This window comes from Phodopus roborovskii, unplaced genomic scaffold (assembly GCF_943737965.1).
Source record: "Phodopus roborovskii unplaced genomic scaffold, PHOROB, whole genome shotgun sequence".
NCBI lineage: Eukaryota > Metazoa > Chordata > Mammalia > Rodentia > Cricetidae > Phodopus > Phodopus roborovskii.
In genome coordinates, this window is record NW_026126567.1 from 33,983,646 (window position 1) to 34,054,800 (window position 71,155).

The window sequence follows — 71,155 nt, forward strand, 5'->3', positions numbered from 1 at the left end:
TTGCTTGTTTTGAACTGCATTCTATTGTAGGATTATACCACAGTTGGTTTAATCCGTTGGATTATTGGAGGACACATTCTCCAGGTTGTGGGTACACTTGTTATGAACAGTCAGAGACTTTAGTGTGAAGGGAAATTTCCAGTTCACCTGCTTATGTTCCTAATTGTAAGATTTCTGTATCACCTGCAAGGCTATGTTCAATTTTATAAGAAATTTCCAGGCTGTTTTCCAAAGTGGATACACTTCTGTGCACTTTCATCGATAGCTAACAGGAATCATTGTCTCACATCTTCATCAGCATGGGATATTGTCACTTAACGTTTTGTCTCATTTTTTTTAATTTCAATTTTCATTTCTTTTTATTCCTTTTTATGTGTCTTTCACATCATGCATCTTGATCCCATTCATCTCCTTATCCCTTCGTATCCACCCTCTGCCCTTGCAACCTCCTCCCAAAATAAAAACAATTAAGAGAAAAAAAGAAAAGGAGAGGGAAAAAAAAAAAAGGAAAAACCTCATCATGGAAGTTGCAATGTGACATAGTGAGTCATGCAGAAAATCCTTTGGTTCATATATATTTACTTGCAAGTATTCATTGCAAAGAGTCATGGGTCTGATTCAAGGCCTCTGGTTTCTGCTAAACTATCAATACTGGGACTCCTCTTGGATATTCTGTTGTTGCCCTGTGTCATGGTGATCCTGCAGCTTTGGGTCTGCCGGATGGTCCCCTTCATGTGCTCCAGCAGATCATAGATGGGCTGGATGTTGGGGTGAGCAAACTCATAACCCTGGTTCTGGGCCTGGATAGTTTCAGGGTTGGTCACCCCAATTTGAGCATTTCTTAATGACCCATTACATTGAGCCTTATTCCACACACTGTATCCAGCCATGTTTCTTCCCAACTCTGCACCTCATAGTTCCTGTGGAGAAAATAAGACCTCTGAACAGTCAACCAGACTTACTTCTCAAGCATTTCTCCAGTCTCCCAGTTTTCATCTTGTATTTTTCTCTTAGAAAGTTTCTTTCTAGAAACTTCATAGCTTTAGATTTTTCCTGTGAGTTGAATCTTTCTATGTTTACATTTGAGTAGATGAACATAGGGATTAATGTTCTTTTGTGTGTGTGTGCGCGCTTGTAGATAATTTTCTCAAGACTATGTTTTCTCTACTGAGTCATCTTTGTGTGTTTTCAGAATCAGTTGTCTCTGTGTTTGTGTATTTGTGGATTCTTGCTCTGTTGCATAAATGTATCTGTTTTAATGTGAATGTCAAGCTATTTTAGTTACTAAAGCTAAACTGTTTTGGTTACTGGAGCTTTGTTGGTTTATAAATCAGCCCTCCAAACTTGCTCTTTGGCACAGTCTTTTAGTTGTTCTAGATCCTCTGAATTTCCATGTCAATGTTACAATTAATTTGCACTTTCCAAAATAAAATCCCATTAGATTTTGATCAGCACACTTCATTAGTTTATAGTAATGAAGGGGCAAACTGATGACATAAAACAGTTTTCTGATCCATGTGTGGTTGGTTACCTACTTGTTTGGATCTGGCATTTCTCTCCTAATCACATTGTAGTTACCAGGGTCCTAATCTTTTGCTTTCTGTGATGATCATAAGCCCTAGGGAGGAAAACCTACTGTTCCTATTGTTGTTTTGCTAACTTATGCCTATAGATTTATAGATTTATGTTGCTTTCTGCTTTGGTCAGAGAAGCATTATTTTTTCAGTGGCCAATATGCAGACACATAACTGGCCAAAGTGTTGAGTATGATTAACTGGGAGCGATCAGCTACAGATAAGTCATCTGCACCAACCTTCCTACACTTAAGACTTGGAGAACACTGGAGAAAGGGACAGTAGAAAGACTGTAAGAGTTGGCAGATGGAGAGGAAAGCTTTAAAATGCTGACATCTGAACATTACATGGCTGATGCACACATCAGTTCACATCAGCTGTGTTTACTTGCAGAAGACCCACACAGGATCAAGCCAATCAAAGTTCCAGAATAGATAGGGGAAGGACTCCTGAGGCCCCATCCTTGGTTGAGGATCCATTAGTAGTTTATGCCTACCACAGAAGGGAGAGTCACTCTTGTTTGGAGACACAGTGCCTGCAGGTTGCCTATTCCCATGTGTATGGCACCACACTCATGTATGCCCAGGCAGCACTAATTGAACTCTAAGAATTATTAACAATATAAAAAAGGAAGTCATGAAGTTAGAAGGAAGGCAGGCTAGGTGGTGATGGATAGATATGATCAAAATACATTGTATAAATGTATAAAATTTTCAAAGAATAAATAAAAAGAATATTAAAAGAAAATATAAATATATCATGGAATATCTAAAATGAGTTAATTAACATACTAATTGCTCCCCTATATTACTATTAACTAATAATATACACTGGATCTCTTTAATTCATTATTCTTATCTAACTATAGTTTAGATGGATAGATAGACAGACAGATAATATATAGATAGATACCTTCCTTTTCAAATTGGACTAGTTATTTCTGTCATCTTTCTTTTCCAAAGTATTTAATAATCACTTGTTTGATTCATCAAAAACCTTCCATTACAGTAGCTCTGGTTGTATATATTTACATTCAGAACACTAACATGATTAATTCTAGGTTAAGCTGACTTTCTATTTATGGGTATGGGTGACTTCCTATTATAAGACTGGCTTACAGTTTCAGAGGTTTAGTCCATTATCATGGTAAGGCTGGCAGCATGCAGGCAGAGATGGTGCTGCAAAAGGAGCTGAGAGTTTTACAACTTGATCTGCAAACAGCAGAATGAGTCTGTGACACTGGACATAGCTGGAGCATATGAGTCCTCAAAGCCTGCCTTCACTGTATCACACTTCCTCCAAAAAGGCCACGCCTACTCCAACAAGGCCACACCCACTCCAACAAGGCCATGCCTACTCCAACAATGCCACACCTATTCCAACAATGCTACACCTACTCCAACAAGGCCACACCTCCTAAAAGTGCCACTCTCTATGGGGATCATTTTCTTTCAAAGCACCACATTTCACTCCCTGGCCCCCATAAGCTTATAATAATACTATAATGCAAAACTTCATTTAGTCTAGCTTCAAAAGTTCCCATAGTCCATTACAGTGTCAACAATGTTTTAAAGTTCAAAGTCTCTTTGTAGATTTCTGAAATCTTTTAACTGTAATCCCCTATAAAATCAAAAAGCAAATCACCTACTTCCAAATATAATGGCACAGGATATACATTACCATTTGAAAATGTAGGAAGGGGAGCATGAGGAAATACTAGACCAAAGCAAGACCAAAAACCAAATACCAAATTCTGCATCTCTGTGTCTAAGACTAATTTCAAGGCAAGCTCTTTTGTAACTCACGCTGCCTTCAGTATATAGATAAGTATGTTCTTGAACTCCTTGATCCTGTATATTTGCTTCTGAGTTCTAGGACTACAAGTAAACTCAATCATGACTGTTTTTATGTGGTGCTATTGACTGAACCTGACTAGACTTGCCTTAACTAAGGGATTCCCAGATAACTGTTCTAAGTGTGCTAGTGAAGATGTTTTCAGAAGACATCAGCATCTGCATTGGTAAACTGAGTGAAACAGATGGTCCTCCTGTGTAGATGGGCAATATCTAATCTGCTGAGGTTCTCAACAGAGCAGGGATAAAACAATAGCAAACCCATTCTTTCTGCTTTACCAAGAATATCAATTTGGTGCTCATAATGTTGTAATTCTTGATTATTAGCTTCTGGGCTGTGACTATTGAACTTCTGAAGCTTACCTTCCCTGGTCTCCAGCTTGCATGGAAAGTTGATATAACCAGCTGAGCACATTCCTATTAAATACCTAAATCTATATGTATCTATCTACCTACCAATCTATTGTCTACCTATCTTCTATCTATTATCTAACTTTTATATTTTTGGTTGTGAGCTGATGGAAGATGTCATTCTGTAAATATGTTTCTCATATTGGTTAATGAATAAAGCACTGTTGGCCAATAGGAAAGCAAGATAGGCGGGACTAGGAGACTAGGAGGAGAGAGGAAGTAGTAGGGAGGAGAGTCAAGATGAAGGAAAATTTGATTAATAGAAATAGGTTAATAATTAAGACAGAGCCAGCCGATAAGAAACTAGTAACTGGCCAACAGAATTATATCTAATACAGCATCTCTGTGTATTATTTGGGGCTGGCAAGGCAGTGGGACCAGACCATCAGGGAAAAAAACCACTCATAACAGTTAGCCTAGCCTTTAACCACTGAGCCATCTCTCCAGCCCTATTATCTAACTTCTATCTATCTATCTATCTACCTACCTACCTACCTACCTACCTACCTACCTACCTATCATTTCTAAGAATGCCATCTAATTTTCTATATTTACATTTTCCTAATGAGTATTAATTCAATCATGTTACTGAACTTTCCTGTCAGATAGATGTGTGTGTGTGTGTGTGTTTAATTCTGAGGTTCCTATTGGCCAGCTTTTCAATTTGAATGAATGGCTAAGCATTTCAGGAAAGCTTGCTGCATGAAAGACAGGTTCCAAATGAAGCAGAGATGATGCAAGAAGAAAAACAAAACTTTCAAAACGAATGCTGAGTTTCTTCGGCAGATTAGAGGGAAAAATTATATCTCCCCAAATATAGTAAGATATAACAATGAAGGATAATCAAGAAGAATTGTTAGAAACAAACATATAATAAGAAAGAATTGAGTAAACTATTTTGGCATTAATTAAAGTTTACTAGTTCTTTCAGTGACAGGATCCTTGGCTTGTGTGCATGAGGCTGTGTGTTCCATTCTTATCACCACATGACAGAAGAAGGAAGGGAGGGAGGAAGAAAGGAGGGAAGGAAGGGAGGGGGAAGAATGGGAGGAAGTGAAGAAGGGAAGGAAGGAGGAAGATAAGAGGAAGTGAAGAAGGGAGGAAGTGAAGAAGGGAGGAAGGAAGATAGGAGGGAAGGAGGGAAGAAGGAAATAAGGAAGGAAGGATAGAAGGAAGGAAGTGAAGAAGGAAGGAAGAACAAACAAAGGGCAACAACAAAATAATGACAACAATAAGTAAGAGATAGAAAATATGAGAGAAGAGTGAGAAACTAAAGAGGAAAATCCAAAAGACCTAAAAGAAAATGAAGAAAAGTTCTGGGAAAAATGGAATAGAATATATGTCAGGAAGGTGGGCATGATAGGAAAAAAAAAAGCAAAAACTGATCTTAGATCTGTAGGATGCTTCTAAGTAAAATGTCTATCCAGGGTCCAGCAAAATGGGTAAAGAAAAGGACACATATAGTATATATTAGTACTGAAAACTCAGAACATGAGAATCAAGAAGATTCTAAACTGTGAGTTCAAAACAAAGCAAAAGAGAAAATACACAGAAGAGAAGGGAAAATCCACAGGACAGCAAGCTTCTCAGCAGGCAGCTTAAAAACCAGCCTGGTTTCAAAGGTCAATAGCTTCTGAGTGGTGGGAGGCGTGGGGAGGAGAGAATAAATGTGTCAAACTGGGCTTGTAGGAACCAACAAAAAGCACACAAGACTCATAGGGTACAGCTACTCAGGACAGTGATGAGAGGGTCCAAGCCTGCTTAGATGCTGCTCTGAAGACAGTGACCATTGGGTAGACTTTATATAGACAATGGATATAGAAAGAAGACAATAACTCACACTTCTCCTTTTAAGTGGAACTTGCTAGGAGACAAAATCTCAGAAAAAAAGAAAAAACCTAGAAAGGAATTTTGCATAGCAGCCCAATAAACACAATTGCAAAAGGCATCTCTAGAGCCTTCATTTCCTCGCTGACTCTCCCTAGGCTACAGGATGACTCTCACTGTGGAGACTTGGCAGGGTACAAAATCATCAGCCAGCTTCTTCCTCTTTGGATCAGCCTGCCCTTGTGACCTCCTGCTCCATCATGTATATGAGTAACCTGGACACAGGACCCCTACTGGCAAGGTCAGGAAACCCCTAGTCTCAGAGACTCCTCTCATGCAGGTTTGTGGCTCTTGGGCAGGCTTTCCCCACATGGACTCTACTGTGTGCTTCTGCTCTGAGCTCCTGCCTTCTTGGACCCATTAGGAGATGGGAAATGTGGAGACTTCAGCATCTGATAATGGCTTTGGACAGGACAGGGAAATCTATATGACTTCCATTCACATCTCCCTTACCAAGAGCATCTTATACAGCCTCCATTCATAGCAAGGAACCCTGGGGGAAAGGGTACTGAAACTCCAGAAAGGGAATATCAACTTTTACCACCACTTTTACCACCAAACTCTTCCTCTCCATGAGATAGGTTTTGATGTCCTGACCTTAGATTTTACAGCCACCCATGGCTTCTATCCAGAGACCTCAAGATTTCACCTCGGCCACCCCGAGTGCCTCTTGTCCTACACACCCTGCCTGAATGCATCCATGCTCCCCACAACTATCCTTTCTCTTCATCCCATGATGCCATTACAGTTCAGGCTCTGGATACTTCCTGCCTGGAAAACTATGACAGCTTCCCCTACCCCTGAGAGGCTCCTTAAAGATTTCCCTGAACTTAAACTTGACCAGAATTTGTACTCTTCTTAACCTCACCGCTGGGTAAAATTCTAGGCTTGCCCCTACCACCACCATCTTTCTTCTTTCCCCTCTTGTCTCAGCCACCAGCATCCCTGCAGAATGTCCCACAATTCCTGCATGTGCGTGAACTTGGACTTCTCTGCTGCTTGCCTGGTGCTGGAATATTTGCCCATTTCTGTATGCATGGGACTACCTATGTGGGGCTTAACATTGCTAGCTCTCTGGGCACTCATGATTATGCTGGCCATGTAACTGACAATCAAAGCCAGGGCATTCCTGACAACAGCAGGTTAATTAATGGGTAAGCATGGGAATGTCTCATCACACCCTTCCCATGCCAGTCTAAGCACGGTGATCCCTTTAGCCTTGTGCAAAGTCTAGTTCCTTTTACCTTCCTGTTCAGGGGCCTATAAGCCTCAGTAACTGGCATGGCCTCCTGATTACTCCATCCATCAAAGCGAAGTGTGTAGTCCTCACCAAGCTTAGGAAGGCCCCAGAGGAACCTGATCGTGCTGCCTCTCTGACACCTAACCCTGCTGCATGGCCCTGGCTGCAGCCCACACAAGAGCATCTCAGGCTCCCCTGTGCAGCCTCACAGTTCCTTCCCTCCCTTTTGGCAAAATAAGTGACTCTGCCTTATCCTGTGTTCTTAGTTTTTGCCTCCTGCCTTCCCCAGAGCCCCTGCTGCCAGAAAACCCCTTGCTATTTTATCTTCCTAACAGGCTTAACTGCCATGGCCCTGACCAGAACACCAGCACTGTAGTGAAGCAGAAGCCTGCAGACCATTCCTGATCCCCCAGAGCTACAGCTGATGCTGGCAGGGGTGGAGGAAGTCCCAAGGACATAACACTCTGCTACACACACACACACACGCACACGCACACGCACACGCACAGCACCTCTACTGTCTGGTTTTGCTCAGCCCTCATCTTTCATGAACAAAGTACTCAGGGTGTCACTGCTTAGCCAGGATGGCCTGAACTCCCATTCTGTGGCTGGACCTGGAGGTGTGTCCTCACCATGGCCCATGGGCCTCTGCTCTGCTGCAGTCTCTGTCAGGAATACAGATGCCACAGTCACTCACATGCCTTGTCAGACACAGATCCGCCTGGCTCCACCATAAAACCTAACTAGGCACATAAAAGCCTCCTGCGGCTGTGCCAGGTGCCTCTGCAGGCTCCAGAGAGGCTCAGATCAGCCCCTAATATGTTGAGGTCTGGGACATGGAGGCACCGTGGCTGTGCAACTGACTTCCGGGCACAAACAGAAATCACAGCAAGCTGTGGGCAGACCGTTTGAATGACACCACCTGGCCCTCTCACACTGAGGGGGAATGACCCAGAATCTCAGAGTGAGATAAAGAACAGTGTCCAAACCTCAGCATGGCCTGCAAAGCCTGGGCTGCCTGCACACACTCCCCTCTGCTCACAATTGATGTTCATCCAAGATCATATAGCCAGGCCAGGCTGGGCCTCTACCCTTTCCTGCTGACTGGTGGCAAAAGCTACTCTGCCTCCCTACCCCCTCCATAGACCAGTCTATAGGGAACCACTCCAGGTCTACAGAAAGCCAGACCCTTCTCCAGTGAGATCAGAGAGCCTCCGGAACCCCAGCTCCAGTTAGATGGTCAGCTTCAAGAGAAAGAGGGAGGAATGACCAGAGCCTGTCCTGCTTCATACATTTTCTTGTTCAATGCCTCAACTGCAGCTAGGACTCCTGACCTGTGGCCTTTCTGTGGATTATCCATTGTTCTATACTCAGGTCTCTATTTTAGCTGCAGCAGACAAAGCAGCCTTCTTCCATTATGTCCTCTCCCATGGGTCCTAGTGGTTATGACTGCTGCAAAGTCTGCCAAGGCCAGGTTTGTCCCTGTTTACCTCCATACTCAGCCACCTGTGGCCCCCAAGAAGACTGGTGGTGTCCCCCAAAGGGCATGTGCTAGAAGTGTATTCTACAGAGTAACCTCTTTGAGAGGGGCTATAGACCTTTAGGAAGTGAGATATGTCAGGAGTGACCCCCCCCAAACAGGACTAGGATCTGTCCATCCTCTTGCTCTCCTCCTCCCGGCTAGTGATAAGGGCAGTTTGCTTTCCCGAGCATTCCTTCCCGTTGCTATCAGGTCTCTCCCCAGAGGCACAAAGCCACAGATCTGCCTGACCTTGAACAGAGCCTTCCACAAGCAGGAGCTCAATAACCCTTTCTCCTTATGTACTGATTGCTTTAGGAATTTCACTACTGTACAACCGTTCCCCGAGGAGGAAGATGGCATCCCATCACCCTCCACTCAGGGTTCCTCTAAGCACTTCCTCATGCAGCCCCTCTCTGCTGACCATACCCCTATCTAGCCCCTGTGTCCACAGAATACCCCACCTTGAGGGCTGGTGCCTCTTTTCCTCCTCAGGCCAACCTGTCCCTCAGTTTCACACAGTGATTCCCCATGCCCAGCTGTTTAAGCCATTGACTTACACAAAGGAAATGTTAGGAACAGGCTCGAGGGGTGTCGCTGTGAAGGAAACCAGCGCAGAGCCATAAAAGCTGCTGCATCTGTCTAAAGTTGACCCTGGATGGGAAAGGATTTCACTTATAACTGTTGAAGGCCAAACGACTGGAAGCTCCCATAGACTCGGATGAGCCAATGAAGTCAGCGTCTCTCAGCCTTCTGTGCCACTAGGCTGCAAATACTCTAGTTAGCGAACCAATCAGGACAAACTTACAGTTCAGGATTTCTGCACAGCCAATGAAGTGCCTCTAACAACAACCTCTAACTGCTAAGGAACTACGGAAATGCCCTGTAAAACTTCCCCACTGTACTATGGGGAGTCTACCAAGACTGCCTAGACTGTTTTCAAATGGATAGGCTGGGTCATCCCACAGTGACTAACAATAATATCCCACAGAAATGCCCAATAAAGGCTATTTCTTTCAACACCTGTGTCCTTTTGTTTGGCTTACTAACACCATCGGCAGAGGGGTCTCTGGGAGGCAGCACCTGGCATCCAAAGGCTATAGACCTTTAGGAAGTGAGGTGTGTCAGGATGGATCTGGAACAGCAAAAGCCACCACACCATGTGGCATGAGACTCAGCAGTGCAGCAGGATGAGTGAGTAGACTGCCTGGGGGCCTATGTGACAATGTAAGAACCCAGTGTAATGAGCAGCATTGCAGAGCCAGAGCACACATCAGGGTGTGGCTTTTCCTAGGAGCCAGAGGTAAAGAAGCCAAGGCTGAGGTCAGCATATGGCAACTGGATATTCGAGTGTGGGATTGGACTGAACAGGCTGAGGGACCATCCTCCACGGGATGGCCAGAGAAGCCTTGAAGCCAGAAGTGGAACAGTGCAGACATGGCTTCTACACAGTGACATCAGAGAACAGAAAGAAGCCAGATGTGATGGCCTGAGGACACTTATGTGATGGTGTGTTTACTGGGATGAATGATGTTTAAGACAGTCACCAGGAAGTGCTCAGAGCATCAAGATGATTGGTGACTGCCCTAGTTTCATTTCCGTTATTGTGATTAAAATATCCTGATGAAAAACAACTTATGGGAGAAAGGGGTTAATTTAAAGCTCATGGGTCTATATAGCCCATCTCTGTAAAGAAGTCAAGGGAAGAACTTCAAATAACTAGTCACATCCACAGTCAAGAGCAGAGAGAAACAAATACACGTATGACTTTGTGTTTGCTTGCTTCCTCCTGCTTTATTTCTCTGCTCTTACATAGTTCAGGTCCCCCTGCCAAGGGAACAGAGTTGCCCACAGTGGTCTGGGTCTTTCCATATCACCTCATTTAACTAAGAAAACTTCTGCTAGGTGATAGTATAGCAAGCCTTCAGTCCTAGCACTTAAGAGGCAGAAGCAGAGTGATCTACACAATTTCAAAACTAGCCTGGTCAAAAAAGTAAGTTCCAGGATAACCAGAACTACAGAGAAAACCTGTAGGGTAGGAAGAGAGGGAGGGAGAGAGGGAGAGGAGAAAGGAAGGAAGGGAGGGAGGGAGGGAGGGAAGGCAAGGAAGGAAGAAAAGAAGGGAAGGCAAGGAAGGAAGGAAGGAAGGGAAGGAAGGTAGGAAAGGAAGAAAAACCCCCACATACATGGTCATAAGCCACCCCAATGCATACAGTCCCTTATTGAGACTCTCTTCCCAGGGGACTCCAGATTGTGCTGTTAGCCACTAAAGCTAAACATCACAGTGGCCATGCACCCCAGCGATTAGAGTAATACACATTATCCAGTATTTGCCTTGCAGGGCCAGCTGATGAGGTAAGTTGTCATCTGAATGTTGGAGGAGCTTATTGAGTTTTTGCACCCAAGGAAAGAGAACAGCCATGGGACTTTGACAACTGACAAGGTATTGCTGCATTGAGGCAATGGCTATTGAGGATTCAAAAGTCCTTAAGTACAGGGGCTCAGCATCTCTCCGAAAGCCAACACACTGTTTGCTTAGGCCTACATAGGCAATGGAGTGTACCAAGTTAGCTAGATCCAAGGAAGAGGGTGGGGAGAGGAGTTTACATCAAAAACTAAAACATAGGTCATTACCCAACTCTAGCCAACAGGATCTGAGCTGGCATGAATCTGCCAATTTCTCACAGAGTCTAGCTATTGGAGGTAGCATTTAGGTCCTAGAGAAGGGCCACAGGACAGGGGTAAATATCAAAAAGAAAGCAGTAGTGACTGAGAAGGCCAATACGGTGAGGCCCTCTGGACTGGAGAACCAGCTGGGAGACTTATGCTATAGCCTACAGTGTACTTATAGATGGGAAAAGGTTGGTGACAAGCTGAACTCAGAGGTAAGAAACTTCTCTTGGTTTTTTTTTTTTTTCATTTTCTTTGTATTTATTCTTTGTGTCTTTCACATCATGCATCTCAATGCCATTCATTTTCCTGTCACTTCCTATCCATTCTCTGCCCTTGCAACACCCCCAAAATAAATAAATAAAATGAAATCAAACTTAAGAGAAAAAAAAAGGGAGAAACAAAAAAAAAAATCAATCTCATCATGAACGTTGCAGTGTGATACAGTAAGTCTCGCAATAAAACCCTTTCATCCATATGTTTTTACTTACAAGTGTTCATTGCAAAGAGTCACTGGTCTGGTTGGAGGCTTCTGGCTTCTGCTACACTATTGGTGCTGACCCTTCACTGGGCCTTCTTTTGGATAGCCTGTTGTTGCCCTGTGTTGTGGATATCCTATAGTTTTGAGTCTGCAAAACCAGCCCCTTCATGTGCTTCAGCAGATCACAGATGGGGTGGGTGTTGGGGTGGGGCTGACTCATAACCTTGGTTCTGGGTAGTTGCAGGCTTGGGCAGCAAGCCGGCACTCCCGAGTCCTCACCACCAGGGTGAGCTCTTGTGCATTGCCCTGGATAGTTCACCCCTGGCAGCAATTAGCATCCCCAGGGGCTGCTCTCCCGTTTTCATGTCCTCAGGATCAGCTCACCCATTCTGCTGTGAACAGGGTCAGCTCTATTATGCTGCTCAAGTGAGGTGTAGGACCCTCTCTCCTGAGTGCTTCAGCCAGCGAGGGGCAGGGCCTGTCCGTGTTGCAGCCATTGAGGGGCGGGGCTGACTGTATAACCCTATCCTCCCAGTCTTTGGTGATATCAGGAGCCATGGACATCAACATAGACTGAAGCTGCATCAGGACCATGAACCCAGTCATGGCCCCAGCATCATGGCCCAGACCCAGACATCACCATGGCAATCAAGCCACTCACCTCAGCACACTCCTTACCACTTTCACCTCTTCAGATATGTCTCTGTCCACAAGACATGAACCATTCTCTCCTCTCTCTCTCTCTCTCTCTCTCTCTCTCTCTCTCTCTCTCTCTCTCTCTCTTTCTCTCCCCATATCACACCATACATTGCTCACCATAATAGTGTGTGTTTGTTTGGTGCCACAAGGCTCCAAGCAGGCCCATGCTTTCTCCTTGGAGCCAGGGGCAGGCTGCCCTAGGCCAATGTGTGGGCCTCCTTGTCCCACTCAGTCCATCACGGCATTGGGCAGTACCATGCATCCTCCCTCCTCAGAGCCCAGGGCAATCCTGGTAAGAAACATCCAATGATCTGACTTCACACATGAAAAACGATCCACTTGTGTGAAAGTCATGCCACAGAAATGATCAAGAATGGTTTCTTAAAACCTGAGCTCTGGTCAGAAGTGTAGAATGTACTGGTGGTTGAGTATTTCACATGCTCCTAACAGTTTACTACACACCGAACAGCACATTCTTCCATCTCTAGAACTCAGACAATTCCTCTCACAGACACTCCCCTGCCAATCGCGGTCCTCTACAGATGCTCAAATGGGCAATTGGGGTTACACCTCTTCTCCTTGGCTATAAATCATGACGAAGGAGCCCAGAGCTGGGGGTCCCAGAATACCCCAGCACTCCTCTGTTCTGTCACAGGAGATGGTGATGCCAACTGTGTAATAAAGTTTCATTGGCATGCAGTCATGTCCATTTATTGACACCTGAGGTTTCTTTTACAGGCAGTACCCCAAGTCCTATCATGTTTACTCTCCAACCCACTACAGAGGGAAAATGCTGTCTGTACTCAAGATAGTGACATGAATATCGGTAGGTTTATATTACACAATTATTCCTAGGTATCAACAAGAGACTGGTCCCAGAACTGCCCTTCAAGAAATCAGAATCTGGGGATATGGTGATATATTATTTATGACTTATTAAAGCTTGACTGAGGATTCAGAAAGCAAAGTCAACCACAAGCCTTAGAAGCCAGGCACACACCTTAAATCCCAGCAGCCTGAAGCTAGGAGGCGGTGGTGCACACCTTTAATTCTAGGACTCAGGATTAAGAGGTAGACGGATCTCTGGCAGTCCAAGGCCATCCAGATTTACACAAGATTGATCCAGCTCATACAAAAAGATCTCAGCACCTGAGATCACAGGTTTTAAGCCCATTGTTGGGGAGACAGGAACAAGGAGTCAGTATCAAGCATTCATTCTCCGGCCACATTGAAGACAGTAGGAAGCATTCATTTTCCAGCCATGCTGAAGAAAGGCAACATTCTGAGGCTTGGTGAGGAGCTTGTGGGTCATCCATTCACCCTGAGGTAATGATAAGAGCTAGTGGCCCTCTCCTTTGCTTTTCTGTTCTTCAGCTTGAAGTTTGAATCCCAATATCAGTCTCTGGGTTATTTATTCATGCAACATGGGGCTGCTCAAGTAACTCAGACAGCAAGGCACAATATTTGCATATAACCTATACATATCATCCTGTGCCATTAATTGCATATAATGTTTTGTAAGACTTGCAGAGGGCTCAAACCCTCACGCCCCGACTCAGGAAAGGTGGCCCCCACCAAATCACTCACGAGAAGCGGTCTTGATGCAAAAGCATGAGGTCTTTTATATTCCAGTGCACTGGGGTCTGCAGCCACACTCCACGTGAAGTGTGGAGACTGGGAACCCTTGGTACAGGATTCAGACAGCTTTTATAGAGTTTCAACAAAGCCTGTGCATTACAAACAAATCATCTCATAGCATCCAGTGTGGGCCAATCAATTTGAACTATCCAAGCCTGCTCTTTGCCCAGGAAGTCTGCTTTCGCTGGGGCTTTTGGGTAGTGTGGCAAGGCTCATTTCCTGTTCTCATTCACTCACAGGTGCTGTCCATAAACTGCCCTGTTGTAAACAGTCAAGAATGACCTTTTGCCTACTCACTGCTAGGGGGCAGAGTCTAGGGAAAATTAGGCTAAATTTTTCCATCCTTACAGTTTAATATAGTATAAGGCTGTGGAAATAGTTGTTTGCAGGATTAAAAAAGTGACTTTTCCAGTAAGACACAATTTTTATTAATAATTTTGAACTATGATTGATTGAATTAGTGGTTACAAACCAGATGGTTACAGAAAGCCAACTATGTATCTTCCTCCCTTTTTACAGTGGCTATAACTATGGAACTAGTTAATAGTAAAACTTCTCATTTTGAAGAGGAAGAGAGGGAAGAAGGAAGCTATAATATTGAGGTTCCCATTCTTGACCAGGAACCTTCTCTTTATCTCCTGGGTACCTTCCATAGGACAGATTCTCAACAGCCATCTCCCAGTGTACAGAAAAAGGAAGGCACCTACAGGAACTCTGCACAACGAAAAATTTCCATTCCTGGGAGAGGACAGGGAGAAAGGGTTTTAGAAACTAGCAGGGCATCTGAGCGGGATGAAATTTGGCCTTGGGATTTGAAGATGGTGTAATACTGATTCAGGAGCCATAACCTTTCAGACCAAAAGAACCTAGGAGAAAGTGTGGAGGAAGAACAGCATAATGGTGGATGGGACTCATTTACAAGTTTTAATTGGAAGCAACTCTAAAGGTGAGAGGTCCCCAGGTTGTCATGGAAACCAGATGGGGGCAGGGGCAGCTCTGAGATCAGAAAAATCCCTCTGTTGTCGGTGAGGGGAGGAGGAATGATTGGGTGGGGACAGGTTGCAAGAGAAGGCAAAGATGCAGATAGGAAAAGGACCAAGGGCAGGGTAGGCAGATGGGTGGTGATATCTGAGATCAGTTTCACAGAGCTGGCAGCTGGTCAGGAGTTTGCCACAAAAGAGATGACAGCAACAAACCTCAGGCCTCAGGTCTGAACCTTGTACCAACCCACCACAGGAGAAGCCAGTGTGTAAGCAACATGGGGGGGGGGGTCACAGGCAGGCTTGGCATCCAGGAGTTCACAAGGAATATTGGCCTCTGGTCTGGATCAATATCTGGGTACAGATGGAGAGAGATACAAAATGAACAGGAACCAGGCTTGGGACTGTGTGGGAAACAGCCTTACAGAGCTGAGTCTGCCCATAGCCTGTGAGGTCCTCTGAATCAGATGCTTCCAGATAAGCCTTGAGATGACTGTGGTGCTTGCCAACATGGACTGCATCCTTCAAAGACTTTTAGCTAATGCGCAGCTGGCTCACCAGTCCTTAAAACCGCAGATAAGTATGTACAGTCCTCTACTTACACTGGATTACAGAAGTAATCCAACAACCCCAACTTAAAGGGGAAAATATCCACTAAGAAAATTCTTTTACTATGCCCCACCTCCTGAACGTTACAGCTCAGAAGCACAGAGCAGTGCAGAATCAGACTGCTGCCCCATGATGTACATGGCTGACCAGGAGCTGAGGCTCACCACTGAGGCCAGCACTGAGATAGTTCTGAGCTGCATATTCATAGCCTAAGAGGAGCCCAACATTCAAAGTCGGAAGGAAGTTTTCTGCTGATTGCTTCTCACTTTCACGTGCACACCATTGGCAAGTGAAAACAATTTTAAGTCATTCCATCAAAAGTCAAGGACCCTCTGCACTGTGTCAAGCCAGTGTAAGTTCTGAGTTAGTTTATCCCCCACAGTCAATGACTTTTTATCCCCCACACCCCTTTCTTTCCCTTCTCCTCTTTCTCATTCTATTCTTCTCCTTCTTTCTCCCTCCTCTTCCTTTTTCTTCTCTTTCCTTCTTCTCTCCCCCCCCCTCCCGCCCAGGCTATCTCAGTTTCTTAATATTAGAAAAAGTCTCCTGTGATGCCAGGAACACAGCTGCTACAACAGGTGGAAATGGGGAGAAAGGAGCCTACAGTGGTCTGGTCGGGAGGCTCACTGCCCCCGCCGCCCAACAGGGGACTCCCAAGGCCAGGACCGGCCAGGAGGTGGCTTTCCATCTTGCTGGTTAGAGATGGGGCATCATGGCTCAGGGTGAATGTAGCACAAATAATAAAAGCCCAGAGGCAGATACTGGGATTCAAGCGGAGGATCAGAAAAGCAAAGGCGCCAGTCACTAGAGAATTCTTAAGTCTACCGAAAGGGGCAGTCTTGCCCTCGGCGTGACTGCAGACTGAATACACTGCGCTCCTACCTCCACTTGCCTTAGATTCCTCCCTACTGCTGGGATCTGTGGTAATATGTTGTCTGTGATTTATTAAAGCCACTGGAGGTCAAAATAGCAAAGCAGCCATACCAGTGAGCCATAGAAGCCAGGCAGTGGTGGCAGGGCCAAGTCTTGTGGCTGGCTCCCATAGAGTATTTCTTTACTGATGCAGAAGAGAGTGCACAGGCAGGAGAAACTGCTGGGTTAGATGTTTTGCACATTACTGTTTTTCAGGCAATTACCTTCACGTTCCTTTTCTTAACTATCATTTATTTGGTGTATTTTGTTGTTGTTGTTAAACCAGCTCACCCTGTTTGACTTAAATTTATTTTAAACAGAACCTTTACATCTCTAGTGTGAAGTGGAAAACCAGCATTCCTTGTTAAAAATAGAAGCTAACCATAAAAATAAATAAAAAGAAACATGGGCCCATGAATTTCTTACAATCTAGCAGACTGCCCTTTGCTAAAAGTAGAAACCTGTAAGCATGAGAGAGATGTTTAAGGAAATACCAAAGGAAAATGACATTTTTCATAGAAAGGCTGACAGAAGATTAAGAAATGAGCAATTGTCATGTTGGGGTATGTGGGCACTATTGATGCCTGAAGACTGTTGTTTCAAGAGCAGCCCAAGAAACAGCCAGAAGGTGGAGTCAGTGGACCAGATCAGTGGCCAGGTGAGCAGGACACTGTCAATGGGAGGCAGGCTGAACAGGCAGGGAGGGCATTGAATATGATGTGATTATAATAAGTGTTAAAACAGTTCCTCCAGCAGTTCTGAAGCCAGAATGGACCCTTGAATTCATCACAAACTGACAAAGGAGAGCCCAGGCCTGTTAAGGGCAGCAGAGCAGTTCTGACTGGCCACCCATCTATGCTAGATGACCCTGGAAAAAGAGAGGTATGATCATGGGCTGGGCGCCCCCTTCAGGAAGCTGAAGCAATTCCTGGTGAGTGTCTCAATGGGGAGCTGACACCAGAAACCCTTTGGGAAAGAAGTGAGACAAAATGGGACAGTTGTCAAGGGACAGCTGAGCAGTAGCGGAGTGTCCACTGAAGGCCAACTTTTCTTGAGGATAGGCTAATTGGTTTTGCATGACAATCACATACTATCTAGGAATGGCTCCCCAGAATTCTGCTTGTTTTATTCCTGGGAAGACTTACCAGAAAGTTACAAGAATGGATTTAGTTCCCTGGAGATCAGCTCAGGACCATACATACTCATTGGTTCTCTGCTCTACCCTGTTCTAGATTCTTCTCAATCTCAGGTAGTTCTTCCACAGCTCAAGAGAGCTACCTGGAAGGAAACCCAGAATCACCCCTGGGGTTCATTACCAGCTAATCAAGCTGTGACCACTGTTCTCATCATTGGTTTGCCATGAGAATCAGGCAGGGAAATCAACTGGCAATGGTTAAAACTCTGAAGTCCCAACAGCAAACCTACCCAGAATATGTGACTCCAGTCCAGATAAACCACTGGCCCTTCCAGGGCAGAAGCAACCTAACCAAATTACCCTTCTATCAAGTATCCCATGAGCTCAGCCAGGAACAGGCCCAAATTAGGGATTTGCTTTTGTCTCTTTGCTGATTGGCTGAACAATGAGATGTGGCAGTGGAGACAGAATTTTGTGTCCTACCTCATCCTGCAGCCATTCAGTCCCAAATAAACACACAGAGGCTATATTAAGTATAAACTGTTTGGCCTATTGCTCGGGCTTGTTACTAACAAGCTCTTACAACCCATAATTCTTATCTGTGTGTAGCCATGTGGCTTGGTACCTTTTCTCAGTAATGCATTCTCATTTTGCTTCCTCTGCATCTGGCTGGAAACTGCTTCTCTGCCTTCCTCTTCCCAGCATTCTTCTAGTCTTGTAGGCCCGCCTGTACTTCCCGAATGGCTACTGGCCAATCAGCGTGTTATTAAATCAATATGAGTGACGAATCTTTACAGTGTAAAAGCGTGTTATTCCACAACATGGCAGAGCCATAGCAATCTGGGTTTCAGGATATCTATGTTGCTGCTCCATGTATAGCTTTCATTCCGGATATGGCTGCTCCATGCACACATCCACTATGACTGACAACAAAAGTTGAGTAATTCGGCTGATCAAAGCCCTCTTCTTTGTCAATTATTGAGTGCCTCTCTGGTAGACATTGACATATAATGCAGAGATTCTTTTTCTCTTATCTACTCCTTCATGCTTACCCATATGCCTTGTTCCCAGGCCTCTTTCTCTTATGTATTTCAGTCTCTTTTCAATTTTCCATCACCACTGCTTATAAATACATCTATATCCTTATCTCAGGTCACTTTTCTTTCCCAATAAAGTGGATGGCCCTCCCTCAAACTCTACTCATAAGCCATCCTCTGTTGTTCTTTTAGTACCATCCCTGCTGGAGAGGGTTGCACAACTAAAGTCCATATTCAATTTGCAAGAACAAACTATCTTTGCATGAAGCAAGCACAGATATTATCCTTCCCCATAGCAAACCCTGTGGAGTCATAGATGTGAACTAGGGGAGAGGCTTGGGTGGTATGAAAGACTGGGCACCCTGCTAGAGTGAAGCTTTATGTTATACCTTGGAACTGTGTCTACTGACACTATGCTCTGCCCAACCTTGGTTGGACTGTATCCTTCTTTGATGAATTATTACTGGGCTTCCCCAGGCCTGTGATGTGGTAAATCCAAGAGAATACAACTCATGACAAGCATTTCTGGTTGTATCGTCACCTGATGTCCCATGAATGGCCCATTGTGTTTGTGTGTCTTTCAGATAAGATGAAGTCCTCTGCTGCATGTCTGGGTCTGGCTTCAAGTCCTTGCTCTCAATGGGCTCTGGCATAAATCCCACATGGTATATTTACTCCATGAAAAACTCAGGTTTGAGACTGGTGGGCACGAAGCAACAAAGTTCCTTGCTTTTCATTCAGACTAGAAAGGCTATAGAAACCTTCTCTGCTCTCAATCCAAGACTATAACATTCTGTAGTTCTCTGGAATGGGTATCCCTAAGGGTGGAATTTGTAACCTACAGGGAGTTGTCCTCTTGGAGATGAGAAGTGAAAGACACAATCATGTATCTTCTGTATTAGAGGAGATGGTCCAGAATGTTCAGGGCACTAGTCACCTAATAGCCTCATTAATATAGCAAACCCCCAGATCTCCATGAAGCATATGTTTCCTAATAGACTCTCCAAAGTACTTGCCATTTCTTGATGACTAAGGATGTCATATGTGCCAACAAAATGCTCAGTAGAATACTCACAGTTCATAAATCCATGTGGTCCATCATGCCAGTTGGTGGCTAACCTGGACCTAGAGGATGAAATGCATATACGAGTAACTGTGTTCTGATAGCAGGTCCATGTAAGACCAAGTACTCTACCACTGAGCTATATCCCTGCCATATCCATGTGAAGGAGAGTTGCTTCTTAGTCCTTCTGGAATGAGATTAAATAGATATAGTGACCAAGTCAAAGGCCACAGTGCTATGTACCTGAAGCCAATCTGCCTAAGCTCAGATGCCATATTTAATGTGTTCACTGCAATTGAGACTATCAGCACTGCACCTGGTTGCATTTAGAGTCTTCCATTGTGATTATCTGTAAGGTTTCTGTAAGAATGAGACTAATTACAAGATGAGATTGCCAGGATCATCTCAGATGTGTACTTTATGTTTCAAAGGATGGTAGTCAGTTCCCTGGTTCCCCTGGGAATTACATCACTTATTTTAATTCATTGATCTGGCCAAAGCAGGATAAGAGAGCAGTTTCAAAGTCTTCTTCTTGGACCCCTCTCATATAGTAACTTATACCATCCGACCACCACAAAGCTTCAACTTGCTTCCCTATGAAGGGCTCTTACCCTACAGGCCAAGAAACCAGTACAAAGTTCTGACCTCTGCCAAGAATTTTTATTTCAATTATTCATTTGAGGTCTGAGGAAATGGCTATGGAAGAGACCCTGGGGCTCAATAAGCTGACTGTGACTAAACATCCATTTATGTAAAACTTCACTCTAATGGCACAGTGCTAAAGGTGCCTCGGTTTTCATGATAACTTTGCCTCTATGCCCCTTTGTCCTTGAAGTTCCCAGAATTTTCCCTCTGCTCAGTTGCTACTTGAGTATATGATCATGGGTCCCTTCTAATGAGAGAGTTCATTATTATCTTTCCCTGCTAAGTGCTGCTGATGCCTCCAGGAGCCTGTCCTCATCATCACCCGTTGTACTCCAGGGCCAAAAGCTGGTTCAACTGACATAGAACAAAACATTGTACTTTTATTGGCATGGCTGTCCTCTACCTCACTCATTCATCTTTGACTTTTTTTCCCAGCTTATTTTTGACTATATAAATAGAGAAATACTCCTGTTGGCTGCCCAGCAAATGTTCCCTAGGGAGTCAGCCTTTTTATTAAGCATCTCCATAGCTCTGTGTGAGTGAAGAACCTTGACTGTACTTCTACTGCGCCTCTTATTCTGGTTGAATCTGCCTTGACTGGGACAGTTGAGCACTCTGCTGCTTTGGGACCCTTCCACTCTTCAGGGATGTTCAATGATGAGAGCTCCCACCTACAGGCCACCACCATCACTGTGCTGCTCATACCACAAATCTTGCTCTAGTGGATTCTATGTCACTTTTCTGTGTGAAGAGTCTTCAGAGGGCTTCTATGGAACATATAGGCTGGTGGTTCTCTGGCTTTCTGGACCGTTTCAAATCTAGCACGTTCACTTCTCTATACCTTTGCCTCTTTTGTTGGTTTGGCAATTTGGGTATTTGTGCATTTAATGCAGGCCTTTGCTTTTTCTAAGTGCTAAGAGCCAATCCCTAAACATATTAACCCCAGTTGCTGGGACCCTGTCCATAGCGTAAACCATGCATCACAAGAGAGTATGCCAGTGTTAAGCCACCCTCCTTCTAAATCTATCGCCTACTCTCACCTCCATCCAGTATCATTATGATCTGTCCCAATTATGTGCTCCTATGTCCTGGTACATGTGAACCAGTCTACAGAGATTTCCTCTTTGGTGGGTCAATTCTTCTATGGTCAGGCTAGGAGGCAACATGATCTTATGTTACCCCAGACAGTGAGAGCACAGGTATAAGTAGATCATGTGAGGAACACATGTTATAGTTACATCTTCTAGGAAAGGAATATGGTCTTCTTGGGCCCAGGGAATTCATAGAGATACAGAGTTTTAAGATTCTTTATGCTAGTGCATAGACCACAGTGCCCCAACTCTCCAGAGATCCTCCCTCCCAAGCAGGCAGGACCCTGACTTCGGTTCAACAAACTAAATTCTAGAGCTCTGTCACCTTCCTATTTAAAACTTGGTCCAATCCTCAGCTGGATCATCTGCAAGAAATAAGGGGAGACCTTCTAATGCCCTTTGCCTGAAGTCGGTTAGTAATCAGCCGTTAGTCTTTCACGATCTCTCTCTTGCCAAGTGTCCAGAACCCTCAGCATAGCCTGATGTAGCCTTCTCAGGCATTCCTTCCTCCTGGGCCTCTGAGAGGAAGGTAAGCATAGCTGTCTGCCATCCAGACACTATCTGCACCAGTCCCAGCATATGACACAGGCTTTGCACCCTCAGAGTCCATATTCTCAGGTCATGCCTGGTACTGCGATGGGGTATATAGGGTATTTAAGACTGTGCTTTGAGTGAGGAGTGGTGCACATCTGTGCAGAGCTGAAGGGAATCAGCCTTGACCAGAATGAGGAGCCTAATGTGAAGAGTTGTGACAGCTGTGCCTCCTGGAGCATGATGGCACCCAGAGCTGTTTAGGGCCCTCCAGCCTGCATCTGCCTGTTGCACTTGGCTGACCCCCAGGGAACAAACAAGGCCAGAGGAGGAAACTGGGTGAGGTGCTCCTGTCAGCTCACTGACAGCTCCTGAGCAGGGACTCTGCTCCGAATCCTCAAAGGACAACAGTTGGGGCAGACAGCAATCTCCTGGCACTTAGTGGCTTGAAAGTCAGGGAGGTGTCAGATGTGTGTGACAGCATCCACTGAAGTCATCTGAACACATCAAGAATGGAGCTTGGAGGAGGATTGAGAGAAGCAATGTGGCCTCTCTGAATTCTGAGGATCGAGAGAACAGACAGGAAGAGATTGAAAAAGGCTCAACCAAGACAAACAGGACAGATGGGAAAGGCCTGAATGCCAGCCAGAGGATGTATGCTCTGTCTCTCTCAAAGACAGCAGGCCATCAAAGGTTTTGAGGAAGATTGGGGGTTGTAAGGAGGCTACACAACCTCAAAGGACTTGCAATTTCCAAAGTGTCTCCAGCAGACTCCTCTTAGTTAGCTAGCCCTAGCCAACACACACACACACACACACACACACATACACACCGCCCCCTTCTCCAAATCGGCTCCCTTCAAATTGTCACTCCCCACAGGGCTGCATTCATGCATCAGTTCTAAATAGTCCCACTGTTCAGCTTTAACGAGAAGTAATACCGATCCCCATGTTTGCTCAGAGAGCACCATATTTCATCAAGCCAGAGCCCATGCAGGCTCAGATTACTGTCCGAGACAATGTTCTGTAATCCTGGTTTATTCACATGTCACGGGTATTTTAGCAAAACAGAAATGAATGGCCCTCACCACCCTAGGAAGTACCGGGTCCCCGCCCAGGGGAAGTCATGCTTTCCCTGGCTGCAGTTCTCAGAGAGGCCGACTCTCAGCCTCTAAGTTTTTCCTGACTTTCAGAAAGAGACTATGCAGTGAGGAGGAGTCACAAACTGGGTAGTTATTTCCCCATAAAATGTGAACTCCACGGATGGATTTTGCCAGAGCAAAAATAAAATCTGTCATTGATTATGAAGTCCTTTGTGCTTGTTATTTCACAGATTTATTATACTCTGGCCTGGCAGCCTGGAGAGGCCCTGAGATTCTTGTCTCTAGCGCCCCATAGCTTATACCGTAAATGGGGACAGGGACTTGCTGGCATTTCTTTTGTCCTTTAAGGGCCAAGAGCTTTGGAAATTTAGATGAAGAGCAGTGAATCATGCCATAGACACACGGATAACAACAGCTCATTCTAGAGGGCTAACACTTGCTAACCAAGGAAACATGCCTCTTCTCTTTTTGCTTTTAGCAGTGTGCAAACAAAAGTGATTCCTCTACAGAGCTTCTCAGCAAATCTCCCAGTGTCTGGGTCCACTCTGAATGTACTACGGCCTCTTTCAAACCCAGCTTGGAAAAAGAAGCAACAAGTCAACAACACAATCGCCCACCATCTCTCTTTAGAACCTTACCAATACACCTCACTATGTCTGCTAGCGTCTGTGTTTAGAGTTGAAGAAATGGAAACCCAGAGAAAGTGATTCAGTTGCTTCAGGTCTTACACAGCTACTTAGTAATGGACATGGGACATGAGCTTAGTCCTAAGTGACTTCACAAGGTCATACAGATGCCCTCACTTCCAAGACTGGGCTGAAGCCACAGACCCAAACATACGGTATCCGTGGTGAAACAGTCTGTCACCCAGACTTCCAGGATTTAGTGGGGTTGAGGGGCTGCCCCAGAGCAACAGAGCTGGCTAGAATCACAAACTATCTGAACCACACAAGAGCTGGATAGTACTGTCAAACAAGGAGAGGGAGAACTTTTCATTTGAGTTTGATGTGTGGGGTGATTTTAAAAAAACCCAATGGCTCTTGATTCTTAGAGCTATCAGTTTGTCCCCCTGCTGTACTGGGGTGTAGGACTTCCTGTCACCATTTTTTCTGAGTTAAAGGCAATTCCCCTTCCCCGGAACGTGTAGAACAGAGGGTGGAAGGCTGCGATCCCTTAAACTACCACCCTATACTCTAGAGAGAATGTTTTTCACCCTATCCACAAGGTCAAGAGCCTGATCTTAACAGAATGGTCCTCCCAAGAGCAGAATAACTGTGTGGGAAGCTATGGAAGTAGGGGATTGGAAGACTTAGATCCATAGCCAGCCACCTCCATTCTTATTATTCGGAGCCACAGCCTGAGCTATTAAAAACAAAACATGTTCATTGGCAAGCTCCACAATTAGCCTCATTTCCACGCTCAGACACTGTTCAGCACGAGCTGCATTTGCACAGATTGCTTCTTGTCTGTGCTGTGCTCTTTGGAGTGCTGTGCTGGGAGCTAGCGAGGATGTGACCCAGTGGTAATCTGAATTGCTTCACCAAACACATTTTTATCCCATCATCTCGGCTACATGAAAGGGGGCCATAGTGTTCCAGTGTTCAAAACTTTACAGTCCCGCTGTTCAGCAATAAAACAAGGCAAGAAATATTAGCCGTCCCTGGCTGATGCCTTAATTCTTTGGAAACAATGTCAGAGAATCTGTACCCTACAGGTTTTAGTGCCTGCTAAAGCCTGACCCTCGAGCTGGCTTGAATGGAGCCAGAATGAGTTAAGGAGGGTGAGGAGGCTTTAATGGACAAGGATCCCAATAGCCCAGCTTGTGCGGCCTCCTGTGGACTCACCCTCCTTTTCACAGGCCTCGATTGTGTTTGGCCCCAGCAGAGACAAAGCTACCCCTGAGCAGAGGCTACCCCCAGCTGGCACAGGTCAGAGGCATTCTGGGGAAGAAGAGAAAAGGGGGAAGGGGGAAGTGAGGGGCACATGGAGAAGGAGGGAAGTGAGACAGGGGGAGGACATTTACAAGGAAGGATGTCTGGGGCCGTTTTATCTGGAGAGATTCGACTACAGACCTGGCACTTGATGGACTCTTACCTCCAGGCAAACCATTTTGGGAGAACCAGTTCACAGCACAAATGGGAGCTATACATGAATGGGAAGTTGAACACAGTGTGCGTTAATTTTAAAATAATGTATATTTGTATACATGATAAACGCTGCCCTAGGCACTTCCACTGTGAATTGGATGAGCTCCAATGTGACAGTCTGGGTTTTTTTTTTTTTTTTTAAAGATAGGTGGGTGATAGAGCTTTTTCCAGCAAAGTAGTGATTATTGCATTGTGATCCCTTCAAGAAAACTATTTTGGCTCCCAGAGCACAAAGTCACCAGATAAGAGGGATTTTGGGTTCACACGTGTGCACACTCTTGCCATGAAGCACAGAGGGTGTTCGTGAGCTCACTTTCTAGAAGGATGTGTATCTGAAGGGGATCCTGTCTTTCCCTCTAAAGCAGTGGTTCTTGGCGTGTGGGTCACAACCCCTATGGGCGAATGACCCTTTCACAGGGGTCACCTAAGACCACTGGAAAACACAGGCATTTACAACTCACAACAGTAGCAAAAATTACAGTTGTAAAGTAGCAACAAAATAATTTTAGGGTTGGGGGGGTCACACAACATGAGGAACTAAAGGTCTGCAGCATTAGGAGGGCTGAGAACCACTTTCGAGTCCAATGATTTCTTTCTCAGTCTGCTGAATTAATTCTGTGCTCCCCACCCCTAAGGTATGTTTTCAAGTGCACAAGAGGAAATACCCAGGTTAATAAAGGAAGCCAACAGCACTATAACTACAAAAATATTTTAAAGAAACTCAGCAACTTAAGAACATATGAACACGCTATTATGTACTGAGTGTTTATATTACATATCAAACATAATGAATATTCCATTTCATTAATTTTTTAATTAGCAGGGGACCAAGAGTTACTGTAATTTCAATGTAGTTTAGGGGGGGGAAATTACTTTGGGAAATCTGGACCACGTTTCCTGACAAATGAAAATATCTGAGCAGTGTCAGTCTGTAAAAAATCCATACTTTTAGCCACTGTGATTGGTTGCTTGTTTGCATAACATCAGAAACGGCTAAGTTTCAGTTAAAGTTAGTACAAATGTAGACCAGATTTTTTCCTTTAGGACCTCGAATTCTATCTATGGGGAAGTAACTTAGCTGGAGTGAAGCACCTTTGGGGCCCTTCTGCCCCAGGGCTAAGCTGCCTAGCAGGGGCCAGGGTCGCCCTACATAAGCACTTTACTGGAAATTCTTTTTTGAGAAAACCATGGCCTTTTTCTCCTCCCTCTCTGATGCTTTGAAACTTTTTATAAAGTAAATTAAAAGCATGTCCTTTTCTTTTTTAGCAACCCTGTCCGGAGATTTATAAGGACCTTTGATGTATTTCTTCAGCAATTGGAATCACTGTTGCCAAATAAAGGGTCAGTTAATCGGACAATTCTAATTTTGTATTTTGATTAAGATCTTGCTTTCCACTGCCTTAGTTAGGTCGGTTGAGCTTTGGAGCCACACACACACACCTTTTGTTGTTGTTAAATCCTAGAGCTCCTATTCCCAAGACTGCACCTTTGCATTTTGAGCACACACTGGCTCAGAGACAACTAGACAATCATCCCCTCCTGGGTCCTCATGGGGGAGCTGTCATCTTCCAACCACATAGCCATAGCATGCCATTGCAGGGGCAACCCTGCAGGCGGGCCCCCCTCCAAAGACCGTCCAGCCCCCGCGACGCCCAGGCTCAGCTGCAGGCAGCAACTCTCCGACACTCCGGAGCCGGCTGTGGGGCTGGGTCTCTGGCTCTCGGCGGGGGAGCAGGGAGCGCGCCCGCCCACGCCCACGGCCCCCACACCCGTGAGCGCACACCCCGGCGCGCGCGCACGCCCGCACACCAGGGCGCACACACAGCACACCAGGGCCACAGACCGGCTCTTAGAGACTGCGAGCGGGGACGCAGCCGGATTCCCCTCCGAAGGCGCTGTCGGCCACCCCGCCCCGCCCCGCCCCTCGAACTCCCCAGTCTGGGCGCTGCTCCGTGGACTGCAAAGTTTGCAGCGTGAGGCAATCAAGGGAACGCGCCGGCGCGGGCTCGGCTGGGCTCCACGCGGCTCCGGACAGCTGTGACCGCTGGCCCGGCGGCGTGGATGCACCGCGCACAGCGCTGCCGCCGAGAGCCAGTCCCGCTACATCGAATCGGGTCACACGGGCTGTCCGTGTCCCACACGGACCCTCCAGCCGCAGACGAGGTGCGCAGCCAACACTGAGCCCTCCCTGTCTGTCCGCTGGGGCTCAGACCCTTCTCCACCTTCACTCAGCCATGGCTCCCGGTCCTGCTCGGATCAGCTTGGGGTCCCAACTGCTGCCTATCGTGCCGCTGCTCCTGCTACTGCGGGGCGCAAGCTGTGGCCACAGGGGCCCCTCATGGCCCTCATTGCCCTCAGCGGCAGCGGATGGTCTGCACAGGGACGAGGACCCCCAGCAGTCCCCTGGGGATGCAGCAGCTATGCTCGGCCCAGGTGCCCAGGACATGGTCGCTGTCCACATGCTCAGGCTCTATGAGAAGTACAACCGAAGGGGCGCTCGGCCAGGAGGAGGTAACACCGTCCGAAGCTTCCGTGCCAGGCTGGGTAAGTAGAAGATACACTGGGACCCAGTCCTCCTTGTCCATACAGTTCTCTTATCTGTTTTCTCTGCCCCTTTACAGCTTCATCTCTCCCCTCCTTTCTTGTATTGACTTTTAATTCATCCTTTCATTGACAATCCACTTAGGCCAGAGCTTGCAGTGGGGGCCAGAGAGGCACTGGGTGGCAGACCTCCTGCCCCTGGGAACTTCCACAACTGCTGGACAAAGGTCAGGCACAAGGCTTTAGGCACAGAGTTGTGATGGACGTGGCTGGAGGACGATCCGTGGCTTGCGTTCTGTTGGCACTTGCTGTATGAGAGGGGAGCATGGCCAGCGGGTCACAAGGTGGCACTGGTGGAAGTGCCAAGCACCGAGCCCACGTAGGAAGCATGATTTGGCTGGCAAGGAAACAGTGCTCTGAGAAAGGCCTGTGTCCCCAGGACTTAAGAAGACAGGTCCAGAACCATCTTGCCCCTCTCCACGTCTCCACTCTGCATCTATGGTTGAGCTCGGCAGATGTTTTCCCTACCCTCTCCTTAGAGGTCACTCTGAGCTCCTGCCCACTAACTTTGGGTTGAGCAGCCCTTGCCAGAGCCAGGGGCTAAGTGCAGTTTGGGAAGCAAGTGGTGAGAAGCTCCTGGTTGTCATGGTGACTGCTCATGGTTTCAGAATGCTGTTCCAGAAAATGTGGGCAGGGGTCTCCTGCAGTCCTGTCTGAGAGGAGGCCGTTCCCCAGGAGAGAAAGCCTTCAGTCAGTCTTCTTCTCTCCCAAGACTGAGAGGAACAAACCTCAGCCAACTCTGAGGCGGGTCAGTGCAGACTCGGCGCTCACTGGATTTGTGACCCTGGGTAACATTGTGGCTTCAGATCCAGACATAACATGGCTAAGGGAGAGGCTCTCAGAAAGAGGTACAACCTCCATCACAATAACCAGGCCAGTGTCCCTAGGTTCTAGACCAACTCTGGCCTCCCTGCTACCTTTCATTCAATACCTGGAGTTCATTTGTGGAGAAGCATTGTTAAATGAAGCCACATAAGAAGCATTTGGCATGGTTGAGTTAAGTCACTAAATTACATGAACTTGTCTGTACTCCGTAAAAATGGGCAGCACATAGCAGTATCTCCCCTTCTGGGCTGGAGAACGACAAAATGAAGGCATAAGTTCAGAGCCCTGGCCTGATTAGGTAGTGTTAAATGCTGTAACTCTAGTGACAAAAAGCACTGTGTTGAGTGCTTTGTGTTCATATAGGCTTGAACTTGACCTTTGTTGCTCATTAACTCAGGTCCTTGAAGCCTTGAAGGGAGCAAAAGGTCATCAAGAAGTGAGCATGTCCACTGAGCACAAGCACCTGCTGCAATGCATTCATTAAGGGGTGAAGTTCTGTCTGTTTTTGCCAAACTGATAACACTTCCCAGTACAACTCATGGTGGACATTTTAGCCTCCACAAATGGCCTGGGGACTACACTTTAATCCAACACTCCTATTTTACAGATAAGGATAAAAGGACAGGACAGGGGAGGAAGCTATTGTGTTTGCCAGGCAATAATTGCGGCTCTCGCTGCCACACATCACTGCCATCTCTCCATCAGAACTAAGCCAGAGTCTGGGAGCAGAGCATCAGGGTGGAACAGGCATATTTAAGAAATCAGAGTTCTGGGTCAGTCCTGAAGTGTCTGGAAATACCTTTTATTATTTGGCTTCCTGATACATACTGAAGAGTAACCTTCGCCGGTTACTGGCTGTGTGCTGTGGAACATGTCACCTCCTTGTTCTGAACATGTGTACACAGAGGGCCTGAACATTGAGTAGAAGGTGGATTTGTGCCTAACACTGAGTCAGCACTTGGTTTCTTGTGCCTTGCCTTGACTCATCTAAATTGTCCCACACTTGGCCTCAGAGGCTCCTGCCTCTTGATCTGAAGGCCCATCTGTGGGGCTTTGTGAGTACAGACCCTTGCCACAGTCCTGCTCTGGAGCATACCAATCCCAGCAGGCTCCAAGGAAACAGGTTTCTGCTGCTCCCCAGGCCAGCATATCCTGTCAGACAGCACCCACTCCCCAAACCTGTTACAGCCACTTCACCCTCATCTACAATGGGGCCCAGGTTCTGAACATGAGCTACCATCCTGATCCCAGTTCTGGGACTGCCCTTCTCAGGACTAAGAATTCCTTTCTGCTTCTAAATTGTGACTCCCCTCCTGATTAATAACATTTTTTTTTTAAAGGAGCCCAAATATGGCAAGTACTTTGAACAGTTCTTGGTATGTGCTCATTTGCAATTTATTAGCTCTTAACTGTGATTACCCCAGCCTTCCTTGTCCCTTCCCACTCCCCCTGAAGTGTACTTTGTTCCCTATTAGTCTGCATCTGTGGAGGGAATGCCTTGGAGGCTGACCCTAAGTTCAGGTTAGACCATGGTTTACCTCCACACTCTGTGTTTAATCCCAAGCTTGACCCCTGCCACCGTGATAGTTTTATTTCATCTCCCAAACATACCCAGATGTTAAAACTGCCAAGTCAAGCTGATTTCATTCTCCAGTGCATTATCCCAGTCCAGTTACTGTAGCAAAATGCCAGGAGTTGACTAACTCATGGAGAAAACAAGATTTATCTAGCTCACTTTCAGTGTCTGGAAGGGAATGGCTCTGGTGGTGAGCTCTGGGTTACATCGTAATGTAACAGTTGCATTGTGGCTTGCAAATTTGTGAGAAGGACTGAGCACAGGAGCAGAAAGCAGGGAGAACAGGTAGACTTCAGCCAGGTGTAAGAGCCCCTCCCTTGGAAACTAAGTGAAATCTAATAAGTGAAATACCTCCAGTATCCATTAGGTGCCATCCCTTAGAGGTCCCTCTATTTAGGTACTCCTAAATATCGGCACACTGGAGACTAAATGCCCTGCACTGCATTTGGAGACAACCCTAATCCAAAATATAGCATCAGGCGTTTCCTAAGCACTTCATTTGGAGGACAAAGATGCACAGAACGTTGGCCTCACCTAACATAGCTCATGGACTGGCAGGACAGTGGGATGGTAGTGATAGGGTGGCAACAGGCTGAAGGTGCTCTGCAGGATCCCCAAGGGTGGGCATTGGGTTAGGAGGAAACGGAGGAGGCAGATAGGCAGAATGCAGCCATTCCCAGAGAACAATAATTTTGCCTGTTGACAGTGGAACAACATCCCATATGTACACCTTGGGGGCGTACAGAGAGATAGGGGAGGGGTGGTGAACAAAAGAAGAGGAGGGAAGGCAGGCTTTTATTTATTTCTTTTAACACAGTAACAAATGTAAATCATTCTTAATTACACATCCAGATAGAACCAGAGTTAAAATAACATTTGTAGAATCACCTCATTCCTACACCAAAAATGCACATACATCTACAGACATATGCACATATGCATGTGAATAGCCATTAACCTAATGGGGTTATGTTTTCTGCATGCAGTATTCCACGCGCGCAGCAACTATCCCTGAGGTGTCTGCCATCCCCTCAGCTACTGCAGTTCTTCCCGTGGAAATGACCTCTTCGTACGGGTTCTGCTGAGGTTCTTAACATAGTGGGGGGATTGACCTTCCATTTCTCATAACTGATGCGTTGGGGGCTTGTGTGTGTGACATCAAGGGTTGACGGTTCTAGGATAACTGCCACAGTCAAGGCCAGACAAGAAGGAAGCCACGGTGAGGTGGATGCAGCATCTACAGGACCAACAGTGACTGCGGTTGGTTTGCAGCCAGAAGAAGGAAGGAAAGAGAATTCTCTGCCAGTGTTAGAAGGGTTACGTAGCTCATAAGGCCTCCTACTCAGAAAGACCCTTGAAATAGATACTCAGCACAGGCTCTGCTCCCTTCTTCTCTGCTAGCAAGGGATTGGTCCTCTGCTTCCTACCTCCAGCTCGCATAGAAGTTTACATTTCAGCATGGTATGCCTACTCTGTTGTCCCCATGGCTGTTCCAGGGACAGTGGAGGAAGTGTGGCTGGAACTGTTTGTACTGGGCCCAGCCATCTGTGGCCATCCGAGTATCTGTCTTATTCCCACTGTCACCAGGGTGAAGATGAGTGCTCCGCTAAGAGGCTGGGGGGTCTCAAGAGCCCCAAAGATCCATAGACAATACAGAAATTAAAATGACACATTTTTTTCTTACAGTAGGTGACATTTGTTTGTGGAGCCTTGGACACATCATGACAATAGAGCACACTGGGGACAGGGGGGCAGAGGGCATGTGTTTCAAGTGAGATCCACCTGGGGCACACCCTGAATCTGCCTCGGGGCTGCTGTAGGGCACTGTGCTAGTTACCTGCTCTCTCTGGCATGCAAGGATGCCCCCTTTGTTAACTGAATCAACAGAGCCCACTCTGCCCCTGCCCCTTCCTGTCTTCTTACAGTGCAGGATGTGCACCGGGAACCCATCATCCACATCTGTTTCTGAGCGGCAGATGTTACCAGGCCTGTGCTAGGATATAGAGATATGGCATGGAGTATAGCTGGTTCTGGAAGGATTTATAGTAATGAACAAATACATGTCAGGACGTTATGGGTGCCTGAAGGCAGAGCCAGGATGGACAGTGCCGAGTGGGTCTTCAGCTGCAAAGGCCAATAGGGACACCATGTGAGCAGAGGTCTAGAGGACCCCTGGGTTATCAGGAGAACAAGGGAGGCGGAAGTACCATCCCTGATGTACCACTCATGGGAAGGCCAGGAGGATGGGACTTGGGGGTGGGGGACAGATGTCATTGGGGAAGCTGGCAGGAAGCTGACGGAGGGGAACTTAGCAAAGAATGGAGTATTTAGGTGACAAGGGTCTCAACGGGAGTGGTATGCAATTTGAATGCTCCAATAATATAGTACCTTGTTTCGACTGTTCTGTAAAGCTGTAATGTGGCCAGACCCCAAGAATAATTGTGCTCATTACCATTCTGTGTTCCCAAGAGGCTTTTTCAGGCACCTTCGACTGCTTTTTCCAGGACTCCTAGCAGCCCATTGCTTAGCCAGCACAGGCCTTTTGCAAATGTTTATTGGGAAAACAGATGGATAAATAAAGGAGAGGAGGATGAAGGCTGTCTTCTCATTGGCTATGAAGCAGGAGCCATAATGCACTAACACAATGTCTAGGTCAGAGAGACTTCTTATTTTCTCCTTAGTGCTTTATGCCCCACTTAGCTAGAAACATCAGAGATCCTCCACTCTCAGCCACAGCCTGGAGCTCCTGCATTGCATGCATGCAGGCGAAAATATGCATTGATGCCCACTCTGGGGTTGGGGTGACCCATCTGGACCTCAGCATCTTCCACTAGGGAGCATCTTCTTGAGGCAGTTGTCCAGTGCTGTGTGAACTCCCTCTACTTAAACACATTCCTTCCTTCTCATCTGGCCTTTAGAGGCTCCTCCCCACTCTGGACCAATGAGCAGGATAGGAAATACCTGATGAGGAAATACCTGAACTAGAGTAAAGGTAAACAAAAGCTGCCAAGTGGATGTTACAGAGATTGAGTGGTGGATGAGCATGCTTGAGTTTGTCTAGGAAACCGTTGTTCTGCCATCCTTTATCCTTTGAATGAAATTGCGGGCAAGTAGGGCCTGGAGAGATGGCTCAGAGGTTAAGAAAATGCAGGGAAGTACCTTTGTGAACACCCCGATACCAAGCATATGGCATGTGTCATTTCTTTAGTTCTCCAAGGATCACAGAAGCTAAGGGTTCTCATCTTCTTACATGACTAATGAAAGAATAAGGCTTAGAGTATGATACTATCCTCTGGGGCCCAGAGCTTGTTTTCTAGGGTGTTTTCAGCTAGGAGGTGTGTGCTGCATGCCAATAGTGAGCTTCCCTATATACAGGTCAGTGAGTGGGAGGCAGAAGGTGGCACAGGCTATCCCCTGGATGTCTACACACAAGCTGTGCATGAGCCCCAGGCCAAGGCCATGAGCAGGGATACCTCCCTATAGTCTCCAGCTACAAAGTTCTGCATACTCATACACCTCCTCTGATGTGAATACTTCTCTAGCTTCCCCAGTAGTAATAACCCTGGGTGGGTGAGTTAGAATGTGGGCCTCCAAGCCATGATGCTCAAAGCCACAGAGTTCTTGGAGGCCAGGTTTAAGTCCTCAAGACCCAGCATCAGTTCACACTTGGAGCATGTACCTGTGTGGTGGTGCATGGGACCAGGTAAGGAACAGAATCGGCCTCTACTCAGCCTACTATAGATGTGTCCCCTTCTTTATTCTTAGTGAGGTCCATTAAGAGGGCATGAATATTCCCAATAGACTTGTGCTTCCTTCCCAACAGAAACAAAATACTAAGCCAGCAGGTGGAATTTTTTTTATTATTACTTTCTGTCTATGTGCGCGTGGATATGTACAATATACATACATGGTGTTCAAGTAGACCAGAGGAGGACATCAAATCCCCTGGAGGTAAAGTTACAGTCATGAGCTATCGTGTAGGTACTGAGAATCGAACCTGGATCCCGTACAAGAGCAGCAAATGCTCTAACCACTGAGCACCTTTCTGGTCCTAAGCCATGGTTCTTGAAAAATTATCCCAGCTCATCCTCTGGATATAGGCATCATATAGACAGACTGACCTGTCTCTTGGAAGGTGTAATGCCCCCCCACTGGGCTTTCAAGCTCTGATTCCTTCCCCCGCTGTAGACCTTCGGCTGGAGAAGGATGAAGTCCACCCAGCCACTTGGGTCTCCTCCTAGTCTGCAGTATGTCATGGTGGCAGTGACAGACGAGACCTGTTCTCCTTTTGAATCCAAGACTTCCTCATTGCAAAGTCCCCATTGCTGTCAAGGCTGGGGCTGTAGGTGACCCTCGGTAAAGCCAGGAGAGAAGGAAAGGGCTTCCAGCTGCCCCTGGAAAGCAAAAGCTGAAGCTTTCTCCAAACACACGTGACTGCTGAATGTGCCTGGGCCTCCTCAGTTGGAGTGTGGGTCTCCAGGGGGAAATGTGAGCCTTGGAGTGGAATGACATACTGTAATCCTCATATTGCTATCCCTTTGAAAAAATATTTTCAATTGTTTGTTTCAAGACAGGGTCTCAGTGAGCAGTTCTGGGTGTCCTGGGACTCACTCTGTAGACCAGGCTGGCTTGGAACTCACAGAGATCCACTTGTCTCTGCCTCCCAAGTGCTGGGATTAAAGGCATGCACCACTATGCCTGGCTGTTAAATTTTTTTTTTTTTTACAAACCCTGGGACAGAATGAACAACAAACAACTGTGGCCTTAACCCTGTATTACCTTAAATATTACCTTAAAAGGTACTAAGACTGCAGAAAAGAAAAAAAAAGATCTCCTTATTTCACTTCATCTAATACAAGTTGTCTTAAAAACCACAACAACAAACAAAAACTGCATAGTATAGAGTTCTTGGCACACGCTGGATCTGCTGCCTTGAGGCAGGTCTTGGATCTAACCCAAACCATCAGGAACTCTTAATGAAGGTGTCAGGGACCAGTGAGAGGCGAGCAGGAAACAGCAGGAGCTTTAGTGTCTTATAGCCTTGACCATCCTCACCCTCTCTGCTTCTCTCCCCTCCCCTCTTTTTCCTCTCTCTGCCTCCTTCCCTCCTGGTTTCATCTTCATTCTTCTCAATGGGATGGTGACAATTCCCGCCTTTGGATCGCAACTGTGCAAGTTCATTGAGGGTAACAAAAAAGACCCTTCTGCCTTCAGTGTGAGCACTCCAGGAGTTGAGGAAAGGGAAGTGAGCCCCGCTTGGAAGTGCCATCCATGGGAATTGTTTCACTACCCCATTTCTGGGCAGAGACCCAAGAACATGATGCCCCTCAAGAGAAAATTCTAACAGGTTATGGTCTGCCTTTCCTTTACAGAGGTGGTCGACCAGAAGCCTGTGTATTTCTTCAACTTGACTTCCATGCAAGACTCAGAAATGATCCTCACAGCCACCTTCCACTTCTATTTAGAACCCCCACGGTGGCCTCGGGCACGAGAGGTTTTCTGCAAGCCACGAGCCAAGAATGCATCTTGCCGCCTCTTGACCCCAGATTCACCAGCACGTTTGCACTTAATCTTCCACAGCCTCTCACAGAACACTGCTACTCAGGGGCTGCTCCGAGGGGCCATGGCCCTGGCACCTCCACCACGTGGGCTATGGCAGGCCAAAGACATCTCATCGATCGTCAAGGTTGCCCGAAGAGATGGAGAGCTGCTTCTCTCTGCCCAGTTGGATTCTAGGGAGAAAGACCCCGGGATATCCAGGCCCAGCCCCCACATGCCCTATATCCTTGTCTATGCCAATGACCTGGCCATCTCAGAGCCCAACAGTGTGGCAGTGACGCTGCAGAGGTATGACCCCTTTCCAGCTGGAGACCTTGAGCCTCGCACTGCCCCCAACAGCTCAGCGGACCCCCGCGTGCGCCGGGCAGCTCAAGTCTCTGGACCCCTGCAGGACAATGAACTGCCAGGACTGGATGAAAGACCAGCGCCTGCCCTGCACACCACCCAGCACTACCACAAGCATGAGTTCTGGCCCAGCCCTTTCCGGGCACTGAAACCTCGCACTGGGCGCAAAGACCGCAAGAAGAAGGAACAGGATACATTCACCACCTCCTCACAGGTGCTGGACTTTGATGAGAAGACGATGCAGAAAGCCAGGAGGAGGCAGTGGGATGAGCCACGGGTCTGCTCCAGGCGGTACCTGAAAGTGGATTTTGCAGACATCGGGTGGAATGAATGGATCATCTCACCGAAATCCTTCGATGCCTACTACTGTGCTGGGGCCTGCGAGTTCCCCATGCCCAAGGTACCACCTCTGTGTTCTGATCTTGCCTCATTCTGATTTGGTTCTGCCCAGTTGGCCATCCCTCTGTCTGCCTGACCTGTGTCATCATTTGCAAAATGGAGATAATACGTCTCCTGTCTGCAGAGGCAGGAATAGACAGACAGAGGTGCCCCACAGCCTGATTCGGTTTATTTGGTTTGGCGGTGCTTTTTTAAACGTTGGCTTTGATTTTTTTTCCTGAGACTATCTCCTTGCATGTTTCTCAGACTGGCTTCAGTCCTCCTGTTTAGCCTCCCAGCTTCTGGGATTGGAGACATGTGGCACTATGCTTTGCTTTGAATTGGATTTTTTTCTTTTTTGCCATTTTTAAATTTTATTTTACATTCCAACCACAGTTCTCCCTCCCACACCTCCTCCTGCCCCCTTTCACCTCCTCCCAGTACCCCTTCCAACTCTCCCCAATCTACTCCTCCTACTTTGAGAAGTTAACATAGTCTGGCACAATAGGTTGGGGCAGGGCCAGGCCCCTCTCCCATGCATTAAGCCTGAGCATGGCATCCCACCATAGAGATTGGGCTCCAACAAGCTAGCTCATGTACCAGGTTTGTACCATGGTCTTATTGAATTGGGATTTTTTAAGCAAGGCATCACTTCCTAAATGCATAGAAAGGACATCCCCACAGAGCAGATGTCTTCAGAGGTTGAGTTAGTGCTGCCTCCCTGTGGACAATGCAAGTATTTAACATTCCCTCCTGACCAAGGCTCTCCTACCTGTTCCAGTCTGAACCAGGAGCAGGAATCTGCATGACCAGACTACATTTGGTGTCAGTGCTCTCCCAGTGGGCTCCCCCTGGTTTGGTGCATCCAGCAGCCTAGCCAGCCTTCACAGGGCATAATGGTCTGAAAGATACAAAGTCCTGGACGATTTCAGCTTCCTGGCCCTGAGTCCTCACCTTCCCCCAGGCTGATTTAACTCCACCCATCTTCCTGCTGCCTGTGCTGCAATAGGCTGCCCATGTCACCCCTCAGCACCCACGGCAGTTTCCCTTGCTTAGTTAACCCTGAGACTCCTCTGTGGTATGTTTTCCAAGAAAGAAAGTCAAGGCTTAAATCCAATCGAGAACCCCCATAAACGTGGGAAATTCCAGGCTATATAATCTGTCTGGAATTAAGGGGCTCCTCCTCAAATCCATGCTTGTACAAGAGAGAGGAAAGGACACAGCTGGTAGAGAGAGGTGATCCACTGATGGATGGGCTTTGCATGGGTCCAGGGCACAACTGCAAACTCTGCTAACTTCGTCAGACTGGCTGGCTGTCTCCCCGCTTTTCAGACTGTCAGCTGAACCCCACACTCATGGGTACCCATGCCCTTCTCTTGCTGCCTCTCACACCCCCCCCCCACTTCCACTGAAACAACATGCGGCTTCTTGTCATCTACAATTCTAATCAGCCAGCCAAGAGCTGAAACCCATGACCTGGCTGTCTATGTTCATCTTTTTAGAAGTGGCCAGTTTCCACGCCAAGCCCCTTTCCAACTGGGGCATCTTGATCATGTTTCTTAGCCATTTTAAGCCTTGGTATCTGTGTCAGTAAGTGAAGGTCATATTGTCCATATAAATTAATAAGATGTCAAGACAAGACAATGCCCTAATTTTGCACCTGTCACCCCAAGTCAAGTGCATACTGAAATGCCTGTCTGCAGCCTGTGCTGCACTAAGCATATCATTTTAGCTTTAGCCAGGGTCGCTCCGGAGGCGTATCTGCTGGCTGAACATGATGGCTTGCAAAAGCTTCCTTCCAGCCCAGCTCCAGGCACGCCTAGGAAGGTGACATGCCGGCGCCCCCAAGTGGCCAGTTTCAAGCAGCCGATGTGACATCTCTTTTAGACTAGAAGTAAGTGGGCACCCAGGAGCACCAGGACTGAGCCTGTCACTGATTTCAGAGGAAGCATGTGTCCAGCTCTGGGCAGAAGCCTTTTCTGCCAGGCCAGCCCTTGCACAGCCTTATTCAAGAAGCATCGGTAAGCCCTGTGCTCTCAGCTGTCTTTTCTCGTTTTGCAGATTGTCCGCCCATCCAATCATGCCACCATCCAGAGCATCGTCAGAGCTGTGGGCATTGTCCCTGGCATCCCAGAGCCCTGTTGTGTTCCTGACAAGATGAACTCCCTTGGAGTCCTTTTCCTGGATGAGAACCGGAATGCAGTTCTGAAGGTGTACCCTAACATGTCAGTAGAGACCTGTGCCTGTCGGTGAGGTGGTTGCAAGGGGGATGACAGTCCTGCCTCACCCCTGCCCTGCAGAGTGGCGATCATGGAGCCAGGACTTGACTCGGGGCAGTTCCAGGTGCTAGGCAGTGCTTGGAGGTAACCCTGCTGGGACCTAGAAAGATCTGTACACAGTGCCATCATTCCTCTGCTTTTCCTTGCTAGTGGTAGCCCTGTAAAGACTTGTTGAGTTCCTGGAAGGTATCTGGAATTAACTGTGGTCTGGTTTGCCCATCAGCCCTACCCACATTTTTCAAGGCCTGGAAATAGCATGTATTCACAATGCCGATTCCATGCATTCATCATCTCAAAACTTGGAAAGACTATGCAAATTTTGGGGTACTCACCCCTATAGCAATTTAAGTGCTCATTTACAAACCTCAGGCTACATACTAGACACAGGGACTCGATCTTGGTATGAATGAGTGTTTTCTCCTACATTTTCTCCACACACACTTTTATACATGTAATATGCACATGCAATTGAGATTGGTCTCTTCCTTTAATCTATGTATTCTTTATTTTAAAACAAAAAGGAGAGAGTTAACCCCACTCCCCACAGAGGTAATGGTGCAGGTTACGTGTGGGCTGTTTGAACATGCATATGGAAATAGCATATATAGTAATATGTTGGAATACTAAAAAATAACCAAGATTTTATATTTTTGTAAATTATACTTTGTATACTGTAGATTGTGAGTGTTCTGTGTTTTTTATGGAAAGCTAATAAATTAAAGGTACAGTGATATCTGAGAAAATTAAATGTCACCCATTCCAAAACATCAATTGTTCCTTTATCCACTCTGCAAATTCCTACAATGGATTAACATCAAAATGGGGTGGGGTTCCAAGATGGTAGAATAACCTTCCTAGAGTTTCTTCATATCCCTAGTCTAATTGTTTGGCAGGTGTTTGTGGCAGCTTCTTTTGAGTGACAAGAACAGGTCTTTCAGTAGGGACAATAAAAAAAAGGAGATTTGACATAATCAGTTAGGGAATATCTCGTGAGGGTCACAGGTCAAGAGGGGCTGGAAGGGCCAAGTGATCTCCTTTGATGTTTGTAGGATATAAGGCTGTCTCACAGCAGCCCTGTCACAAACAGCCACCCTGAATGACTCTACTATGAATAACACTGGCATGATTTTTGCCTTCCTTATGGTGGTTATTCCTGAAGCATGGGGCTGGGCATATTTTGAAAAAGGAACACAGGTCCAATCTGAAGCAGATACACACAGCCTCACCACATGGACTGTAGAGCTGCAGAAGCTAAGAGGGGAATGAGTTGAGAGACAGTGGGGGTTGGGGATGCTGAGCTTAGTTCTCCGTAAGGTGGTGCTTCCTGATGTACAGGAAAGATGAAGAACTGTGTACACCAGCCCCACCCAACCAACACATCTGCCTGGGGCTGTAGGATGCTCTGCTATCTGCATGGCCCATCAGTGTCCAGTCTGGGGAAGGGGAGTTGGATGTGCAGCAGCTTCTGCTTCCAGGCTGCCCCAAGTGAAATGCCAATGCCAATTCTGTGGTCCCGTTGGCTTGGGAAGCCTAGGTAATCTCTGAAGAAGGCTGCAATGACAGCATTGTGGGCTGGGTGGCCTGCAGGAGCATCCAGAATGGGTAAGTAAGAAAGAGATACAGGGACTTGACAGCATCTGTCAGTATCCTCATACCCTGTCCCCAGAGGTGCTCTGTGTAACCTAGGACATGTGCATACACAGCTGCCCATGCTGGTTAGTCGGGTGAGGCAGGGCCGTCTTTGTCCTATCTCCATGAAGGGAGGTAAATGAAATTAAGTGAGACTTTCTAAGCTGTTGTAGATGGTGTGGATGCTTCCAACTGATCTCAGACTTAGTACTTTGCTTGCCATGTCAAATGCTTTTGAAACATGATGGGATATAACCATATGAATAGCAAAATAAAATATTGCACCTTGAAATGACTCCACCCTTTCTTCCAAACAGTAGATCCTGCTGTCCCCTTCTCCACTCAGTTTTTCCCATGGAACTGTTTGCTTACTTTTCAAACCTGTGATAGCTTCATTTGGTTCCTTCTGCTGTCTATAATTTCTGGGAGACCACTGAGATTCTCAAAGGCCTGTGACCCTTCCAAGACTTCAGCTCAAGATTTCTGAGATGAGTCAGAGAAACCTGAGAGGCCCTGACTGGGGTCCACCCATGGGCATAGGTTCAGGACAGTGCAGAGTACATAGTACTCAGGGGGCCCTGTGTCTTCGAGGCATGTCAAGATGAGTTTGATGTGTGGTAAATTGGACATGTGAATGATGACATCCCCACTGCAATGGAAAGAGCTCGTGCCATTGTTGACCCCCTCAGACTTATACAGCAGTCTTTATTTCAGATGGAGCATCTATTTTGCCACACACATGCCTCACAATTTAACAACCAATGAATATCTCAGGGGGAAAAAGTCATGCAAAATATAATATGTTCACTAGTGTCTTATGAAGGCCATAGGCAACTTCAGGTTTGGTGCTGTTAGCTCCTTGAGTCAAGGGCAAAATGACCAGTGGTACCCATGAATTTCCCAGCCAGTGGCCCTTCTAAGAGTGTAAAGAATTGTCTCAATGACAGTGAATACGACCACTGCAAAGCAAGGTCTAGGATGAATATATTTTCAAAATTACATCTTTCTCCTTAAAACCAAAGCATAACATTACATTGTCCCCAGAACCAGAAGGTTCAGAACACTGCCTAGATATGCATAGGTCCCTAAGGCCACTCAGTTTGGGTTTGTGTTGGTTTGGAGGAAGAAGATTGGTAGCTTGCCAGTGCGCTATGTCCTTGAACTTGTACATCCTCTAAAAAGAAGACTACAGCATCTTAGAGGGTAGTTCATCAGACCAGGCTCTGAGAAGCTTCAGGTCTGGCTCTGTTTTGATAAGAGTGTGAGAGCAGAATCTTGGTGAAACCAGGCAGCTGGTCTGAGGCATTCCAATAAGTGTTTCTGCATGTAAATGTCATTCATAAAATACCGTAAGAGCTACCAGGTGCCTATCCCTAATGCTGCTTCTGTAGCCAGAACGGAGAGGGAGCTGATATGGCGGAGAAACGTACAGATGTCTGTGGTAGGGGTGGGAATTCATGAGAACAAGTCTTCAGAAGAGGAGGCAACTGTGGGGTCAGATGAGAAAGAAGAGTTGGTCTTGGCCTGAGGAGAACATTGCAGGTACCACCTGCATTTGAATATTAGACGTCGGTGCACTCAAGAGGGAGGACCAGGAGGAAAGCAGCTGGCAAGTTCTGACTGTGAGCTGTGTGCGACGGCACCGAAATCAGAGTTCCACTTAGTCTGTTCTACTTTTACCAACACCTGGAAACAAAAGCTTCTGTGGATAATGATGTTTCTCAGGTTTCTGTTCTCTGTTCTACTCCCCAGGCTGGTGATGCTCATCAGAGCCAGGGTCTCCTTCCTGCCTCTGGCAACTGCCACTTAAGTCTCATTCAGTCCTAGGCTCCCTCATCTAGTCTGGCCCAGCACTCTTGATTGTATGAGCTGGGAGTGAAAATGTGTGAGTAGCTCTGTTTATTTATTCAAATATTTAACATTCTCTATGTGTCAGATATCATGTTAAACAGCTGTTCCATTCCCCTATATCTGTGGATTCCAAATTCTTAGATGCAATCACCCTGGGACTGAAAGCACTTGAGAGAGAGAGAGAGAGAGAGAGGGAGGGAGAGAGAGAGAGAGAGAGAGAGAGAGAGAGAGAGAGAGAGAGAGAGAGAGAGAAGCATCTGTACTGTGTGTGTAGGAATCTTTCTCTAAATAGTATACTATAACAACTTGGTGCAATCTTATTTTATTTTAGAATGCTGGGCATTGGTGATGCATGCCTTTAATCCCAGCACTCAGGAAGCAGAGGCAGCCAGATCTCTGGAACTCGCTCTGTAGACCAGTCTGGCCTTGAACAAAACTGTTATCAAATAAGAACTATAGTTAACAAAATTTAGTCCATTAACATTATCAATAATTAAGGAAATATTCTATCATCTATCCTATCTTTGTCAGTCTGAAGTCTTATATGTAACTTATCTTAATCCTAACCAAGGAAAACTATAGCCATAACTATCTGTCTTCAACTCCATCAAAGACCACAGAAGGATAGTATATAAACTCTAGAAATGACAGAGACAACTTGCTACCTGAACAGTCATCTGAACTTCTTCTGTAAATTGGAGCATCTATCATCAGCCCATAGGCCATAGTGTGTCTGGCAGACTCCTCAGCAAAGCAGGAAACTTTAAACTGTCCACCTGTATTGGCAGTTTATCAGTCATTTTTCTGTGTGTCCTGCACACTGTCTGGCAGACTCTTCCATGAAGCAGGAATCCTGTAACACTGTCCATCTTGTTTCAGCAGTCACTTTTCTGTGGGTCCTGCATGTCTAGTTTATGCAGCATAAAGTCAAACCATCCAGACAAGAGCAGTTTCTTGGCCAAATGGCTAGTCTTGCCATATTGGGAGTAAACTCCATAACTAGTTTTTTCAATGTTCATCTTCCTTTGTGACACAGGTGGTGTTTCGAAGAGCAGTTATGTCTCACTGTCAAGAAAAGCCCTAAACCATTTTAAATGCCATATTCTGTAGGTCTTTGAAAGGTTTGAAGAATGCCTATCCATTTGAAATATATCTCTATATATCTATAAAAACCTAACAACCCAACTATAAGCTTTGACTATCATAGGTAACTATCTACAATCTGTACTTAATTATACATTACATTTTTAAATGGGCTATAGAAACACAATACCTAAACTAGAGGAGAAATATACATATCACAAAATTGACCTTAAATTTGTATCAATAAATGAAAATCCATTCCAAAGTATTCATTTCTATACCATAATCCCCCTTTTACCTTGAAAAAAGAGATTGGTTGTGATCATTAACCATTTATAACCAAACCCATTTAAATAAAAACAAACATTTATAGACAGTATTTGGGAATGTGGACATCATTCTTTCCAAACTGCTTCCTGCTGGTAGGGAGCTCTGTCATGAGGATCCTAAGAAGATGCAGAAATTTTGTCTATAGTGGTCTACAAGGCTGTCTTGTGCCAGCTGTTTTGAATGTTGGATCACCTAGGACACTGCTTCGGGGGTCTTGCTTCATCAAACCATATTAGTCTGGAAGGAATCCACAGCTTTTCATTTTCTGTGGAAACACAAATAAAATCTCTTTTCCAAAGTAACCTGCCCTTAGACTTAAATTTTGAAGTCAAGGCATTTTAAAATATGTAAGTTGGATTAATTAGCAGCATTGATGATCAAGTGTGTTTTAGCAGTTGTCGTTCCTTCCTTAGCAACTGAGTAATTCAAGACAACACGATAGCACACAGTACCTAGACTCCCTGTGTGTTTCCCATCTTTCGGTGCCTTTTTTTTATTACTCTACTTGTTTTACTCTTATTGTTTTCATTTTCTGAGACAGGGTTTCTCTGTGAACTTTTGTCTGTCCTGAAATTTATTCTGTACACTGGGTTCACTTTGAAATCACAGAGATTTGCTTGCCTCTGCCTCCTGAGTGCTGGAATTAAAGGCGTGTGTCACCACACCCAGGTACTCTCTTTCTATTTTTTTAAACCATTTTATCCTGCTCATTTTTCTCTCCCAAGTATATGTATATTTTAAAACACACTGTAAACCTTTAGAGGTTTTTCTTTATCTAAATCTGTCTCTATTGTAAATCTTTATCTTTTTCTGGCCAGGTTTTTTTTATTTAATCTGTTAAACAACAACATTGCATTTCAATATGGTAGGGGTTCGTTTACCACCAGCAGTGAGAGCTATGCTCACCAAGCATTCTGCTGGCTTGGAGATCTGGTCACTGACCCTGCTGCTGTTTGTACACACCATTCAGTTGTTAGTAGAGCTTCTTAAAAGAGCCCTGTGGATTTTTGCCGCTTATGCTGAGTCAGGAAATCTCCCTTAAAGGAGCCGGGAAAGTCTCTGCTTGTCTCCAACAAAACTGAGCCTGCCCGAGAAAAATGCTGCTACTAAGAAGCCTTGCTTGTCTCTGTTCTTTTGTTATAAAAACCCTTTCTTAAGCTTTTGTCAAGTTTTAAGTAGAAGCTTTTAGTTCCCACGTTGTAGGCGCCATTTTGTCACACGCACTTTCCCGCCAGCCTGGTCCCACAGTGGCATCGGGTGTGTTTGTACCATGTAAGTGCAAGTGTCCACAGAGGCCAGGAGAGGTCACCAGATGCTCTGGAACTGGAGTTATAGGCAATGTGAGCCGTCTGACATGGCTGATAGAAACTGAATTCAGTTCCTCTGAAGAACCAACAAGTGCTTTTGTCTGCTGAGCCATCTCTCCGGGCCATTTAAAAGAGGAAATTGAAGCATCCTTAGATTTTGGTATGTGTGGGGGAACCCTGGGACTCATCTCCCACCAAATCTGAGGGACAACTACTTCTTCATGTTTCATTTTGTAAAGGACTCATACACTTTTATTAAAAGCTCTGTGCTTAGAGAAAATACTTAGCAACACAAACACCCACACTCGTGGCCACACACACACTGTGTGGGGGGGAGTCGGAGGAAAACGAGCACATGACACCCACCAAATAAGGCCAGATCTAGTGTTTAATTTGGACATACATCAGAACAGTCTGTTAGGATCACACAGCTTTCTGATATATTCTTAGCCTGTCTTTCTAAGCATCTCCTAGCTGTTAGTATGGCGGGTCCATGGACCACACTTTCAGAACTATAGTTCTAAACAGTGAGCTGACTGGGCACTGTCACAGGCCAGGAACATTCAATGAATCCGTGCTTGTCATGGGCCAGCTGGAAACAGGTTCTCAAGGAAGCTCTGCCCAGATCCTGGAAGTAATCCATTCCAGCTCTACCTGCTTCCTGCTGCTCCTTGCAGCTTCCATGGAAATATATGTTGCATGGGGATGTTCTTCTGAACAATTGCCCATAGTGTGTCTCTTGATAACTGCAAGATGAGGCAGCACACACCTTTAATCCCAGCACTGGAGGCAGAGGCAGACAGATCTTTGTGAGCCAGCCTGGTCTACAAAGTGAGTTCCTGTGCAGTGAGGGCTTCACAGAAAAACCCTGCCTTGAAAAAAACAAAACAAAACAAAACAAAAACAACAAACAATGGGGCTGGAAGGAAGAGAGATGTGTCCTCAGAGTTGTGTGCTCTGTTGTCTTATAGCCTAGGGCAATTGTGCTATGGAAACTCAGGTGAACCCTTTCTCAGCTCCACAAATGACAGCTAAAATCAAAGTCCCCACCTTGGGAGAACAGGTTTCAGTGACACTTGAAATAAGTCAATGATCCAAATTCGCCTCTTGTATTCACCCAGCTGAGTCTCTCCCACAACACAGCAACTGCACGAGATGACTTGGCATCAATTTGAAGCTTTCTGAATCCCCAAAGCATTCCAGGCCACCAGAGTTTGGCAGGGACTTATAGAGCTGTACATGCCAGACGGTTAACTCTGGGTGTTGCTGGTATTGCAAGACTGCAGATGATTTTTATCTCCTTTATGTTTGGCCTTCCCCCAGTTTTCTGTACCATATGCTGTTGTCATTATTGGGGGGAAATTTTCTCAACTTCTCAAAAAAGTAGCAGTCCTTTGCGCAGCCCAGAGCTCATGCCATCTCCTTGAAAGTCCTTGTGTTCAGCCTCTGAGTGTGGAAGGGATCTGTTGATCCCAGAGGCTATTGCACATGGTGAGACTGCCCAGATCATCCTCCAGCTCCTCCTGGCCCACGGACACTGCAGCTTCAGCTACATTTTCTGGTACTGAAATTTGTTCCATCTGTCTTCTCACAGTCCATGTACTTCTTACATGGAGTTGGTACTCAAGACATTTCATTTTCCATCCCAAGCAAAGTCTCCTTAGCTGTGGCCTTCCCTTCTCCTCTGATTGTGTCACTAAACGGTGGGTTCTAGTGGGAAGTCAGTCGACCCTCCCACTCTGAGATCTCTGACCATAGCCTGCCATGGTTCATCCTGCAACCTCCTGAACTTTCCTGTGTACCCTCTCTCCAGCGCAGAACAGCATAACCTCTCTTCCCTGGAGTAGACCACCACACATCCCAAATATTTTTAACTGTGCTCTTTCTGCACTTTGGTTAATGGCACTTGTGATGGAAATAGATGGAAGCTAAGTATAGGGGCACCACTCCTAAAATACACTGTCCTTGGGCTGCAACAAGCAGCCTTTACGGGCTAGAGATCATCACTGGACATGGGATCAGTCTCAGAACTGCCCAACTGCTCCTATGTACCCAACTGCTGTGTGGGTCTCCTGGCTGATAGGTATGACCCAGGTGGCCTCCACACTGACATGAACCAAGCCACCCTTGGAACACACACACACACACACACACACACACCCCTACACATATGTACTTGCACACCAGCACCACACAGACAAGGGACGGGGCTGGAGCTCAGGGTGTCTGGATACATATGTTTGTGGTACTAAGGAGCATCTGGCCTAGACACAGGGCTTCTCCAAGATCCAGCTCAGTCAGACCCAGCCCTGGAGGGCTGCTTGAACACAACCACCCACTGCTAGGAGCTGGCAGTGGCTGCCTGCATGTATGTAAACACATTTTCTAAGTTCTTACCTCTATGATCCCAAAGGGAGGCCCAAAGAGCTGAGGGCACAGCTTAGGAGAACAAGCAAGAGAGCTGGGACTGGAGGCTTCTGTGTTGGGTGTGATATCACCGGCACATGGAGTGTTCTGGGTCCATGCACACTCCATTCTTAATACTTGGGAGAGCAGTGCCTAGTTACACTGCCACGTCCTGATTGCACAAGGGCCAGCCTTCTCTAACCTCACCCCACCTTCAGTGGCCCCACAGTTCCTGTCATCTTCTGGGTACCTGGTGGGCCTTCTATATTTGGGGAACTTCCCGGCCTCATTTCCTGGATTCTTTGTTCCTGTGGTGCAGGGGGATGGGTATGCATCCCCGTTTGGAGAATCTTCTGACCAAGCCAGTAAGGAAATGAACAAAGATCCTAATTAGGGTGGATGACCCCCCGGAGAAATGCCGATCCTTTACAGTAGTCAGCCCTTCCCACCAGCCCTACTGCTTGTCAGATGTTTATACAGCCTTCATTAAAGAGAGCTGCCTTAGATAAGAGGTCCGAGCATAGCATCCACACCCAGATAAGAAGTGTAGAGGCCTTCAGATTGTTGGGGAGAACCTGAGCCAGCCACGCTCCCCGCTGAGCAGTCAGCACACAATGTGGGCCCATTCCTCCTGGGCTCCTTGCTGCACCTGGTGACATACCACCACAGCCCTGCAGCCCCACTTCAGGGCCCAAGATGTCCCCTGGGGCCTTCTGGGTGGCCCTGCTCATGCTGTTCCTGCTGGTGTGCCACACACACGAGAAGCCGCTACAGAGTTGGGGCCAGACATCCTCAGGGGGAAACGTCCGCAGCCCGTTGGGACTGTCTGGAGGTGGAGAGGAAGGTGTCTTCGACTTGAAGATGTTCCTGGAGAACATGAAGGTGGATTTCCTGCGCAGCCTTAACCTGAGCGGCATTCCCTCCCAGGACAGAACCCGCGTGGAGACACCCCAGTACATGATTGACCTGTACAACAGGTACACTACCGACAAGTCATCCACCCCTGCCTCCAACATCGTTCGGAGCTTCAGTGTGGAAGGTATAGTGCTTCCGGCAGGGTTCTGTGGGGTGGGGCGTACACACAGCACCCTGCCCCCACAGGGAAGCGGCACTGCGAGGTGGGTTGGCCACCGACTACAAGCAGGTCTCCCAGTTTGTATTGAAGTGAATTACAGTAAAGCAGGGCGAAAACGGAAGTACCCAGTTCAACTTTTGTGTGTGCCTAACGGCTTCCCTACAGGGCAGCACAAATCATGGGGCGTGACCATCAACACTGAAGGATCTGATGATCTGCCTAGCTCCTCCTTGGGGCACAAGACATTTAACCCAGCAGGTATCAAGGATACCAGGCTCCTGCCCTTCAGTCTCCTCCTGCTTGCCTCTTCCCTCTTTTCCTCCTCCCCTTCCCTCTCCTCCCTTTCCCTTCCTCTTGACCTCTCCCTCTCTCCCTGTCCCCTCTGGACTTAGAAATAGATTGTTAATTTAGCCCCAATAAACTGGTACATTTTTAAGCTTTGAAGGAAAGCCAGTTTCTCTCTTATAAAGTGCTTTTTAAACCTAGATTTTAAAATGTTAATAGAGTAGTGCTAGAAGAGATCACCACTGTTTTTTTAGATGTAATCTTCCTCAGCACAGTAGGCATGTATCTACAGTAGGCATGTATCTGTCCAATAGATTTTAAATACAAGTGTCCATGATTTAGGAAGACTAGACAAACATGGAAGTGATGTCTGAAACTGATACGTCACAGATTTCCAGGATCTGGGTAGAATGAGTTACTGGACAGTAAGGCAGGGTTGGCAGGACTGAGGAACCCAGACAAGGCACACTTGCAAGCTCATGTCATTGGCCCTATTTCTGCACAGAACCAGCTCCCCTTATCCTGCTATGGTATCTCACTCTGAAGGACCAGGAGCCCAGTGCCATCCCATTGCTGTCCCAGAGATTTGCCCAAGGATTCCAATTCAGGGCCACAGGCAGTCCTGGCCAGATCTGTCCAGCCTACAGAGCATGTACCTATCTAAGGACACTTGTGATTAACATGTTAGCTCACTGCTGCTGTTTTCTGACTGCCCAACAGATGTGTCAAGGAAACTTGCCTTACTTTAAAAAAAATATGGATTCATTTTTTTTTTAAATGACATATAGTTTGTAGGTCATCAGGGCCCTGGGATTGTCTATGATGTCTGCCTTAGGGAAAGACTGGGTTGGGGGTGGGAGTTGTTGTTGATGTTTTGTTTTGCTTTTATTGGGGTCTAAGTCATCATATTGCGTGGGCTGGAATGTGAAGGCCATCCAGAGACACCAGCCCACTTATTTATGTCCTTGACACAGTTATTACATGAACTAGCAACAAGAACAGCAACAACATCAACACACACACACACACACACACACACACACACACACACACACACACGACCTAGGAATCATCCATCTAACCCCAGTGGGCATGGGATTTCTCATGTCTGACAGTGGTCCAATGGCCACTGTAGAGGTATGCCACAGTAAGGTCACCTTAGGTCATGATGCAACGCACAGTTCTCACTGTTCTGATATGCCATGGCACTCACCATGTTACTCAGGAGCTGGAACAGCACATCCATGCTGAGTGAAGAGCCCACAGAGAGTTTGAGTAAAGGGCCACCTGCTTTGTCACAGCACTGGGTTTGCATGGGTTGGGAGGGCGACAGAAGTATTAACTGAACATCATCTATTAGCTCAGAACTGGCCTGTAAGTCCCACATGCTATCTTGATAAAAGCAGGTAAGATGAGCCTCATTCCACAAGAGAGGAAACTGAGGCACCTAGGAGCCCAAAAGTGAGGGACAGAGTCAGGATTGACACTTGTTAGGTTTCAGAAACAGCATGATCTCTGCCCATGGTGGCACATCATACAGGAGTCTCCCTAATCTGAGAAAACCCAGGCCTCTTCCTGAGGTTCTATTGTGGTTTGTAACTATTAAATGTAAATCCAAAAACAGATTCATAATTTCTAAATGACTTGTATCACAGGCGTGAATATTTTTAACTCTCACTTTCCTTACTCACTGCACCTGGTTTACACACTGCACTTTAGCACAGGCATGCATGCATATGGAAGGAACACCGTGCAGGGCTCAGAAATACCTGTACTTCCAGGCATCTGCTGGGTGTATCAGAACGTGTCTCCCGAGAATAAAGCAGTGATGGCCCGTGGACAGGCACTCACAAATGGCAGTGTTTGTGGTCAAGCTGCAGCCCAGAAGTGGAAAGCTGAGGCTTTGAGGAAATCCCCATTTTTGCCCAACATGATAAAACTTTGGAACGGAAATGCTTTTCCTCAAAAAAAAAAAAAAACCTATCCACCTATCCACTTTCACTTTTGATAGACATTATTAACATGATTCCAAAATATTTTAACACTCTAATACTGCATTTTTTTAAAATTTACTTATATATAGACTTTCATTGTCCCCAGCCAGGACTGTGGGATCTTCACCCTAAAGCTAACAATGTATTTTCTGGCCTGCCTTAGATGAGGGTGTCGATTATCTGTGTGTACTCTAACAGTAAAAAGCTGTGGAAACACAGCTTCACATGTACAAAGTTGGGATAATAACTAGATTACCCCCAAACTCATAGTGCAATGCCAGCCACAAAGTAGGTGCTCAGTAGATAGTAGACACTATTAACCCTAGCTGAAGGCTCCTGCCTCTGTTTTTCGTGGGAAAAAAATTCCTAAGAGAAACTTCCTGAATGCTCTCGACACATAGTGGAGACAATAGTGACAAAATCTACTGTCCTAGATGTCCCTCATAGCAAATCATGAACTTTGGTTTTAGTGTCATAAAAAGGCACCAGTCAGATGCTCCTCAGTGTGTGTTTGCTTTTCAGATGCTGTATCGACAGCTGCCACAGAGGACTTTCCCTTCCAGAAACACATCCTGATCTTCAACATCTCTATCCCTAGACACGAGCAGATCACCAGGGCTGAGCTCCGTCTCTATGTCTCCTGTCAACATCATGTGGACTCCACTCATGAGTTGGAAGGAAACATGGTTGTTTATGATGTTTTGGATGGAGATGTCACTTGGAATGGCGCCTCAGGGACCAAGACCTTCTTAGTGTCTCAGCACATTCAGTATGAAGGCTGGGAGACCTTGGAAGTATCCAGTGCTGTGAAGCGATGGGTCAGGGCAGGCTCCACCACAAACAAAAATAAGCTAGAGGTAACAGTGGAGAGCCACAGGAAGGGCTGTGACACCCTGGACATCAGTGTCCCACCAGGCTCCAAAAACCTGCCCTTCTTTGTCGTCTTCTCCAATGACCGCAGCAATGGGACCAAGGAGACCAGACTGGAGCTGAAGGAGATGATCGGCCACGAGCAGGAAACCGTGCTTGTGAAGACAGCCAAAAGTGTCTACCACGAGGCAGGTGAGAGCCATGAGGAGAAGGAAGTAGATGAGCACACAGCTGTGGGACCACTTTTAGCTCGAAGGAAGAGAAGCACTGGGGCCAGCAGCCACTGCCAGAGGATGTCCCTCAGGGTGAACTTCGAGGACATTGGCTGGGACAGCTGGATCATTGCACCCAAGGAATACGATGCCTATGAGTGTAAAGGAGGCTGCTTCTTCCCATTGGCTGATGATGTGACACCCACAAAGCATGCCATTGTGCAGACATTGGTGCATCTCAAGTTCCCCACCAAGGTGGGCAAAGCCTGCTGTGTTCCCACCAAACTGAGTCCCATCTCCATCCTCTACAAGGATGACATGGGGGTGCCAACCCTCAAGTACCACTATGAGGGAATGAGTGTGGCTGAGTGTGGTTGCAGGTAGTCCCTGCAGCCACCTGGGGTGGAAATGGAGGACAGGGAAGAGGTGTGGATAGGGTTCTGCACCCACTGTTGATCTGAAACCATCCTGGAGAAAGAACCACTTGCCCTCCTTGTTCCCAGTGGGTTCCTCTGCTGAAATGACAGTGACTGGGTTATATGGGTCCGTGAGCAGAGTAGGAGAGCCTGGAAGGGTTGGTGGGCAGGAGACAATGAAATGGAAATGGGAGAAAAGGAGAATTGGGGGATAGCAGAAAACCAAGCAGAAGCTGGCAGAAGATGCAGGTAGTGTGCAGAGAGCCGTGGGACTTACGGGGTCCAGGAAGACAAGAAATAAAGGAGTAAAGGAAGAGGTGGGCTCCATCCTCCATTTCACACTATTTCCCACACCCCGCTGGGATGTGTATCGTGACCTCTGATTGTCAGTTGTAGAAATCAGAACTCGACAAGCAATTTATTACAACCCAGTGGTAGGAATCCGCTCTGGGTCTGTGGGGCCCTAAAGCCTGGGACCTTTCCAAGTGCCCCATGCAGTTTAGCAAGTCACTGTGTACTGAAGGAGTCACTAGATGTGAAAGGCCCAGCATGAAGCCAGGCAGGGTTGAGCCAGGTCCATACCTACCACTTGCTGTGCCCCAAGCATGATCTGCTTGCTCCATGCCCATGCTCACTCTGTGGCCATGTGATTTGTGACAAAACCTCACCTCTGTATAAATATCCCCAAGCAATTGTAGCATGGAGAAGCAGTTCAGGAAGTTGGCCCTCTGATACTCACTGTGATTTGAGCTGCTTTGACCTCTGGGGCAGTCTTTGTATGTTTCAGGGGTCATGCAAGGCCACTTGCAATCTTTTATTCCAATTCTGTGACCATCTGGGAAAGACTGTTTATGGCTTGGGCCTCTTGTCTGGACAGCAGCCCACGGAGGAACATCTCCTGCCTGCGGACCCCACAGAGGACAAGGCTGGGGCTTGAATTTATTGGGACCAAATGTGTTAATGGTTAAGTATTTGAAACTTGCCTGTTTTCTTTTGGTGACCTGAACTCAAATGATTGGAGGTCCAACATTGCCGGTTCCTGGCATCTGAAGACAGCTCAGTTGCCACTGACTTTGCCTGAAGCTGCCTTTTGCTTGAGTAGTGTGTCCCTTGGGGAAAACAGCATTTCCATTCCTGTGCCTCAGCCTCTCCCCTGACTCTCCCAGTGGCTTATAGGACTGTGTGGGATGAGGAAGAGCCTGATGCCTTCTTGCCAGGCAGAGCCCAGATGGACTTCAAAGGTCTGGACCACTCTTACTGATTGATGCTCCCACATAATTTAAAACAATGATCTACATTAAATGTTTCAGTGGAACCAATTAACAACTTTAACAGAAAACACAATGGAGTGTACTGTTTATTAGTAGAGTTGAAGAAAAGATCAATTCCTGAGACATGCCAGGCAGCATGGTGTGGCGGCACTATTCACAGATGGTGATGGGTGGTGATGTCTTCTCCAGATCTTACTGATGTTTCTTTGTATAAGAGACAGCTTTACTTAGAAATCTAGTCTAGTCTGGTATGTGCCTTTCCTGAATGTAAGGTCAGAGCTGTGGATTCTCCAGTTCTACAGCCCTGCACACCTCCCTAATTAACCCCTAGGAGATAGGACATCACTTTCCCTTGGGTAGGAGAATCAGGTGTAGAAACATGGAGCTTCCACAGGATAAAGGTGTGTGGTATCTGCACACTAGGGGTCAATGAGCGTGTATACATGCACATACATGCTCGTGTGTGTGTGTGTGTGTGTGTGTGTGTGTGTGTGTGTGTGTGTGTCTCTGTGTGTGTGTGTGTGATGAGCAACTACATGGACAGATATTTGCTGGAAGTTAGCTGTCCTACTTTCTCCACATACACACCAGAGCTCACCTCCATGCCCACTCCCAACCCCCAGTTTCTAGCTGCAAAGCCAAGTGCCATCACCTGTGAGGGAGATCCCAAACTCTAGCACCATCCACTCTGGCCCATTGGATGCTCCAGCTCTGGAGAACATCAATGCTGGCTCAGGACACAGGACACAGCTAGGCTTAGGGCCCCTTATACAAAACCGTGAAGTTTGACTTTAGTGTCATAAAAAATGGACACCAGGCAGGTATCTCTCAGCATGTGTTTGCATTTTAACAGCTGCCACAGAGAACTTCCCTTCCAGAAACGCATCCTGACCTTCAACATCTCGATCCCTAGGCACATGACAACCTGTTGCACAGTTGCCAAGTCCCAGCATGGGAGCTGACATCCTCCTGGCTTGTGTCACTCATGGCCATGAGTCTTCTGGAGACAAGTCCGTGGCCTCTTTCTTGGTCACTTCTGGAGGGCCAATGTGCTCTGTGGCACAGGACAAACTGATCTGGTGCAGTGGACAAAGATAGAACACAGTAGGAGAGACTCAAGATGGGTCTCTGGCATTCATGCCACTGGGTTATTTTCACGTAGCATTTGTCAAAAGTTGCTTGCCCACCACAATGGGTTGAAACACAGTATGGCCACCCTCTGGCCACTGACATGGGTGATGAGCCCATCAGCACAGTGCTACATTAGACACAGCTCCTAAAGCTCCTTCTGTTCATGGTGAAATGGTCACTGTAATGTGCATGGAGATGCTGAAAGCATGGAGGGGGTGCTGTCCTTATGCTGCTCACCGAGAGGCAATCCCCTACCTCTACGACCTTTCCTTTGTGCCAGGAACAAGAGGAGAGAGCTAAAAAATATTGAGAAAATATGCCAGACACATAAACAGAGGGTTAGATCTCTGGAGTTGGTTTCAGACCTCATCTTGGCAGACAGAATCTGTTTTGATGCAGAATACCTGCCTTGGGGTCTGATGACCCTTTTATCTCTCCCCAATGTGTTCCAAGGAAGCCCAAGGAGTTTCTCCAATCTGTGAGCCATAGACAGCAAAACCATCCATCTCAAAGGCCAGTCAGTTGTATCCACAAGGCAAGTCTTTGGGAAACAGGTAGGATGCATGCCACTGTCTGCCTTGCACTATCCCAGATTCTCCCTTAACAAGGATAGCAAGGAGAGTGCCCACACCTGAGCACAGACACCTCCGGTGGTTTGTACTGGGCCAGACAGCACCGTTTAGAACCGCTTCCTCTGTTAATAGCAGCCTGTGCTTTGTAATTTATCACCACTCCAGACAGCCATGTGCTTACCACTAACCTTAGCTTTCCTTGGACACATCCTTCTCAGACAATTCCTGTTCACCAGATAATGGACTCATTCCACTAATGCGCATCCCTGTTCATTAGAAAAATGTTTCTAACCTGCACCGCAGTCAGTCTCTCTGTAACATTCTCTGTAACATGCATCTATTTGAGCTTGATTGTTCCTTAAGTGCTGATAATTCCTAACACAGGAATGTCTTGATGTAGAAGCCCCTTTGCTACAGCTGATGCGTTGAATGGTGCTCAGGTTTGAAGGGAGCTGGGGGATCCTCTAGTCTATGTCATTTTCTGGGCCAAAGTGTTTATAAAACAAAGATAATAAATAATTATCATAAAAACCATGTGTGATTTGGGGCATTCATAAACTTCCCCAATTTTTTGTGTATGTGTTATATATTCATGTGGTGTGTGTTCATGTTCTCATGTGTGTGCACACATGTGGGAAGGGATGCTCATGCCTGTGGAGGCCAAAGGTTGGTGTCAGGTGTCCATCACTCTCCATCTTGAGACAGGGTCTCAAACTTAAATCCAGGGCTCAGATATTAGACCAACCTAGCTAGACAGCTTGATTTGGGGACCCTGTCTCTGCCTTCTATGTGCTCGGATTACAGGTGAGCCTCCATGCCCATCTGAAACTATGAACCAATAGAACTTTCTGGTCCTTTTAACTTGTTTACATCTGGTATTCTGACACAGTAATGCAAGACTGACAAGAAGGCTACAACATCGAAATAATGGACAGATGGATGGCATACAGACCAGTGTATTAACAGATAGTTAAAGTGTACCTCTGTCTATAACCTAATTCAGATCTCATGTCACCCAGTAAAGAGAGTGGTAGGTTATAGGTAGTTTTGTAGCCCATGCTGGACAATGGTTCATTTGTGTACACGAGGACCTTCTGCCTCATATCCTCGGAGGGCATCTTTGCTATATGTGTTCCCAAAAGAGCATTATCCCTGGAAGTCTTCACTCTCTCCCTGTCCCCTGTCCAGTGCATGGCTTGGGCTCCAGCAGTGATAGAGTCATGCTCTTGGAGGAACTGTGACTGCATGTTTGGAGTTGGGGCTTCCCAGGTGGAGGTTGAAAAGGCTCAGTCACTCAGAGAGGCCTGTGTCTGTGGCTCCCCACCCCTGGCTGATCCCGAAAGTAAATCTGCTTCATTTCCATTGGCTGCAAACAGTGGAGTGATGAGACCATATGTCACTTGGGTATTAAACAAATCCTAATCAGCTAAAAATATGTTTGTTTTAGCTAATTGACCTCTTTGGCCTTTGTAAACACACTACTTGGTAAACATCTTCAGATAGTGATTTCCAGAAGTTGACTTCTGGGTTTCCAGATTGCAGGGTAAGCTCCTGCATCCTCATCCCGGAGGACCACCTTCTCTGGCTCTGACATCATGGGGCTATCTGCCAGTCTGTTCCAGAAGAATTCAAGAAGCCAGAAGGTGGGAATGGAAGTGGCTGCACAAACTGCCATTCCCTGTCTGTACAACCCCCCCCCCCATAAATCAGACCTAGGGATAGCTGCTTATGTGAGAGAATTGTGCCTGCTAAGAGGCAGCCTGGGTGAAGCAGGGGCTCTGGGTGAGGGTTCATGGCAGATGTTCTTAGATATCCAGAGCAAGTCAGTCACAAGCAAAACTCCACACTTCTTTCATGAAAAAAAAAAAAAGAAAAGGTGGGACATAGCAATGTACCTGGAACTGACTCCCAGGAGTATTCCTTCAGGTATGAGGATGATCTGTATTCTGTATGCAGCTTAGGGCCACAGAGAGCTGCTTACTTCTCACTGCAAGTGCTGGGCTGAAGCTGAGCCCTTAGCCAACAGGGGTCCCCATTGACAAGGAAAATGATGCTCTCAAGACCTCACAGTTAACCTTATCTGACCTGGAGTTGTTCATCTCATGTCCTGTCACTCGTCGCGCCATACACTGAAATCCAGACATTTCACTCATCTTGTTGCAAACGTGTGAGGGGACCTATATTGTACCTAGACGCATAAGCAGGTATAGGAATAAACTTTAATTCCTGAGGCCAACAATGGCCTCAGACTCAGTCTTGTCATTGACATGATGGTGGCCTTCCCAGCCTCTTCTCATTATCTTTCACCTGCCCCCATCTGAAATGGTGGGATCGATTAGCTATGGAACTTGTTGGCAGTAAAATATATGAGGTGCTTGTTATTGAGCCTTCATTGGGAACTTCCGGACACTGCAATGCTTTGTGAAAACTTCCATATTTAGCCTATCCAATAACTCATATAATCTACTGAATAAATAAAATGCTTTCCTACGTCTACAGAATAAACAGCAGCAGAACCAGACCTCCAACTACATCTGCCTAATTCCAGAGCCATGGATCTCCCACAGTGGTAGGAAAACAGTATTTATTTGTAGATTAACAACTCTCATTCACAAGGCTTTAGTAAAAGCTGTTAGTGTATAAAGCATAGCACAGGGCCTAGTATGTGTCAGGACTCAAAATAAACACAATTACTTGTGTTATTCTATGTAGACATGGCTCAGCAAGATGAGATGCTGTGTTCCTTCCGGGTCAAACCACCCTGCCCTCTTCTTCCTAGTCCCCTGGCACATGCACTTGAATTAGACAGGATTAAAGGCTTACCAGAGCTGGAAGCCTCACATGTAACTCCCAAGTTGAGCCCCAGACCTTCTGTCTGCCTGCTAAGAAGGACAAGGGAGAAAGGCAGCCCTGGGAGCAGGACCACAGTCTTGTACACAGTCGAGGGAGCTCTGACCCAGGAGCCAGAGCTTCTGGATCCCAATGATGAGAGAATGGGTCCTGGTTTTGCCCACACTGCTTTTCTGTGTTCTGGCCAGCCCCATACAGAACCTATTCCAGCCAAGCTTGGTGCTGGATATGGCCAAGGTCCTCTTGGATAACTACTGCTTCCCCGAGAACCTGATGGGAATGCAAGCAGCCATTGAGCAGGCTATGAAGAGTCGTGAGATTCTGGGCATCTCAGACCCGCAGACGCTGGCCCACGTGCTGACAGCTGGAGTGCAGAGTTCCTTGAACGATCCACGCCTCTTCATCTCCTATGAGCCCAGTTCCCATGAGGCTCCCCAGCAAGCACCAGCACTCACCAACCTCACCCGAGAAGAACTGCTGGCCCAGCTACAGAGGAACATCCACCACGAGGTTCTTGAGGGCAACGTGGGTTACCTACGAGTGGATGACCTCCCTGGCCAGGAGGTACTGAGTGAACTGGGGGGATTTTTGGTGGCCCATGTGTGGAAGCAGCTAATGGACACCTCCTCCCTGGTGCTAGATCTCCGGCAGTGTGTAGGTGGTCATATTTCTGGGATCCCTTATGTCATCTCCTACTTGCACCCTGGAAACACTGTTATGCACGTGGATACCATCTATGATCGCCCCTCTAATACCACCACTGAGATCTGGACCTTGCCGAAGGTCCTAGGGGAGAGATACAGTGCCGGCAAAGATGTGGTAGTCCTCACCAGTGGACGTACTGGGGGCGTGGCTGAGGACATCGCCTACATCCTCAAGCAGATGCGCAGGGCCATCGTGGTGGGTGAGCGGACGGAGGGGGGTGCCCTGGACCTCCAGAAGCTGAGAATAGGCCAGTCCAACTTCTTCCTCACAGTGCCTGTGTCCAGGTCCCTGGGGCCCCTGGGTGGAGGTGGCCAGACATGGGAAGGCAGTGGAGTGCTACCCTGCGTGGGGACACCTGCAGAGCAGGCCCTAGAAAAGGCCCTGGCCATCCTCACCCTGCGCCGTGCCCTGCCAGGGGTTGTCCTCCGACTTCAGGAAGCCCTGCAGGACTATTATACACTGGTGGACCGAGTGCCGGGCCTGCTACACCACCTGGCTAGTATGGACTATTCTGCAGTGGTCTCTGAGGAGGATCTCGTGGCAAAGCTCAATGCTGGCTTGCAGGCTGTCTCAGAGGACCCCAGGCTCCTGGTGAGAGCCACCGAACCCAGAGAAAGCTCCTCTAGGCCTGAGACTGGGCCTAATGACCCCCCAGAAGCCACTCCTGAAGTACCCAAGGAAGAAGATGCCCGGAGGGCCCTCGTGGACTCTGTGTTTCAAGTGTCTGTGCTGCCAGGAAATGTGGGCTACCTGCGCTTTGACAGCTTTGCAGATGCCTCTGTGGTGAGGGCACTGGGCCCTTACGTGCTGCACCAGGTGTGGGAGCCCCTGCAGGACACAGAGCACCTCATCATGGACCTGCGTCACAATCCTGGAGGACCGTCCTCCGCTGTACCGCTGCTGCTGTCCTACTTCCAGGGCCCTGAGGCTGGCCCCGTGCGTCTCTTCACCACCTATGACCGCCGCACCAACGTCACCCAGGAGCACTTCAGCCACAGGGAGCTGCTAGGCCAACGGTATGGCAACCAGCGTGGGGTGTACCTGCTTACCAGCCACAGAACCGCCACCGCGGCTGAAGAGTTCGCCTTCCTAATGCAGTCCCTAGGCTGGGCCACCCTGGTAGGGGAGATCACTGCCGGTAGCTTGCTGCACACCTGCACGGTGCCATTGCTGGACTCGCCGGAAGGTGGCCTGGCACTCACAGTACCTGTACTCACTTTTATTGACAACCACGGTGAGGCCTGGCTGGGTGGTGGTGTAGTGCCTGATGCCATCGTGTTGGCTGAAGAGGCCTTAGAGAGAGCTCAGGAGGTTCTGGACTTCCACCGCAGCCTGGGTGCCTTGGTAGAAGGCACCGGCCGCCTGCTGGAAGCGCACTATGCCAGGCCAGAGGTCGCAGAGCAGGCCAGAGCTCTGCTACGATCCAAGCTGGCCCAAGGAGCGTACCGCACAGCTGTGGATTTGGAATCATTGGCCTCACAGCTCACAGCTGACCTGCAGGAGGTATCCGAGGATCACCGCCTGCTGGTGTTCCACAGCCCTGGTGAGCTGGTGGCGGAGGAGGTCCCCTTGCCACCCCCTGCTGTTCCCTCCCCAGAGGAACTCTCTTATCTCATCGAGGCCCTGTTCAAAACGGATGTGCTACCCGGTCAGCTGGGTTACTTGAGGTTTGATGCCATGGCTGAGCTAGAGACAGTGAAGGCCATAGGACCTCAGCTGGTACGGCTGGTGTGGCAGCGGCTGGTGGACACAGCTGCACTGGTTGTTGATCTGCGCTACAACCCTGGCAGCTACTCCTCTGCTGTACCCCTGCTCTGCTCCTATTTTTTTGAGGCAGAACCCCGCAAACATCTCTATTCTGTTTTTGACAGGGCAACATCTAGGGTCACAGAGATATGGACCCTGCCGCTGGTTGCTGGGCAGCGCTATGGTCCCCACAAGGACCTCTACATCCTCATGAGCCACACCAGTGGCTCTGCAGCCGAGGCCTTTGCTCACACCATGCAGGATCTCCAGCGGGCCACAGTGATTGGAGAGCCCACAGCCGGAGGGGCACTCTCTGTGGGCATCTACCAGGTGGGCAACAGCCCCTTGTATGCCTCCATGCCTACCCAGATGGCCCTGAGTGCTACCACTGGTGAGGCCTGGGACTTGGCTGGTGTGGAACCTGACATCACTGTGCCCATGAGTGAGGCCCTTTCCACAGCCCAGGACATAGTAGCCCTGCGTGCCAAGGTGCCCACAGTTCTACAGACAGCTGGAAAACTGGTGGCAGATAACTATGCCTCCCCTGAGTTGGGGGCCAAGATGGCTGCCAAGCTTAGCCGTCTGCAGAGCCGATATGCAAGGGTGACTTCAGAAGGGGCCTTGGCTGAGATGCTGGGAGCAGACCTGCAAATGCTCTCTGGGGACCCACACCTGAAGACAGCACACATCCCAGAGGATGCCAAAGACCGAATTCCTGGGATTGTACCCATGCAGGTAAGATACAAGAAAGACTTGGCCTGGCCCAGTTCTGGGAGTGAGCTGTCCAGTTCAGCATGTGTGTGGCTACGTGCACAATGCAAGACTATAGCAGCAGGCTTCTGTGTTTACATTTTCACTAGTCATGTCCTCTCTTCCCTTCACTGGGCTGTCTCTCCTACTCTCTGGGTCCATGGTCCCTGGACAACCCTATAGAATCCTCAACAAATCCTTGCACCCTACTTTGCATATCAGATTTGTTTGGTATTCTCTCTTGCAGCGTGTAGGAGATAGGAGTTTTCATGAGTTCCCACTGTCAGTGTAGGGGAAGGGGTTTGGCAAGTTACCTGAGGCTCCAAAGTGAGAATTTCCTTCCCTGAAAGTACGAAGTTTACGTTACTTGGATGCACTGCGTCCTTAGAGGTAAAGTATGGAGACTGGACACAGGTCCTGGAGTGCTAAGGCACAGCCCAAAGGCCTGGGTATGGAGCTAATTTGTCATCTTCCCTCCAAACAAGGAACAGTACACATCATGGGATGAGGTGTGTGAATGTATGTTTGTTCCAATGACCAGCTTGGTGGGAGATTGGGAGCAAGGTGGTGGCTGCACTCAGAAGACTTGAAAGCCAGCTCCGAAGCATCCAGGTGAAGCAACGGGTGAAATTAGCCAAGTGTGGCAGCTGGGAAGGTGTGGGCAGGGAAGTGACCTGGCCAAGGCCGAAGTGCATGGGATTCATGGAGATCCCACTCCACCTAAGCCTTCCGTCAAAGAGCACTCCCACCCCTCTCCACCCACTTTCTCATCAGTGAGGTCAGTGAGTAGACAAGGGTTTGCTTTGGCCTGAGGTGAGGGCTAAAGTAACGGCAGCTCATCTGGGAGGTAGTCACTGGGCAGGAAGAGGGCAAGTAGGAAGTAAGGGTGTGGAAAGATCCCACTGGGACCCTGGTGAGTCTGGGGAATGCCCTCCGCATTCACCCTCCGCAGGTGAAAAGGGTCTATCAGCATCTGTCCTCCCGTGGTGGGAGGTCATGACTCTTGTGTGCTAGGGCTCCAAAGACTTGTGCCACATGGAGATGTCTGTCGGCAGAGAGTACAAAGATATAAGGAGCCTGGCAGCTGGGCCAATCACCTGCAATCAGACAAGACCTGAGAGAAAGGAAGGGCTACAGGCCACTGTTTAGTCCACACAGACCTCTTTGCCCTCTATCTAAATCATTGAGTCCCACCACTTGCATCAGCTTTTGGGAGAGAACAAAGTGGAGCCACACTGGGGTGGGGGACGTCTTACTAGGCTTCCGGAATCCAAGATTCCAAAATTGTCATGTTGGTTTGTTTGTTTTTGTTTTGTTTTCCCAGCATAGCAAGGGTCATGGAGTAAAAGAGGGCGAATTGAGGTTGGAGTGGATTCCTTTTACACCTGTTCCTGTCTGCGAGGAACTCAGACAAATTAGTTGCCTTGTCTGTGCTTCAGGAGTGTCCTGGAAATACAGTAACAGTGTCTTCTATACAGGGTGGCTGTAAAATGTGAAGAGGGCTGCAAAGTGCTTATCCCAGGGCCAGGCCCCTGGGAAAGATTACTAATATCTTCCTTTCCCATCCCAACAGAAGAGATGAATCCAGGGACATTAAGTGTCTGGTGAGGTTGGCAGAGTTGAGCATTAACTGCAAGGATGTCTCTGATCAATTGCCTTATTCGACACACATGGTTCCCATTCAAGGGCTATCACCCAGATGCTACCCACTCCAAGCACCACCAACTCCTTCCCATTTCCTTATCAGCCCATGGCACTCCTCTGGCACTGCCTTTTGTCGCTCTCCTGATACTGAGCTAGGCTTCCCACTCTTCCAGATTCCTTCCCCAGAAGTCTTTGAAGATCTGATCAAGTTTTCCTTCCACACAAATGTGCTGGAGGACAACATTGGCTACTTGAGATTCGACATGTTTGGGGACTGTGAGCTGCTTACCCAGGTCTCCGAGCTGCTGGTAGAGCACATCTGGAAAAAGATTGTACACACAGATGCTCTGATCATCGACATGAGGTCAGTGGGCTGGGCAGTGATTCCAGACTGAGCCATTGCATTGCCTGAATACAGTCAAAGCCACAAGAACACAAGGAAGGATCTGAAACGAACTAGGCCACCTGCCTGCCAGGGAGCTGGCCAACTAGCCCAGAGGTTGAGATCTTACTAGCTGTTGAGACTTCAACACTGGCAGTTTTTTAAAACTCCCCTGATGATCCTGATGTGTCTCTCAGGTGAAGAGTTACCCCACATCCGTTGCCCAACAGAAGAAATCAAATGGGTGGGCAAGGATGGGAAAGGTAGAATCTGTTCCTTGGCCCCTGTGTCAGTAGCTCCAAGGGGGATTGTGCAATCTATAATCCTAATTGTCATCTCTCCACTGTGGCTGAACTTCTGCAAGATCACCCCCAAGACAGCCATTCTCATGGGCATCACAAAGCCAGGGTCCCTGGGACAATTTGGAAATGAACAGACACCACTGTAAAAAGAAAACTTTGCGTAACAAATGGTTGTTGGATATTTTCACCCATTCACCTCCCTTTGCTTCTGAAAAACAACAAAAACCCACTTTGCTTCTGAAAAACAACAAAAACCCATTTTATAAGTGGTGAGTTCTCATTACAACCCCCTTCCCCATCACCTCCCACTCCTCCAAGCAGAAGAGTCCTCAGGCAGTGACGAGACTCTGGTCCCCTCCAGTCCTAAGCCTGTTAGTGGGAATATCCCAAGCACCATCACCAGTGTGAGAAAGAACAGGCCGCTTTTCTTCCATGAGAACATTTTCATTCCTCTGCTGCTAGAGAAAGGCTGGCCTATCCACCCACCTAAGCGCCCAGGTCACCTGTGAACGCAGCTCTCACATTACCCTTAACAGTCACTAGGTGGCGGTGCTGAACCATGGCAAGGCTGGCTTTCCTCCCTAGGAGAACATTTTCCATGGCCGGATTTTCTACATGCCCAGAACTTTAGCTGATCACCTCAGACACCTTAACAAACACCAGAGCCACCACCAGGACAAGCATATTTTTTTGTTAAATGTCATCCACATTTTTGAAGGGGAAGTCCAGCTACAGGTACCCTTGGCCTAGACTGTTCTGACCTGTGGGTTTGGGGGTCAGATGCTGAGGTTAAGGGCCCTGAAAGCTCATGGCTGTCAACTAGAAGAGTCTTCTGAAACACTGTCAGCTCCAGACAGGCAAGGGCCATGCAAGGTTATCCTTCCACAATCCTGAGTTTACTATCACACCAAGGGTCACTGTGTTCTATTCACAGGCAATATGGGTACAAAGGAGCAGTCCATGGCTGATGTGTAGGAAAACAATCTCAACAAATTCCCCACTACAGGACTCACCAGAGCCTTTAGCACATTAATATATCTGAGCAGGGTCCATATCAGTACTTTCTTTTCTTCTCTTCATTTTATTTTCTTTTTCAAATTCTTTCTCTTTTTCTTATTGTTGTTGTTTTGAGATAGTCTCATTGTGTGGTCCCAGATGACCTGGAACTCACTCTGTAGACCAGCCTCTGCCTCTCCAGTACTGGAATTGAAAGTGGGAGTCGCCACTCCCAGCTGGTGTTTTCTGAAAGCATTTGCTCACAAACTTTTTAATCTCAAGAGAGGCTAGTGCTCTGTGGAATTCCCTGGGTCATGTCACCTTTGGAAATGTGAAAGGGGTGCAGAATTAAGACACTCTGAAATTAGAACCCTTCTTCACAGGACAAAGACCCAAGCTCTAGGGGGACACTGAGCCCCTCTGTGAGAGCTCAACCCCTCTTTGTCTCTGCTTCCCTCAGGTTCAACATCGGTGGGCCCACCTCCTCCATCTCAGCCCTGTGCTCCTATTTCTTTGACGAGTCACCCCCCATTCTGCTGGACAAGATCTACAGCCGGCCCAATGACTCTGTCAGCGAACTCTGGACCCACGCTCAGCTCACAGGTACATGTAGCCTTATTTTCCCTCTTCCCATTCTGAACCCTTCTGGGAAAATCAGAGAAAGACAGCTTGAGAGTACATAAAAATGACCATAACATCATAAGGTCTCTGTCCCGGTCCTGAGGATCCAGCACTGGGACAATCTTCAGAATCTGAGAGCACATGTCTAGAGAAGAAAAGTGGGCACCAGATGGTTTGAATGTCTTGTCTAGGGTCCCCCAGCTAACAAGTGAAAGAGCCAAGACTCAAATGTCACTTTGCCTGACACACGTCCCCCACTCTTGACAGTAATACCAGCAGCCTGTGGAACAGATACAGGACAAGGGCGCCCCCTTGCCTTGCTAACCAGATGGGGGTTTTTGGAGCTCATCTTGTTTGAACTCTCACTAGCAGCTCATCATAATTGCTGAAGAAATGCCCAGCTGCTAACAGGCCTTCCTTTACTTGCCTGGGTCAGAGAATATACAGTATAGCAGACGCAACCCTTCACAGATCCCTGACTCTCAACGCCATATTTCTTGGTAAATGCCCCCCATATGCCCAGCATACAGAATCAAGGGCTCTGTGTGGACTCTGTGTTCCCATCGCCAAGAGGGACCCAACAGGGTGCCTCTGACCAGAGATGCACCTAGCAACTTTCACGCCTACACTTTCTCATTATGTAAGCCTTTTGCCACCATAGCTTCCGAGGTTTTATCCAATAACATTGAAAACTGTCAAGGAAAAAAAAAAGTAGAATTATGTAAATTCTAAATTTAAACAGATATTCAAAACCTCAGATTTAGAGATTCTAGAATGTTGGTCTGGGTCAGATAAGGGACCCAGCAGCCACCTTCGGCCACTGAGACTTAAGCAGGAGTGGTCCTTATTGAGATGCATTTTCACTGACTGTATCCACACCGGATTCAGAAGACCTATGGGGGAAAGGATGGGGAAGCTATAATGGGAGGAGCGGGAGTGAGAAGCAGAGATGGACCTCTGTGTTCCTGGATAATAATTTCATTTTCAGTAAACATGTCGTTGACATGTTGTCTTATCAAATCATGATTAAAGCTCATTTCATCTATTTTCTTTTACTTGTTAACATAGCTACTCAAAAATTTCAAGCAACAACCTAGTAATAAAGTAATAAATGTTGCTCTTCTGGGGGCCCAGAGCAAAACGACTCTCAGGTTAGAGTTGGGGATACCATTATTCAGGACACAGCTGCATGCCCAGAGCTCAGGGAAGGGCAAGACTTCCTTTCATTTGCCCACAAACAGCACATGGCAGTGCTTGGTCACATGAATGGCCAGCCAGGAGTCCACATAATGACAGAAGACTAAACCTGTGGTCCTCTACACCTCTGCACCAAATAGAAAAAGGTAGGGCATTGATTTGAGCCCATGCTGAAGGGTCTTTGTCCTCCAGGTGAACGCTATGGCTCCAGGAAGAGTGTGGCCATCCTCACCAGTGGTGTGACAGCCGGTGCTGCTGAGGAATTTACTTACATCATGAAGAGGCTGGGCCGGGCACTGGTCATTGGTGAAGTGACCAGTGGAGGCTGCCAGCCGCCACAGACCTACCATGTGGATGATACCCACCTCTACATCACCATCCCCACAGCTCGCTCTGTGGGTGCCACAGATGGCAGCTCTTGGGAAGGGGTGGGCGTGACACCTGATGTGGTTGTTCCTTCAGAAGTGGCCCTTACCAGAGCCAAGGAGATACTCCAGCGGGCCCTTCAAGGGTGAGGCAGAACCTGAGGACTACTGAGAAGGGTCTCCATGGACAGAGCTGTAACAGCTGGCCCTTTGGGCCTCTACTGGGGCTCTAGCATGCGATGCTAGAAGCCAGGGCCTGTTGGGCTGGGGCATCCTCAAGAGACACATCCATTGAACCCAGTACATTGAACCCAGAGCTCTGCCTGGAACCCCAGAGTGGGAGCCCTACTATCTCAAAGGCAGCCCCCTTTGTAGTTATTCTGGGGAGATTGGAGTCCGTCTCCCTTCTACCCATACTTCCTAGCTACCAACCCCTAGTCTCCATACTGTCACCAAGAGCAGTTCTGTCATGATCCACAGATGTAAGGCACGTGTGACAGTAGTTCTTTCTAGCAGCCACCGTTTCAAGAAACAAAAGAAAAAAGTGCTTAATGTTAGCAGTACTTTCTAATTTTTCAGCTACTCTTTTAACTTGGGATGACGCTATCCTCTGTAAGTTCATCCTTAGAAGATAATATTACTAAGTCAAAATGCATTTGCTACCCAAGCAAGCTGACGATAGAGTAAAAATATCCCCATTCAAACCACCCTAGATATGAGCCCATCTGTGTCATTTGTCTGACTTACTGTATCCACGGCCACCTCCTGTGAATGCTGGAAAACGACAATGGCGGCAAATTGATTGCTTCTGTGTGATCCTCTGGTGTGTAGTTTGAGGTTGCTGAACATCTGTATGTTTCTGGTACTCAGTGGCCACCTACAACTCATAGCTTCTGAGGTTAGAAGCCCTTCCCTATGCATCCCATCCCAGCTAGAGTACCTCCCCCACAGCCATGTGGTCATTTCTTTACCTGCCAAAGTATTGTTACCTTTATTTGTCTTTGTCTGCTACATGGTGTTGGGTGTGTAGCATTCACATTTGAGTGGCAGGATAATAGGACGCAAGTCCACACTGGCTCCACCTGCAGCCCTCAGACACTTCATCTGAAGGGAAGAGCTCTAGGACCAGGGGTGATGAGGGGAGCAAAACCCCTGGCTGGTGCCCTGGGATTCATACAACTTGCTCCCACTACTTTGTAAACTAATATAAAGATGATATAATTTTTTGAAAGAAGGAGGGGCATGTACCTGTCCTAGCCCTGGCATCTGGAAAGACTAAGCTGTAACTGGCCAGGCCCTGATAAAGTGGCAGAAATTTCCAAAGATAACACAATCCTGACTTCCCAACCAAACATCAAAGATTCCCAAGTACACCCACCAAGCTTCAGGGTGTCCACGGTGCACCTTTGAACTGACCCTGTCCAGACTCTATCCAGTGCAGGGCAAGACACCACCACAGGGCCTGTCTCGCCACATTAGAGTAAGATCATAGTTGGGGAATTTGGGAATAACCTGACCTGGCCTGTATTTCCCCCTATAAGGTAAATGTGTGGCTGCTCTGTAGTGTTTAACCACCTAAATTTTAGGTACCTACCCCTCCTCCCTCCTCTTCCCACATCTCTCTTCTCCTCTCTTGCTTCCTTCTCTAATTTAGGTTACAACCTAAATTAACGTGATGATAGAACTGTCAGCGGTATTTCTATCTTTCATTTTAATGATTTGTTCTTTTTCTAGGTCCTCGTGATAAGCATACAACACTATTTTCAGGTGTAGCAATCACTCTGAATCATAAACCTACATCTGTAATCACAGCCCCATTGCTGTTCTATGTATTCCTTTCTCTCCTTGTCTGGCACATTTAAGGGTGGAGAGCTGGGTTTTAGGCCTGAGACCAAGAGCTCTGGGGGCAGCGGGCGGCAGAGAGCCCATGGGTGTTCAGTGGGATGGGTATCCAACGTTCTTACGTTTCACAAGAGTGACTATCAGCACCCTTCACCTGGGAGGTGCTTTGATGCAGGAAGCTAGCCTGAGGCCACACAGCCTTCAGGCCACCAGCTGAGGCCACACAGCAGGCTTGCTCTCCTTCAGGCCACTTGGTGTTTGCAGGCTCTGCCAACTGCACTGCCTATAGCAGACTCCCTAAGAGGCAATGATCCTAGGTTCCGGAGTCAACCTGCGTGAATGGATAGACCAGTCCAGCCTCCTCTGATCTGTGTGATTCTAGAAGACTTACTTCATTCTCTGGGCCTCGGTTTCCCCATGTGGTCAGTGGGGGAGGTAACATAACTATTACATCTGTGAGAAATTACAGTTAACCTGAAGTTAAGCTAGAGTCAGATATCATCAATTTTCTAGTCCAAAATCGGATGTCTTGGCAGCCCAGCTACCTGATAGTGGACAAAGGTTCTACCTTGGTGAGTTAGAGGAACCTGTGCTTAAGATTAAATCTGGAACAAGTGACAAGTGTCTAGGCATCAGCATTCTGCCAGATGCTCTACGGACAGTGACAGATCAATAGCAGCAGCATCCTTAGGAGACAGCTTCCCAGGTATGATGTCAGCTGTGGTCCCGACTAAGCCACTTATTTTTTTTTTTTTTCTACCCACTATCCAGGATCTGTCCTTTAGGAACTTTCTGAGACTGGACACAATGCAGTCTCCTTCCAGAAGCCTCCTTTTGCCTCCATCAATCAGACTTTTTTGTTTTCTTCCAGAGTCTTCCAGCAGTCTAGAGTGACCAGTTAGAGGATGGGAGGGACCTCAACCAGCATCTTTCTGCCTAAAGACCCCAATGTTTCCATCACACAATGAATAGTATCCCCTGGATCCAGGCCTGGGAAAGGGACTTGAAGTTGAAAGAAACTAATATTCTCTGCAGAGAAAATATTTTTTAAAAACTCATAACAGAAATTAAAAACTAACAACAACCCAATTTTAAGAACTTTGGGAGGGGCTGGAGAGATGGCTCAGCAGTTAAGAGCCTTCCTTATGTGAGCTCCTCACGGTACCTGCTTGGAGACAAGACTAGAGTAAAAGCCAAAAAGGAACAACACACTCACAGGTCCCAGAAGCTCATGTCTGCACTTAATACCACCACACTCTGTGGCTTTACCTGACCCAAGGCAACTCTTGTCCCCAACTTAGCATCTTAGACTCACCCATACGCCACTTCCAGACACCCAGACACCACCCTTTCTTGCCCAGGTCCCTCTGTTACACAGACACCAGAGTCTAGGGAGTTAATATCTAATATTAAAACTGGCACCATCTGCCATTCTCTCCCTTGTCTTGAGGTCCCAGCTTAGTCCCTGAACACCCACTCCAACCTTTTGCCTCCTTTATGACCTGCATGGGGCTAATCTTACTAAAGGCCTTGTTCTCTAATGGCGTTCCTCTCAAGGGTCAGACTTATGAATCCCTCCTGCAGAGCAGATGGAGCCTAAGAATGTAAGCAGAAAGGGTTAGGGCAACTCCCTAGTCCTTTTGTCCAGGGTGCTGGAGTGCCCTTGAGAGTTCAGCTGGTCCTAATTGCAGGGGTTCCCACCACTTGCATGACTATAAAAGCCCTGGAAGGACTCTGAAGGCTTTGGAAGAAGACATGCCTAAGGGGCTTCTGTTATTCTCTATCACAATCATCCTTTGGTTACAGACAACAAATGCAGACGTGATGGACCCATGCCTTCTGTATGTTTGCTCTCCTCCTGGGAAAAAGTTTGAGGGGACCAGGCCAGACAGAGTGCAAGGAGTGAATGCAGAACAAAGAGCCTCAGAGAAGGCCCAGGGACTAGATATGAAAGCAGGGATAGGGAGCTGCACAGTCTTCACCCTGGCCAGGGATGACCAACAGGACCAAGATGGGCAAGGTAGAGATGCATGCGGCTGTGTATGCCCGAGTTCTGTGCCAGATGCAGCTGGTCAACAAAGGAAAGGACTTTGACCTCCAAAGTCTTGCTGGAGTGTAGGTAGCCTGACCCCTACAGCAGGAGGCATAAGGGATCACATCCCATTCAACAAGGAAGGTGTAGAGAGCATTTGGAGGTCCCCACAAAACCCCCGTCTTGAGGCTAGGCCAACACAGCAGAAAAGAGGCCCTCTGATTTCACTCACTCTCCTACGCCCAGGGCTACCCACTACCAAAATGCAAGAAGTGAGACTAGACATATTGAATCCCACTCTTGCTCCAGGAATCTCTGCTACCAGTCCCCATGGGAGGGCACTTATCTATTGCCTACTGGCTCCTGTGGGATTTAGCTGCTGCCACCAGGCCTAGGGACCTCAGCTCTGCTTTACTGACCAGTGGCTGTGCTGAAAATAGCCTCTTAATCTGAAGCTCAGAATAGCAAAGGGCCCAGACACCAGAGGTCCCCTGCCCCACCCCA

At 47.3% G+C, this 71,155-nt stretch overlaps 3 protein-coding genes across 3 annotated transcripts; all 3 read left to right on the plus strand.

Annotated features, from left to right (window-relative positions):
* The first annotated feature begins 27,181 nt into the window (after positions 1 to 27,181).
* On the plus strand, positions 27,182 to 39,518 carry Gdf10 (growth differentiation factor 10). The gene is made up of 3 exons (XM_051202583.1): positions 27,182 to 27,768; positions 35,599 to 36,530; positions 38,570 to 39,518. Exons 1-3 carry the CDS (start codon positions 27,459 to 27,461, stop codon positions 38,759 to 38,761), a joined length of 1,434 nt encoding a protein of 477 aa, XP_051058540.1. The 5' UTR covers positions 27,182 to 27,458; the 3' UTR covers positions 38,762 to 39,518.
* Positions 39,519 to 48,060: 8,542 nt separating this feature from the next.
* Positions 48,061 to 52,252, plus strand: Gdf2 (growth differentiation factor 2). Its single transcript, XM_051202578.1, has 2 exons — positions 48,061 to 48,432; positions 51,270 to 52,252. Exons 1-2 carry the CDS (start codon positions 48,090 to 48,092, stop codon positions 52,211 to 52,213), a joined length of 1,287 nt encoding a protein of 428 aa, XP_051058535.1. The 5' UTR covers positions 48,061 to 48,089; the 3' UTR covers positions 52,214 to 52,252.
* Positions 52,253 to 58,165: 5,913 nt separating this feature from the next.
* Rbp3 (retinol binding protein 3) lies at positions 58,166 to 67,053 on the plus strand. The gene is made up of 4 exons (XM_051202498.1): positions 58,166 to 61,255; positions 63,088 to 63,278; positions 65,055 to 65,197; positions 66,605 to 67,053. The coding sequence occupies exons 1-4, from the start codon at positions 58,202 to 58,204 to the stop codon at positions 66,925 to 66,927; spliced, it is 3,711 nt and encodes a 1,236-aa protein (XP_051058455.1). The 5' UTR covers positions 58,166 to 58,201; the 3' UTR covers positions 66,928 to 67,053.
* Positions 67,054 to 71,155: the final 4,102 nt, after the last annotated feature.

Excerpts from the sequence above, each read along its gene's own strand:
- Gdf10 (XM_051202583.1), top strand. The coding sequence starts at position 27,459 with ATGGCTCCCGGTCCTGCTCGGATCAGCTTGGGGTCCCAACTGCTGCCT. Across the intron at positions 27,769-35,598 it reads AAGCTTCCGTGCCAGGCTGG|AGGTGGTCGACCAGAAGCCT; the intron begins GTAAGTAGAAGA and ends TTTCCTTTACAG. Across the intron at positions 36,531-38,569 it reads GCGAGTTCCCCATGCCCAAG|ATTGTCCGCCCATCCAATCA; the intron begins GTACCACCTCTG and ends CTCGTTTTGCAG.
- Gdf2 (XM_051202578.1), top strand. The coding sequence starts at position 48,090 with ATGTCCCCTGGGGCCTTCTGGGTGGCCCTGCTCATGCTGTTCCTGCTG. Across the intron at positions 48,433-51,269 it reads TCGGAGCTTCAGTGTGGAAG|ATGCTGTATCGACAGCTGCC; the intron begins GTATAGTGCTTC and ends TTTGCTTTTCAG.
- Rbp3 (XM_051202498.1), top strand. The coding sequence starts at position 58,202 with ATGATGAGAGAATGGGTCCTGGTTTTGCCCACACTGCTTTTCTGTGTT. Across the intron at positions 63,279-65,054 it reads GCTCTGATCATCGACATGAG|GTTCAACATCGGTGGGCCCA; the intron begins GTCAGTGGGCTG and ends TGCTTCCCTCAG. Across the intron at positions 65,198-66,604 it reads GACCCACGCTCAGCTCACAG|GTGAACGCTATGGCTCCAGG; the intron begins GTACATGTAGCC and ends TTTGTCCTCCAG.